This window comes from Rhynchophorus ferrugineus, unplaced genomic scaffold (assembly GCF_030347505.1).
Source record: "Rhynchophorus ferrugineus isolate W39M unplaced genomic scaffold, kcgeb_rfMv2 rfM9, whole genome shotgun sequence".
NCBI lineage: Eukaryota > Metazoa > Arthropoda > Insecta > Coleoptera > Curculionidae > Rhynchophorus > Rhynchophorus ferrugineus.
Genome location: NW_027472588.1, coordinates 42596364 through 42657311, shown reverse-complemented (window position 1 = coordinate 42657311; position 60948 = coordinate 42596364). Strand labels below are relative to the sequence as shown.

The 60948-nt window shown below is 34.2% G+C and overlaps 1 protein-coding gene and 1 long non-coding RNA gene across 3 annotated transcripts; both read left to right on the top strand.

Moving 5' to 3' along the window:
• The first annotated feature begins 10834 nt into the window (after nucleotides 1-10834).
• Nucleotides 10835-12474, top strand: LOC143202033 (uncharacterized). 2 transcript variants are annotated; one of them, XR_013007067.1, is made up of 4 exons: nucleotides 10835-10900; nucleotides 10961-11731; nucleotides 11788-12074; nucleotides 12140-12474. It is a non-coding gene; the product is annotated as an uncharacterized LOC143202033 (long non-coding RNA). The 2 variants fall into 2 exon arrangements; XR_013007066.1 differs by having other exon boundaries at nucleotides 12130-12474.
• A 2317-nt stretch (nucleotides 12475-14791) lies between these two features.
• Nucleotides 14792-17082, top strand: LOC143201926 (uncharacterized). Its single transcript, XM_076413128.1, has one exon. The coding sequence runs from the start codon at nucleotides 15478-15480 to the stop codon at nucleotides 16879-16881; it is 1404 nt and encodes a 467-aa protein (XP_076269243.1). The 5' UTR covers nucleotides 14792-15477; the 3' UTR covers nucleotides 16882-17082.
• The last annotated feature ends 43866 nt before the right edge of the window (nucleotides 17083-60948 follow it).

Sequence of the window (60948 nt, the reverse complement as noted above, 5' to 3'; positions counted from 1 at the left end):
AATATTATAAAAAATATAGTGGGATTTTTATTTTGCACTAAAAACTTGTCATAATACAAATCCCAAACTTAATCAGATTCATTTTGTTTGAAATAAATAACGGTCATAAGCCCGAGATCGGATTATAATTATATCCAGAGCGACGATAGGGCCACGGAGGCAATAAAAAACCACCCATCGGTTTATTTACCCCTCTTAAAACATTTCATCTTACGATTTGTGGCTTAACGCATTGAACAAGAAATATTAAAATTGAAAACGTCTCCCCCACTTGTATATGCGGATGCGCTTTATTGCCGCAATAATGTTAAAAAAAAGTCGATCGTATCGGCGGAGAGAGCTCGAACATAAAAAACTGGACGGACTTAATCTGAAACAAGTGCGAGATCAGACTTGGCGATACGGACGGTGAATGAAATTGGTTGGCGCGTTACGATCTGATAGGGATGTCTTATCGGAGAATCTTGATTTATTGGAGAGAGACACTTTTTGGTTGTGTATTTTTTATTTTATGAATTTTCTCTCTGTGTATGATGTCCGGTGTTTCCCAAGGAGATCGTCTCTCCACTCTTTCTCAACATATTAGTGGATGCAATAACGTGAAAGATCTCTAAACGCAGACATAGCGTTCAACATGATGATAGTACCGTATTCGCTGATACAGATATTACGATTTCATGATGTAGTTCACATTGCAGGGGTGCTTGAGAATTAATGGAGAACCATCTTAACAGGAATTAGATTCAGTAGGACCAAGTGGAGGCGTTCAAGTATTTGGTTCAAATATTAAGTATAATTATTTACGGAAAATACGTTATTACAAGATAAATGTGAACTGTGCGAGATGGTACCGAGGAATGTGTCCTCGACATTACAAAAGCGTCTTTTCGTAATCCACTCCAAGAATGGAACTACTTACTCTAGCTCGGCCAGACTGACCTGACAGAACCAATCATGGATAGCTAGTAGTATTATTTATTTTAAAAAGCCGTAATTTGTCAAAAACATTGTTTAACAAGACTGGACTATTTCTAGAGTAAATACTTCCCTAAATTTCCAAAAAATAATTTTACTTTACTAGTTCCTGTCTAAAATATAGCGACATCCTGATATTTCTTAGTAATAATAGAACTACATTGGTTTATTTTATTATAAGTAGCGTTGGGAACTATCGACTGTTTAGTAATTGACTACTTTTTACTATCGACTGTTTTCAGTGGCTATTTTCGGTCCGACTGATTTTGTTACTATTTACTATCAACTGTTTCAGTCGTATACATTTTGTTACTATTTTTGGTTCGACTAGTTTCATTCGACTGATTTTTAACGTTCTGGCTCTGTCGTCCTAGCCGAGATAATAACAAAAATGTACCCAGTTTATGCTTACATAGATTTATATGTAATATATACAGTTTTATGATTTTGTACTTTGCTTGTAAATAACAATATATTGTATATTAATATAGTAGCATTTTAAATTAGTAGTAAATAAAAATAGTAAAAAATTAAAATTCTGAATAATAAAAAATAGTAAAATACTTTTGACTGTTTTTACGGCAATAATAGGTAATATTTTGATTACTTTCTCGATTTTTGTTAAGAAATATTTCCGTTCAATAATAAATAAAGCATTTACTTTATTTAAAAAAGCTCTAGTAATTATCGGGCGATCATTTTTAATTATGTCATGGATTAGTTTTTTTATGATTAGGAAAATATTTAATTTTTATTTAGTATTTATGGTTATTGTACATCTTTAGTTTTTAGGTTTTGTTTAACTTATATTGTATTGTCTATATTTATTATAGTATCACTACATAGTATAAAACAAAGTCGCCTTTTCTGTCCCTATATCCCTATGTGCGCTTAAATCTTTAAAACTACGCAACGGATTTTGATGCGGTTTTTTTCAATAGATAGAGTGATTCAAGAGGAAGGTTTATATGTATAATACATGCATAATATACTAAGGCAACATTGCTAATTTTAGAGGTTTCTAACGTGATGTCGTAAATTAACCTATTTTTTTAGGCTTATTTAGCAATTAGCAAAAACGCTGCCTAACCCTACGAGTTAGATCAAATTAATGTACTACAGTATTGTACACCATAAAAAGGTCTCAAAAAAGTCCGCGATGGTATATGTTTATCTTTTAGGGATAACCCACATTAACCATTTTTATTGTTTACTTTTTACGTGAGAAAATGGCTTATTTACGAAGCTATTTTAAGCAATACGGCATTAATCCTTATCGAATTAAGTACCTTAAATACAGTGTGCAATCAATATAGATCAATATGGTTCCTTACAGCATGTATATTAAACAAATATTTTCGGAGATATTACAAATTTAAAATTTGCGTTTAAAAATGTGTAATCTATTAAAAATTGTATGAATTTAGATATTCCAAAGATAGCAGGAAATCTTCATAGTAAGTATAGGGGAAGAGGAATTGTTTTACTCCAAATTTAATGCGTGCAGGCCAAGGGCAGTAATGAATGAACCAAAAATACTGGATCGATTTTAATCATGTTTTCATTGAGTGACATAGGCATATATATTTTATGTCCGTGCAAAGTCGGAGCGAGCCGCTATGTTTTTATATACAACGTTCATATTTTTTCTGTAGTGTATTTAATTTAGTATCAGCATTGCACCCGTGCGAAGCCGGGGCGGGTCGCTAGTATTATTTAAAAATAGGAATTAATATATTAAAATAAAAAATTTGTGGGGTATTATTCCATCCCATAAAAAATTCCATTCCTTTTTACAGATCCACAGAACATTCAAATATAAAAGTAATTCTACTCCGTTTAAAATTAAATTATAAATTGCATGTTAATAGTATTCAGTAATTTTTTTTTATTTTTCTTTTTTTAAATTAGTACTTGAAGGACATGTACATTTCTGTCCCGCTTATACTACCGTTGGAAAATATAAGCACATATAATGTTAACTGCTGCAAGCAATTATCTCGGTCTTTTCCTCTCTCACAATTTATATAGGAAATGATTCTTACATCTTCTTCTGACGTCACGAAATGCAAAAAAAAACAGTCGTACCGTGCATTTGACTGAAAATAGTAATTATAATTTTCACTCGCTAGTTTCTTGACTATCGACTGTTTTGACTGTTTTCTGTCGATAGTTCCCAACGCTAATTATAAGGGATATTACGTGGCAATGTATACTCTTTATTCGTTGTAACATTTAAGCAATAAATGGACATCTGATTTACTAAAGGAAAAAAAGTGATTTACTACCTCGTCCCCGACCGTGACAAGCTGATGGATTGAGAGTCCATAGGTCACATGTGCTTATAATTGTCTGGAAGACTCTCGAGATTTCCTTTGTCAGTAGATTAAACTTTCGATTGTCTTGTTTGTCTTTTGCCATTTCGATTAAGAAACACCCAAGTGGCCAGAAGGTAGGTCGATGGATTTCGTACGTCAAATATAATCACTTGTTATAGACTTGATTAGAAATACTTTCATTATCTTCAGTATAACCATAGTTACAAGTATTGTTTTTTATTAAAAAATGAAAATTATGTTGATTAAATTAAAATGTGATGTCCATATATGTAAATTGTCAATATATATATTATAGCATTTTGAGTAAAGCAATTTTTGTCATTGTAAAAATCATGGATAAAAAGGAATTTCGCGTGTTGATAAAATATTACTTTTTGAAGGAAAAAAATATAGTTGAAGCAAAAATTTGGCTTGATGTCAAGATTCCGGACACTGCCCTAGGAAAGTCAACCATCAAGGATTGGTATGCTAAGTTTAGACGTGGTGAAATGAGCATCGAAGACGGTGAGCTCAGTGGACGCCCAAAAGAGGTTGTTACCGACTAAAACATTAAAAAAATCCACAAAATAATATTGAATGACCGTAAATTGAAATTGAATGAAATAGCGGACACTCTAAAGATATCAACTGAACGTGTACATCATATCATTCACAAATATTTGGGTATGAGAAAGTTCTGTGCAAAGTAGGTGCCGCGCAAGCTCACTTTTGACCAAAACCAACGACGAGTTGATGATTCGGAGTAGTGTTTGAAGATGATCAAGCGTAATAAATCCAAGTTTGTGCTTCGATATGTGACAATGGATGAAATATGGCTCCATCATTTCACTCCGAAGGACTACACACGATGAACCCGCTCCAAAACGTGGGAAAACACAACAGTCGGCTGGCCAGGTTATAGCGTCTATATTTTGGGATGCGTATAGAATAATTTTCATCGACTCCCTTGAAAAAGGAAGGACCATCAACAGCAACTATTACATAGCGTTGTTGGGCCGTTAGAAGGACGAAATCGCCGAAAAAAAAGTGCTGCTTCACCAAGACAATGCATCGTGTCACAAGTCAGTGAAAACTATGGCAAAAATCCATGAATTGGGCTTTGAATTGCTTCCTTATCCACCGTAGTCTCCAAATCTGGCCCCCAGCGACTATTTCCTGTTCTCAGATCTCAAGAGAATGCTTGCTGGGAAGACGTTTTCGTCAAATTAATAGGTGATCGACGAAACTGAGGTCTATTTTGAAGTAAGGGACAAATCGTACTACAAAAATGGTATCGAAAAGTTGGAGGGTCGCTATAATCATTGTATTACCCTTGAAGGGAATTATGTTGAATAAAAAAAACTGACCTGTTAAACATTACACTAACTAACCAAAGTTGTAGATGTAATTATTCGTATACTTGAAGAATATAATATATATTCTCGAACTATACAAATTAACCTATGTAAGTATAATGTTAAATACTGTTACAATAATCGCGGGTTCGAATCCTGCTGGGTTGCTGGGTAATGGATACACTTTATGTTTATGATTGTAACGGTAAATATCTTTATAGGCAATTGTGGAATATCTGACAAGGAATAACCATCCTATACATGCCAGTTATCAGGCTGGTTAAGACCGGCTGTCTTCTGAAAGTTGGTCACTGGCCATTCGGTAGGCTTAATGCTAAGGACCGAGGTTCGGAGATCACGTAAACACTAGGTGCTGTCCAGTAAACTCTCGTTGGTAAACAGGAGACAGAAAAAATATGTAAAGAAAATGTAATTAATTAAAATATATTTTTTTCATCATTATGTAATCTCAAGTGAATCACAAAAGAGATAAAAATACAGTCGCAAAACTAATTAACACAAAAATATTATTTAAAAGAAATAATACGGCCTGGATATATTGGCATCATTATTATCGTATTGGCCATGACAAACACTCAAACTTCTCCTCGCTCGGTTGATTTTAAATCTCTTTGTTAACCATGACCAGCGACAAAGCAATCACCCCAGGCTCGGTGCATCTTCTGAATACTTTCCTATACGAATCGTATAACCTGCACATATGTTCACATACACAATCGGAAAGCAGTTTTGATGCCGCGAGGGGTATGCGTCACGGGGAACGAGGCCGATCGGACGCTCGGCGATTGCTTCCACGGTCTACTTTTCAAATGGGGATTGCTAATTCCACTGAAGCTCGAGTATTTATTCATCTCATCCACCGGATCAAGACTATTTTTAATAAGGGGTGGCATTAAAATCACTATGAGTCAGTGGCGGACCTACGTGGGGGATATTGTTAAGAAATAACTGGTTTTTTTGTTATATCGTCTAATAATACTGTTTGACAATATTTGTTTTGTTTTATAACATTCAATAAAAGCGATTGTTTGCAACAAGTACTACTTTAAAGTTATGATAAATTAAAGTACTATAAATTAATAAACAGTATGAACATTTTAAATCATATTTATTTATTTATATTATTAATTTTATAAAAGAAATAGTAATATATATATTTACAAACAGACAATGAATCAGAATAGCTCAGCTTTTAGTGGTCAATATAAAAAATTATCTATATATTCTGACCAACTAATTGATTAACTTTCCATCTTGTGAATGGTAGAATCCTTTTTCATTACAAACGATCAGTAACCTGCGAACATTATATCTTCCTTGATAATGCTCTTCTATTTGTTTTACATCCTGGTGAAATACAAGTTAAACTAAAGAAACTTCTCCCTCATTCGGACTATCAGGTACTAAAACCATATCTCACTGATAGACATTTTATTGTAAATCAAGATGATGAACACACCGAATTACATCCCATATATTCAGGAGTTCCGCAAGGTAGTGTCCTGGGTCCAGTACTGTATCTTCTGTATACGGGCGATCTGCCCACCACAAAAATAACTACTGTGGCAACATACGCCGATGACACAGCAATCTTAGCATCCCATGAAGATCCAGTCACAGCATCAATAAATCTACAAACCCACCTGGAGCAAATACAATTATGGTTGAAGATATGGCGCATTAAAGCCAATGTAACAAAATCTCCCCATGTAACGTTTACCCTGCGTAGAAGAACATATCCACCAATGGATATCAATCATCGTCAACTCCCCCAAGCAGAGCAAGTTAAATATCTTGATATGCACTTAGATCGACGCCTAACCTGGAAGAAGCACATACTCTCTAACCGAAAACAACTTGGACTTAAATTGCATCAAATGTATTGGCTCATCGGAAGCAAATCCAAGTTATCATTAGATAACAAGGTATTGCTGTATGAGTCTATACTCAGGCCTGTGGGGTAGCGCAATCAAATCTAATATATCTATCATTCAACGATTCCAAAATAAAGTGTTGCGTGCCACTGTTGATGTTCCGTACTATATTTCAAATAAAGTGATACAACGCGATATTCCTCTAGAACCTATAGCGAGTGTAATTCAACGTGTTTGTGTGAAGTACTTCGAAAGAGTGTCAGTGCATCCCAACATACTCGCTAAGCAGCTAAATATGTGACGTGATAGTGAAGTGCGTAGACTAAAACGTTTAACACCACCTGATCTGATTACTGGACATATATAGACTTTAGAATAAGCTTTAAAATAAGACTAATTAATTAAGATAGTATTTTATACACTTCATTAAGCGATCTCCTACATGCCATGTATATATAATATAGACATAAGAAATACTTATTGCCTATGGGGCAGATCGTGGAACCACAAAGAGTAAAAACAAATCCTTGTGAAAGCTTTCATCATGTTCGTCACTCATCATTTGAAGATTAGGGCGAAAAATCGAGGTGGGAATGAACTAACACGGTTGAACACTAAAAACTCAGCATATTCAGGTTTAATATTGCCTAAAAATCCATAAATTGCTTTCTTTAGAAATAACGAAGCTGCTAACTCTTTCACGATAAGATCTTAATCGAATTCATACTTTGTTATAAGTTTACTTATTTGAGGGCCAACAAAAACGTCTTCTATTAATTTAGCATCACTTAATTCAGAGAAAACAGTTCATATTTTTTCATAATATAAACTTTCCTTGGATTTCCATAAACATTTCAAATTATCAATTAACCAAATTGGTTCAGTTTTTCTCGAATTTTAGCAAGACTAACGAATTAAGAAGTATTAAAATACTAAGAAATATTATACTTTTTACAAAATTGTTCTAGCAGAACTTATAGTCTTAGTTAATAGTTTATCAACGATTAATAATTGACAAGATAACAAAAAAGCAAGTAAATGAAAATGGCAAAGTCTCTGACATACACATATGTTTTCTTTCAGTTCAATTTAAATATTTGGTACTTGAAATCTTCTATAAATTGTAGAAATATCCGCAATACTAAACTATTATAGGCTATGAAGAATGTTTTATTTTAAGATCAAACATTTTTTAAAAAATATAACCATTACCTTGATGCAGTTACACGTACGACTATGATTTAAAAATTGAGGCTTGTACGAGTGGGCCCCTCTCGTACCATATGCTGGTTTCGGCCGCGAACATTTGAACAGATGGTCTCATACGCCAAAAAGTCATTAGACGATATTGTGCCGGATTGACAAGTGCTTTGGCTAAACACCACCGAATTATGAGCTTTAAATTAGATCATGTTTGTTGCCTGGATATCCTTATGTTCCCTTTTCTATTTCTCTATAATCCAAAATATTTTACAAAATAAAATGCAACAACAATATAACAAGTATTGTTTGAAACAGTTACAGTACCTTTTGTCATCAACTTTTGTTGCCTAACAAACAGTGGTACTATATATATATATATTTTTCAATATTTATTTATTTTTGGTTAACATATACATATATATATTATTTATATATAAGTCCAGACTGGTTTCAAGACCTGTTGGTAAAGCGAAAACTTATTATATACTGATAGTGTTGAATTTTTAAGAAATTAGATATTTTAATATACCTACCTTGACAATATACATACAAGAATATGTTTTATATAAATTAGATCAACGTACACTATAACAAATTATCTACAAAATGTAGAACATTTTTTCCATTAATCTAAATTAATTTTTCAGTAGAAGTTGCCTAGGTTTCTCTATAGCATATTCGCAAATTGATAGTAATTTTCGTATTTTTTTAGAAATTATTATTCATTTATTCATATCGAAAATCCTAGATACGGATGGAAAGTAAATTTTATGAACTAGGAGAAGGGCTCGTTTTCGCAGAGTTGCATAGATGTTGCTAGAGCCTAACAACTTGAAAAATCCATTCCATGTACCTGGCATAGCAGGTAAAACATGGTTAAGACTATTTCTGAAGCGACAGAAAGATACATTTTTACTTAAAAAACCTACAGGAACGTTATTTAAAAGAACAAATTTTTTTAACTCTTGAAGGAGATCTACGAATAGAACAAAAGCAAAGAACAGAAAAAATAAGAAACCAAAAATTATAATGAAGATTGTAGACACTGAGCCTGTAAAATAATTAATTTCTTACAATTAACAAAGTTACTTGTCTTCTTCCTAGACAGGCATTATATGAATTTTATTTTCTTAGGAGAAACTTATGTATAGATTATAGATAGATTTATATTTATAGCCCATATTTGCAATTCTGTTCACTTTTTGACAATATAGTTTATCAGAAAATTATAAAACTGTGAATGTGTTATCACTACATAGTATAAAACAAAGTCGCCTTTTCTGTCCCTATATCCCTATGTGCGCTTAAATCTTTAAAACTACGCAACGGATTTTGATGCGGTTTTTTTCAATAGATAGAGTGATTCAAGAGGAAGGTTTATATGTATAATACATGCATAATATACTAAGGCAACATTGCTAATTTTAGAGGTTTCTAACGTGATGTCGTAAATTAACCTATTTTTTTAGGCTTATTTAGCAATTAGCAAAAACGCTGCCTAACCCTACGAGTTAGATCAAATTAATGTACTACAGTATTGTACACCATTAAAAGGTCTACAAAAAAGTCCGCGATGGTATATGTTTATCTTTTAGGGATAACCCACATTAACCATTTTTATTGTTTACTTTTTACGTGAGAAAATGGCTTATTTACGAAGCTATTTTAAGCAATACGGCATTAATCCTTATCGAATTAAGTACCTTAAATACAGTGTGCAATTAATATAGATCAATATGGTTCCTTACAGCATGTAAATTAAACAAATATTTTCGGAGATTTTACAAATTTAAAATTTGCGTTTAAAAATGTGTAATGTAAGAAAATTTGTATGAATTTAGATATTCCAAAGATAGCAGGAAATCTTCATAGTAAGTATAGGGGAAGAGGAATTGTTTTACTCCAAATTTAATGCGTGCAGGCCAAGGGCAGTAATGAATGAACCAAAAATACTGGATCGATTTTAATCATGTTTTCATTGAGTGCAAAGTCGGAGCGGGTCGCTATGTTTTTATATACAACGTTCATATTTTTTCTGTAGTGTATTGAATTTAGTATCAGCATTGCACCCGTGCGAAGCCGGGGCGGGTCGCTAGTCCTTAGATAAACCGTAAAACCTAAAAATATCCGGGATGACTAGTAGAAAAGAATGCGACACTCAAATCCAAATTAAGCCGGTTCGATATAAATGATCGGCCTCATATTTTCCGAAGAGACTTTTAAAAATGTTCACGCGCCACCGCAGATAATTCGTCTAGCGTTTTTAACGGTCCATTCCGGGAAAAAAACGCCGTTTCATTATTGGGGATGATTAATGGAGTACCCTCACTATATGCTACCGAACTCATACCATAAGTTAATCGACCAAGAGAATTTCCACGGCGATAACAACGTTTCGCCTTTGTCCCGGGCCTTTTGTTTCAAGGAGGCTCGTTATTTTTTCCGGTCCTTGTTGACAATGGACGGAATCAACAGTAATTTTTTTGAGAGATTAAACAGGTTAACGGGCTATCCCGTATCTCCGCGTGAGGGATTGTTTCGAATTTGTGGAACAAAAAAACTGGATTATTTTCTAAATATCCTCTTTCATTTCCTTCGTTCCTGTGGGCTTTCTAAGTCGTATAGTCTATTCAAAGTTTTTTTAGTAATGCGTCGTGGATATTTGTGACGTCGAAACATTACAATGTTGCCGCATCAACTCTGAGTTTTAATCCAGTTTGGCTTTGACATACAAAAAAATTCTAATTTAAATAAAATAATTGAACAAAAATGTTATCAAACATAATTTATTTTAACATTATACTATATCTAAAAACTACAGTTAATTATACAGCCACAGCCACAATTATAGGTTAGGGATATAACCACTTATCACTATTGCTTTCAAGAATTTTGCATACGTCTGACAGCTGGTCGTCGTCGAATTGTCAGATGTACGCTAAATTATTCAAAATATTAGTTATAATTATTGCATTATATTAGCCCTTTATTTTGATAAATTTTAAAGTGCTGGGTGATATATTATATTACTTTGTTTAAAAATGCCGAAAACAATAGATATTCAGGGTTATAAATTGATTGCGGCTTTAATAGGTTATTTCGAAAAGGAACGAGATAATGGAGCCCCCCTTTGCCGGTAAATTCTGTTAGAGAGGTAATTATTGTTGATATTAAATAATATAAGTCCCTACAATTTTATTGAAAATGTTTTTAGCGGGATGCTGCCGCGCTAAATATTAGTGTGGGTACTGTGAATAACATCGCTGACAAAATGAAGAATTCATTAGATACTGTACGTTAGATTCCCACCCATGTAACGTTTACCCTGCGTAGAAGAACATGTCCACCAGTGAATATCAATAATCGTCAATTCCCCCAAGCAGAGCAAGTTAAATATATTGGTATGCACTTAGATCGACGCCTAACCTGGAAGAAGTACATACTCTCTAACCGAAAACAACTTGGACTTAAATTGCGTCAAATGTATTGGCTCTTCGGAAGCAAATCCAAGTTATCATTAGATAACAAGGCATTGTTGTATGAGTCTATACTCAGGCCTGTGGGGTAGCGCAATCAAATCTAATATATCTATCATTCAACGATTCCAAAATAAAGTGTTGCGTGCCACTGTTGATGTTCCGTACTATATTTCAAATAAAGTGATACAACGCGATATTCCTCTAGAACCTATAGCGAGTGTAATTCAACGTGTTTGTGTGATGTACTTCGAAAGAGTATCAGTGCATCCCAACATACTCGCTAAGCAGCTAAATATGTGATGTGATAGTGAAGTGCGTAGACTAAAACGTTTAACACCACCTAATCTGATTACTGGACATATATAGACTTTAGAATAAGCTTTAGAATATTCATTAGATACTGTACGTTCGATTCACCCAAGAAAACCCATTATATATAAAGTGGGTGACGAATCTTGGCCATATTGGCTCTATTCGAGACCAAATATATGAAATGTATAAGAACAGTAAGTACACAAACTTATTTTATCGATATAAACATAATTTAATAAAATTATTTTAGAGAAAATTGTCTCTCTGGAAAGTATACATAAAATAATTAGGGTCATGAAGCTTTTAGAAGGATGTAAGACATCCTTTCATACACTCTTACAGGACATAGGGTTTAAATACTGTAAAGATAACCCTCGGAAAGGTTTAATGGAGCTTCCAGACATTACCTTAAAAGGAATTCAATTAATGGCATAAAATAATATAAGAAACTTGTTTATTTTAAAATGGTTCATTGTGGCACTCTTGGCAAGACAGTAACAAAAAAAGTGTAAAGACATTAAAAATTGATGGAAAAAGGTAAAAGTTACAATAGCATTCAATTGGGTTTTCTTGGTCACTATATTTTTAATAGTTAATTGCAGATATATTGCTGGTAGGGAAGGATATTTCATCAAAAAATGTTATGATATGTCGATATGTGGAAGGAAGCATTGTCAACCATAACACCTTCGGCTTGGATGAACTCGACAAGATACACAAAGGAAGTAATTGATAAATGGTGGAATTGCAACAATATAATGTTTCGACATCACAAATATCCACGACGCATTACTAAAAAAACTTTGAATAGGTTATTCCTTAGTTTTAGATTTTGTAGATAATTTGTTATATTATACGCTGATTTAATTTTTATAGAACATATTCTTGTATATATCTTCTCAAGGTAAGTATATTAAAGTATCTGATGTCTTATAAATTCAACACTCTCACTATATAATAAGTTTTCGCTTTACCAACAAGTCTTTAAACCAAAAAAGTCTTTAACTTTAAATGTACACATATGGTGTTCAAATATGATGGTAATAGAAATATTATACAAAGTTTCAAAGACAAGGTACTGCGAGGTATTTCTATGTATATATATATATATATATATATATATATATATATATGATTAATATGTATAAATATTTAATCGGTTTCTAAACCCGTATTTCTACCCTTCCATCGATTCCGATTCTATTGATGTGCATCTCCATTAATGAAAACCTTAATACCAGCTAACGTATGGTGTAGACCATTGTTAATCTCGTCACCAACAAAACATGCAACACCTGTTCACTGGTCTTGCCATATGGCATGGACCAGCATCAATTTCGCCGTTGTTGCAGGGCCGTCAGGAACATATTGAGAAGTATTTAGCACAGGGGTGGTAAGTTATTCATATCGTACTATATATTTTCGAGTGATCTGAAAATAATATGCAGATAATATTTATTATGTGGTTTTATAGTGTTTTGCTTTATCTGAAAGTTAAATATTCATTTTTACGTATTTCATAGCATTTTGTAAGTGTTTGGGGTAAAAATTCAAATATAAAAAAGAAAAAAGAATTAGCTCCAATTTTTATGACATATTAGGTTCTTGGGAGTATTCTGATTATCTTTTCACCTTAAATATGATTTTACTATGAAGAAGTAGTAGTCAGAAGGCACCCTGTCTGGTGTATCAGTATAATAGTGTATGCGTTATAATTCTTGCAAAGTACCTTAATCTTTGGGATGCAAGAAGATGACGTAGCCCCTCTTACTCGTTACTGCTGAAGTTTTCGGAAACAATCTGTCGTTCATTATGTTCACAGACACCTGCACTAACAGTTTCATTTGTACTAAGAATTGTAGATATTCACTTACAGTTGCACTGCACCACAGAAAACTTTTCTTCTTTTGTCTGTCAAGCAAAAAAAAACATTAACATTTTAAGTAATTTCATTTACCTCCACTGTTAAGGTGTCCAAAAGTTCTTTGTGAGTTTGAGTTTTGGTGGAATAGTCTTGGAATTTATTTGTTGGACAATAGAGATATAATAGAGTAGCATCACCATACATTTCTAAAAGTGATTCATCAAATCAAACAACAAAAATAATGGATATCGAAAATGCAATTTTGAGCTTTCTATGATTAGCGTCTCTATACTTTGAATAACTCAATAATATTATTTTATACAGAAGAATATTTGTTATTGTTCACTTTATTTCTTCGCCTTTTCACCTATAGATTTGGTTGGTTAATAAATATAAGCTACTGATAAATAGTGGAGGGTTCTAATTTGAATTTTTATTAAATCCATATGATAACAACATGTAAAATGGGGTTGCTCCTTTTCTTGGAGCCCGTTATATTCAACATTATTGAAAATATATCTACCAGGTGGTTGATAGTAGAAAATAATTTTTGAGAAATCATTCAATAAGAAATATCCAAGAGTTCCTCCTTCTTGTTTGACAACTTGAGATTCTTAAGGGCTCGTTGAACCCTATTCCTTCCTCTTCTCCGTCGTCTTCAATTTGTGGTAGATCACCAACTGGTAATGTGCCAGAATGGTCGAAGGCCACATGGAAAAATCGGGTTTTTTCACTGTTACTTGTTTAATTATTTAAAATCATTGTCATTCAAATATCAGTCTCTGCTACTTAAGATTATTTTGTGTCAAAGTACTACAAGGGTTTTGAACATGTCAAGAAAATTGTAATTTTTTAGAATCTCCATTTGATCAGCTTGTAATCTTTTTAAAAATATTTTTGAAGCCTCATCAATATATGTTAAAAAAAATGGTAAACATGTTTTTAACTTTCGTATCCTTCTTGAAAAGACTTAAAAAGTTAGATCTCTAGGCTGGAAATTCGCCTTAAAAAATCGAAATACAATTTTTTTTAAATTAATCTCTTAGAATGTCAACAAATGTGGAAAAATCTGCCCGTGGGAAATAAGTATATACGATTTCCGTTATATAATATAACCATCCTGACATGTAGAAGGTCACTTCAGTAAGTTGTCTGCTGTACAATTCATAATCTTAATCTTATTCTAGATATTATTCTAACTTATTTTAAAGTCTATTATATTTTATTCTAAACACTATTCCAACTTATTCTAGAGATTATTAAATCTCACTCTATGTGTCTATTAATCAGTTCGTATGGTAGTTTGCGTTTGAACCTACGCACTTCACTGTCATCGCGTCAACTCTTTACGTACGTTTAAGTACGACGCACTAACACTCCGAATTACACTCGTTATGGGTTCTAAGGGGATATCGCGCTGAATCAATTTGTTGGATACGTAATATGGGGCATCGACGATGACTCGCAACACTTTATTCTGGAACCTTTGGGGGATATCTATGTTAGATTTGTTAGAAATACCCCACAGTTCAATACCATAGGTCCAAATGGGTCTAAATATTGATTTATACAGGAAAACCTTGTTTTTTAATGATAATTTAGATTTATGCCCCATCAGTCAATACATTTGGTTTAGTTTAAGCCCAAGCTGTTTGCGTTTTGTCACTATATGTTTTTTCCATGTTAAATGTCCATCAAAAATAATATTTTTCACAAAATATTGTCGAAGTTCATATGACAGATATATAATTATAACGAATCAACAATAATATTCCTGAAACATATAAATTGTAGTTTATAACAGTGATTTATGACGACAATATTTTAGCTGGTGCATTATTACAGCCGAACAATCAAAATTTAGTATCGCCAACATAAATAATTCGCGATTATAATGAATTACATATTATATAACAGAAGGTTTTTAATGAAACCCGGCGAACATATTAATAACGCGTTAAAACGAAAAAAAACGAACGAAAAACATTGACGAGCGATATAAGTCAGGCAATCTGTCGATACCGATGGCGAATAAGCCACCAAATAGGGCCTGGGTGTCATCCTTTCAGCCTTTTAATGCAGTATACATTGAAAACCGTATTGGAGGACCGTATTTCCAGGCCCCGCCCCCACCTAAAACTCCATTGGTCTGTTCGCCACCCTAAAACTTACGTTCACCCCTATAGGAAGGTTTGCGTGGCTCTAAATACGCTCTTTAAATGCGACGGTGTCTGCGTCTCGCTCTGGCTCGGGCCGCGGGCGCGGTGCTCCGTCTCTGTCTGGCATAAAGGTGGGTTAAACCGGTTTCCAGCTGGTTTTCGGGGTAGGAAGAAAATCCGGCAATATTTCCTGCTCCGCTGTATGCTTTTTCGCATTATTCGTTTGGATCTCGAACATAAAGCAACAGAAGTTTGTCGTGGTGTTTTTGGTGGTTGTTGTTGGTGTATCCGAGTGATTGTTATCATGGACCGAAACAAAAGTGAGTTGAAGTGCGACGATACGGCGGCGATATTGCCGGTCAAGGCGGCCGTGAAACGCTCTTTCGACGTGGCGTTCCTGATGCTGCCCGACGAGAAACTCCAGAAACAGAACAAAGTAGCGAAAAACGTGATTTACGAGAAGGACATCGAGCCGTGCTATAATAACAACGACGAGGACGAGGAGATCGACATCGAGGACTCGCCCTGCGAACAGAAGGTAAACCAGCAGAAATATTTCACGCAGAAACAGCAGATTTTTGACGACCCCAACCTGATCAAGAACAGGAACTTCGACGGGCTGAGGAAACAGTCTCCCGTGGAGCAGAAAAGTGCTTTCACCAAAGTGAACTTATCCAAAGAGGCCCGATTATCTCCGAACTTGTCCATCAGTCCGGACTTGAGTTATCAAAACTCCCTCAGTCCCTCACCGCCGATTATCAACAGGAATTATCCGAATTTTCTTCCGCAAAATCAGATATTTAAAACACAATCTCTGTCAGCCGCATATCAAAGCAATTTCGCGCCGGAAAACTTCCCGCAACAGGCTGTGATCGATAGCCATTTCCTCACCAAGAATCCCGAGTTGATTCCCGCTAATTTCCAGAAACTGAGACCGATGTACCGTCCTGAATTACCATACAATTATCAGCAATTCCCCAATCAAGATCTCCTGAAGATATCAACTCCCGACATCAGACACCCAGCGGCGGCGATTTTGAGCTCGCTTCTGCCACCATCCCTGGCAGCTTTATCACTGCCAGCCCAGAATGTCTGCGCCAAATGCAACATCACCTTTCGAATGACATCGGACTTGGTATATCACATGCGATCTCATCACAAAAACGATTCGAACGATCTCAACAAGCGACGCCGCGAAGAGAAACTGAAATGTCCAGTTTGTGCCGAATCCTTCAGGGAGCGGCATCATTTAACCAGGCACATGACCGCCCATCAAGATAAGGAAGACGACGACAAGGAGACCAAGAAAGAAACCCATTAAAAATCTTCGACTAGTGGAAATTGATGTTATATGGATTTATGTCACTATTGAATATGTCCAATGTTTCATTTATATGTATGAGAGACCGTGCGGTGATGGGACAGCGATGTGTGTTTAGTTAGGCACTTTTTGTTGTTTTGATTTGTAAATATTGTATAAAGGAATTGATGATAAAAGGTTGACCATTTGTTGTTTATTAATTACGTGCAATATTATGAGTTTTAATAAAATTATTTTAAAAATATGTCTTGTTTCATTTTAAATTATAACATTTTATGTGTAGAAAACTAAGATTATGTGATAATGGTTTTATTACGGTAGAATTTATAATTTTTTTAATAATAATTTGAATTTTAGCAATAAAAAAATATGTAGTATTTTATTGACACAGCTGCAGCTGATATGCCTTGAAATTTTTAATAAATATTTGCTAAATTATGTTCTCCATCTCTCGGGACTAACTTGAAATTTATGGGGGTATTCTAGTCTACAGGCTGAACGAGTTGACAAAAACAGATATTCGATGATCCCAACCTGATCAAGAACAGGAACTTCGACGGGCTGAGCAAACAATCTCCTGTGAAACAGAAAAGTGCTTTCACCAAAGTGAACTTTATTTTATCCGAACTTGTCCATCGGTCCGGACTTGATGGAGTTGTCAAAACTCTATTAACCAACTAACTATACATATTCATATATATGTTACATAGCATCACGTTAGACAAAAAGCAAAACACATTAGAACCAAAATAAAACAACTATACTGGTTAGTCGAAAGATACTCTCAACTTGATCTAAAATCAAAGAGGTTGATCTATAATACAATTATAAAGCCAATTTGAACCTATGGGGTGCAAATATGGGGTTGCACTAAAAATTCAAATCAACTGGTCATACAACGCTGTCAAAACAAGGTTCTTCGATTGATTACCAATGCCTATCGCTATGTAACCAATGAAGAACTGCATGATGACCTGGAAATCAAATGGATTTGCGAAGTTGTGCAGGATTTCGCCTTGAAACACGAAAGAAGATTACTAAATCATTCTAACGTGGAAGCAATACAACTGCTGGACAGCGCACAGGATGTCAGGAGATTGAAACGAACAAAACCATACGAACTTGTGTGAACATTTAGTGTGTATTATTAGTGTAAACTATAGTTATAAGTTAATAATTAATAAATAATTATAATTTTATAATTGAGGAATACATACTGATGTATTTTCTCGCACTCGTCTTGCTTGTTAATTAATCCAAGCACATAGGAAAAGTAGTAATAAATTAATTGTAATAATAATAATAATTAAGATTGTACTAAGCGTATCTAATAAAGATGTTATAAAAAATATATATATATGGTACATTAAATGCTGTACAGGATTATAATATTTTATCATTGCAATCTTGATATATACTATATCATTTTTATTTTAGGCATTTTAACAACTTTGCTATATTAGAGTTTTCATAAAGGATAATACAAATAGCGTCAATTAATAAAAAATTTGGTATTAAAAGTAGTTTTAATATATATATATATATATATATATATATATATATTATTATAATTATTACACTTAAACTATTAAATGTAAAACTATATATAATAATACTGATAGAAGACTGAAGGAAAAAATTAAAACTGTTGTAAATAAAAGAAATTATTAAATTATGTAGACGACAATTTTTACGACCCTTCTTATATTTTCGTCTTTGCCATTAAATCTCCAATGATTTTCGACGTAATAAGTCTGATATGCTTGTGGAAACATTTACTAAAAGAAATATTGCTGATATTAAAAAAAAGATATATTATATATAAATAAATAGAAACCAGTGAGCCTAAAAGAACTTATTTCAATAAATGGGTGATTAAACACAGAAAAACATGTTTTTTATATTAGATTGATATTACCAAATTATTTGTAATGTCCAACTTGAGATGTTCGACCGACGGTTCGCTTGGCATTCCCAAATTTAGAAAGCAATCCAGAAAGGTTCTGGGACAGCAAACCTGCTATCTTCTGTGATCTACCCTTCTAGCGGACTTTCTATCTCCATCAAAGGCTTATTTTACAAGATATTAATTCGGTCCGTACTCCTCTACGGATCTAATGTCTACTTGAAGTTTGTTTCACCCAACCAGGTGAATCGGATTCAAGTTTTCCAAAATAAGCTGCTCAGGAGAATCTTAAACGCTCTATAGTTTGTCAGAGATGATCAAATTCATAAGGAAACTGACACTTCATAAATCAAGCACTTCATGTCTCAATCACTCCACTGCGCATGCGCCAAATAAGGAGATGACCAAGAGATGACCGAAGATGATCCTATATTATTTAATATAAATAAAGTTTTGTTCCTTAGCATTTTTTATAAAATAAAATTTTACCTATAATTCATACTTTACAAAAATCTACTAAACTGATCACTAATTTTAAAACGGGTGAATTGAAAAGTCCCCGGCCTGACATATAGACGGCGCTACTAAAATTAAATCCATATGTTTTCTAGTTAGCCCCAACCCTCAAAAGATGCGTGTATAAATTTGACAGCTGTCGGATCATATTAGTTTGTGAATTATAGCATTTTGAGTAAAGCAACTTTTGTTATTGTAAAAAACGTGGATAAAAAGGAATTTCGCGTGTTGATAAAATATTACTTTTTGAAGGAAAAAAATATAGTTGAAGCAAAAATTTGGCTTGATGCCAAGATTCCGGACACTGTCCCAGGAAAATCAATCAGCAAGGATTGGAATACCAATTTTAGGCGTGGTGAAATGAGCACCGAAGGCGATGAACTCAGTGGCCGCCCAAAAGAGGTTGTTACCGACGAAAACATTCAAAAAATCCACAAAATGATTTTGAATGACCGTAAATTGAAATTGAATGAAATAGCAGACACTCTAACGATATCAACTGAACGTGTACACATATCATTCTCGAATATTTGGGCATGAGCAAAGTGGGTGTCGCGCGAGCTCACTTTTTACCAAAAACAACTAACCAATCAACGAATTGATGATTCGGGGCAGTGTTTGAAGATGATCAGGCGAGTTTTTGGGTCGATATGTGACAATGGATGAAACATGGCTCCTTCATTTCATTCCAAAGTCCAATCGACAGTCATCCGAGCGGACTGTACACGATGAACCCGGTCTAAAGTGTGGGAAAACGCAACAGTTGGCTAGTAAGATTATCTCTGTATTTTGGGATGCACATGGAATAATTTTCATTGATTACCTTGAAAAAGGAAGGACCATTAACAGTGACCATTATATAACATAACGTTATTAGACCGTTTGAAGGACGAAATCGCCGAAAAACGGCCGCAATGCTCGCTGGGAAGAAATTTTCGTCGAATGAAGAGGTGATCATCGAAACTGTGGCCTATTTTGAAGCGAAGGACAAATGGTACTACAAAAATGGTATCGAAAAGTTGGAGGGTCGCTATAATCATTGTATCACCCTTGAAGGAATTATGTTGAATAAAAAAAATTAATTTTGCCAAAAACAATGTGTTTTACTATAGTAGTCCGGGGACTTTTCAATTGATCTGTTAAACAACAACGCGTGGGCAATACGCACTAAAACGATTCGGATACAGGAAATTCGGAAATATTATCTATGCAGTATGGAAACGGTGAAGATTACTGTATGTTCTATATATGTAGAATAGCCCCTTAAAGTATATGTTTCTCTACCAACGACAAAATCTGATTATTTTCAATCGAGATCCTGTTATTAGTGGCATCTGGATGGGACAATTTGTTAGCAAATTCCGACCCCGCTCGTGTCCTTCTGTTAAAAGTCAATGAGCTATAAACGATAAGTTAACAACAAGCTCGGAACGAAGGGACGTCACGTGTCTAAGCGTGACCAATGGCGCTGTATTCAGCGTTCGCGCTGGCCCAATTATAATTGATTTTGCACGTCTTGTAAGAGCGGTCCCTATGAACGAACCGTGACACAAGATTACATGGGAGAATAGGGGGGGAGACGGATCGCATAGCTCTGGCGACCGGTTAATAATGTTGTCGACAACTCTGACATGGGAACCATTTTTTTAACTTAAAAATGTACTTGCAGATTTATTTTTAACCCAGTTCAAAGAAGGAGGAGGTTCTGCATTCGACTGTAGGGATGTCGAAAAATTATCGATATATCGGTATATCGATATATTCTGAAAAAAAATATCGATATTTTTGGCCGATATTTCTCCGTCAATTATAGAGCGATTTTTTTTAGATAAGTTTTTTTTTATTCGAATATGTGCATTTCCGACGTGGTCCCACTGAGGCTAAGTCAGGATTTAATGGTGGAATCCGGGGAAATTAAGAAAACCCTCAAGTTTTAAAGGCACGTATAACATTTTCACCTATTTTTTGATCTAAAATAATCAGATATCTGTGTATAATGTTATTGCTGAGCTGGTGGGATGGAAGACACAAATGCTCAACGGTTAGGAATTAGAGGATATTTCTTTAAATATTACGGGGACTTACAGACAACTAATTGTATGGTTCGAATTTATTTAGTTAAACTGACGATGAAAGCAAGGGTCTATATAAATATAGTATGCCGAATATTACTTGTTGTGTGAATTGGAACGAAATCCATAATTCATAAGACCATTTTACAATTTTGGCCTAAGTTAGAAACAAAAAGGAAAGTGTAAAATTTTGATAGCTTATATCTCGGAAACTATTAGAGATAATTCAATTTTTCAAACGACTACCTAATTAGCCTGATGAATATTACTTGGAATGTGAATTGGAACGAAATCCATAATTCATATGAACATTTTACAATTTTGGCGTATATGGAAAAACAAAGCCTAAAATATAAAATTTCGATAGCTTATATCTCGGAAACTATTAGAGATAATTCAATTTGGCAAACGACTACGTAATCAGCATGACGAATATTACTTGGTATGTGAATTGGAACGAAATCCGTAATTCATAAAACCAATTTATAATATGGAAAAACAGGGCATAAAATGTAAAATCGATAGCCTATATCTCGGAAACTATAAAAGATAATTATGGAGACCTATAATATAATGACTGCGTAATTTATTGAGTAAATATCTAACACTAAATAGAGAAAAAGAAATACTTAAAAAAAATTGAACCAACTTCAAAAAATAAATAAGGAGCTCACTAAAAAGTAAAAAATAATCAGGTTAGACTTAGATTTTACAACAACAGAATAATAATAATATAATTTTGTGACATATACAAAAAATTAAATTACCAACAAAACAAATTAAATTAATATAACTGGCCTTGACGCGAAAGGATATTTGCAACCATTTTCCTGACAAAGAGACTTTTTCTTCTTCGGATTTCTAGCATGATTTTTTGCATAATTTAGCCGTATATGATTCACTTTTCATCTTCCATAATTATTATTTCAAAAAATCCATGTACTGGATAGGTTAAATAGGTTTTTGTTCATTTTTAATGAATTGTTACGATAATATCTACATATTTTGTTAAAAATTTAAATTTGATAATTTTTTACTTTTTAGTAAGTTTCTTATGTATTTTTTGTAGTCGGTTCAATTTTTTTTGGTTAATAATATTTTGTTTAGTAAGACGTTTTGGTTCTATTCAGTCTGAATTCTATTTCAGTACCCCATCGATCTCGTTAACATATATCATTAATTACTATTTGAAAAACATGTAAAGTCTCGAAAATATATTCCCAAACCCATTATAACTAATACCGCAATATATTTGGTTATTTATACAGAAATAGGATAAGATCGAAAGCACGGAAGGGTGTTTGAAAAGCATACTATTCATTTTTACGTTACTATCCTACGGTTTTTTCCTCTCTCGTTTCGAAACCCAACACAGAACCCAACATATTCTCCCATCCAGGGCCCCGTCTCTCACATGCTGTTTCCGGTTTAATGTAGTGTCCATAATGAGCGAGCGAGACGGAGAGAGCGCGAGAGAGCGAGAGAGAGAGACGCCGGGCACATCGCAGGAACGGGCGCTAGCCAGACCGGAAACGCCGCGATTCAATTATTTAACCCTCTCTTAAACAATAGGTGGCTGTGAAATGAAGTGATCATTTTATAATGTTTGAATCCCGGTAACGTGATTTGGAATTAATGGCGCGCGAATGCGGTGATAAGCGCGAGCAGTTGCACTTGACTGCCGGCAGAGAGAGCGGGCGCGGGGCTCGGTTTCGGGCACCCGATCGTAGCGGGGCACCCGAAACATTCGAATGCAGTTTTATTTCCGGGGAGCGATAAGCGGCGGCCGTGTCGAATCGGTTTTTGTTTTGTTCTCGGTCTCGTTCCTTATCCCGTTTCCTTCTCTTCTTTTTTCTGGTCGTTACGTCTCGATTGTAGCGAATTTTATGGTATCTGGCGAAGCGATGATTATAGAATTTTTGTTATAGCGCACGAAAAATTACTTATTTTAGTTATATAGTGTGGGGCAAAAGTCCCGCTACCATTTTGGTTGCCCATAACTTTGCTCAAAGAAAAGATAAGTAAGTTTGGTTTTCATCAAAAGTTTATTGGGTCTTTACGTTTGTTGTCGTTATGATTTAAAAATTATATCAGCCGAATGGTGACTGCGATTCGCCATGCAACTTTCGGCTCTTTTTAAGGCATCTTTCATGACATCCTGCAACATATGAGGCTGAATTTCTTCAATTTCGTGGCGAATATAGTTTTTAAGATGTTGAATCGTTTGGGGCTTATTCACATAAACTTTTGATTTTAAAAAAACCCATAAGAAAATGTCTGATGCTGTTAAATCCGGAGATCTGGCTGGCCATTCTAAATTGCCACTTTGCGAAATTAGTTTTCGTGGAAAAACGTCATTCAATAATTGAATTGTTGAACGAGCTGTGTGTGCTGTGGCACCATCCTGCTGACATTCCAACAACAAAAAAACACTTCTTGGAACCTTTGCTGATGATACAGTTATTATGGCAAAAGATATATCTCTGCCTAGGGCAATAGAAAAAGTGCAAGTGGCAGTCAACAAAATCTACAAATGGACAAAAGATTGGAAAATTCAACTTAATAGCTCCAAATCTGTCCACATTAATTTTGCATTAAGGAGATATAATAAAAACTTAATTATATCACTCAATGGATGCCCGATTCCTCAAGCAGAATCAGCTAAATACCTTACAATCCATCTTGACGGTAGATTAAATTGGAAGCATCACGTTAGACAAAAAGCAAAACACATTAGAACCAAAATAAAGCAACTATACTGGTTAGTCGGAAGATACTCTCAACTTGATCTAAAATCAAAGAGGTTGATCTATAATACAATTATAAAGCCATTTTGGACCTATGGGGTGCAAATATGGGGTTGCACTAAAAATTCAAATCAGTTAGTCATACAGCGCTGTCAAAACAAGATTCTTCGATTGATTACCAATGCCTATCGCTATGTAACCATTGAAGAACTGCACGATGACCTGGAAATCAAATGGATTTGCGAAGTTGTGCAGGATTTCGCCTTGAAACACGAAAGAAGATTACTAAATCATTCTAACGTGGAAGCAATACTACTGCTGGACAGCGCACAGGATGTCAGGAGATTATCTTTCCATTTCAGGAAGTCCTTCCATTTCAGGCACAAGAAAATTTCGAATCATGTCTTGATACCGTTCAGTAGTAACAGTAACTGCAACACCTTGGTCATTAAAAAAAAAATAGTACCAATGATGTTTCCTGCATGAACACGCCACCATATACACCATACAGTTGTTTATAGTGGGTGCAATCACGTTTCATGAATTAATTAAGGATTCTATGTTCTCTAAAAACCGAGTGTTCTGTTTATTCACGTGGCCACGGAGAAGAAAGTGAACTTCATCGCTCATTATTAATTTAGACGAGAAATCTTCAATTTCACGGGAACATTTTCAAATCTTTGTTCAAAATTCGCCTTAAAATACATATAGAAATATGTAACTGGGGTCCACGTGTCTGAATTGATGTTTCTATAGTCTCGGCACCACTATCGCGCACCAGAGCAATATTTTCAGCGTTACGGGACGTCCTTTGTCTTCCACAATGAGACCTCTCTGCTGTCGTACCGTACTGTCGAAAATTCGTATGATTTTGTGAGGCACCACAACACAATCGTCTAGATTAGGATAATTTTGACGCAATTTAGGCGAAGTGGCATAATGGAACGATTATTTTCAATAAATATTGTCAGTATATCTGCTCGTTCTTGTGGCGCATATTTATCCATAATAAAATTTGGACGTCTATAAAATACAATAGTTAAAACTGAATTAAACATCACATAACCAAGATAGCGCGCGACCAAAATGGTAGCGGTACTTTTGCCCCTCCCGTTAGTATAATAGAATATCTATAAAGAATATTTCTGTATTAATTACATCCGAAAATTCGACTATTCAATTAGTCACGCCGAAAGAAGTAACTGGAGTTATTAAGGTTGACATTAATCCAAAAGAAACACCAGTCTATGACTTAATAACAGAACAATTTGCTGCAACAACTCCCAAGGAAGGGAATTACTAAATTTACCAACAATTCGGGTATGTTAACAAACATTCGACAATTGACTAGGTGCATAGTAATTGAAAATCTCGTTGAAAGTAAAAGGGTATGTTAATAAGGTAACGACTTTGTTCATAACCTACAAAAAATGTTACCAAAACAACACACTAAATTATTAAATTATTACACTAAAGCCAGAATGTATAGAGTCAAAAAAGAAGAACTTACTTTAAAATAAAAGCAGCTAAAGCACGTGTACCACAAGGAAGTGTATTAGAGTCAATTCTTTACCTACACTAGTGAGGTGCACTTGATAGAAAATCAGGAAGTACATAAACATAATTGCAAATAAATCGCAGGAAAAAAAGAGTGAATCCTGTGGTAAAAAGTCTAGCTCTCTACCTCTTATAGATTTTGTACCACTCGTCGTTTTTGTGCAAATTTTAGTGTAATTGAAAATGTCTGTCAGATTCTTAATCGGCGAGCATTAGAGAAACATTATTAAAATGAACCAAATCTATTAAATCTATTAATTATTAGCAAATTGACTAGAAAATATCTCTTCTATCTTATATTTTGTTACTCATACATGCCAATTTTTTCCACTATAGAAAAATGATTTTTATATGAATATTGTTTAACGTAACATTAAGTTTAATATATATTATCTGAATATTATCAAACATATTTATAAATATGAATTCAAAATCCTTGTACGTTTGATAAAATTGTGTAAATTTTATATTTTATTTCGAAGACTAATAATAAAATTAAAACAGAACAAAACAGCAACCGTATATCAACCGCAATAAGATAAATGAGACGTTGAGACACATTTTATGTAAATTAGCAAAAATCTCATACATACAGATTGGTGCTGGCTGCGAAATTAAGCTGTTGGCACATTGGCGTGTTGCGGAATTAAACCACAATAAATTCGAAATATATGTACTCCGTCAATGTTGTTTGAATTGTTTCAAGTGACTGTCTTTTACAGATAAAGTAGTTGACGAGAAAGGTTTACGATTATAGACAAGTCGTTGTTTCATTTGCTTTATATTAATTCGCGTCATACTTTGTATGTATATATAGTCTATCCAAAGTTATTTTATAAATACGTCACATAAATTTGTGACGTCAAAACGTCGCGATGTTGCCGTAACAACTCTGAGTTTAGTTCAGTTTGGCTTTGACATACAAAAAATTCTAATTAAAAAAAAATAATTAAACAAAAATACTGTTATCAAATATAATTTATTTTAACATTATAGTATATCTAATGCATATATTATCGAAGGACTTGGAACTACAATTAAGTACACAGTTATATTAGTTTGTAGGTTAGGGTTGTGTTTTATTATATTTACATTGAACTCTTGTCCATACTACCTATGAGTTAGAGTTCTAGGCACGTTTTTTATGTAGTTGTATCCCCTGAAGCTCTAATCCACCTAATTAGTAATTGTATATCCAAGTAATTATTATACTTTCATTAGAGAGCATATTTACCTTTTACGGTTAGTTCTTGCGTCCTTCGGTACAGTGTTTCCTTGTAAAGATATTTTAATATCACTCTATTCCTCCTTCATTTGTTCTGCTAATACCTGTATACATAATCCCATATTCAGAAAGTTTTACTCAAGTAAATAACTAAGTTATTCGTTTCCAATCTATTTAACATCTGTTCTCAATTGCATCATTTGTCAATTTTTTCTTCAATGGGTCTGATCAAGCTCATACAAACCGAATAAATATTATGACTAATAAAATCTCATCAATTATTATTCCAACATTTACTTTTTTCCATCAACTTTTGTTGTCTTAATACTATTTTTTATTATCATCTTACCACGAGTGGTCTTTGGGTATGTTGGTCCAATTCCCAAGTTTTTAAAATTATATTCTTTTAAAAACAATGTCTGGAAGTTCTATTAGACCTTTTGTAGGTTATCTTGATACCATTTAAATCCTATATTACTCAAAAGCGTATGGAGGAATATTCCAGATCACTCAGAGGGCTGCATATCTCTAAGATTTCTATGGATACTTTCCAGACTAACAGTTTCCTCTGAAATAATTAAAATTACTCACTGTTTTTATATATGTCATATATTTGATCTCTGATAAAATCTACATCAAGCTGATCTTGATTCGTCACCTGTTTCGTATGAGGAGGGTTTCTTTTCATTGAATACAAGATTATATTTTTATTTTTTGAAGATATTTCAGCGACCATGCCCGTACTAATATTTACTGCACCTGCAACACGTTAATAAATATGTTCAATAAAAACGCAACAACAGTAAAAATGCTTACTCTAAAAAAATTGTTAAAACAAGAAAAGCGTTAAAACAATGTTCGTCGGTTTATAAACTGTACTTATCGTAATTAATATTTTGAAGAATTTCGCAGACGCTTGACAAGCAGACGACTCTTGCAGGTCGATCCGGTTACATGTTTTGTTTCATTTTAAGTAGATCATAGAGAGAAAAAACTTAATACCAATACACCAGTTTCGGTTTATTAACAACCATTCAACAATTGACCAGGTCCACAGAATAACAGATGTTATTGAAAAAACCTACGAAAGTAAAAAAGAATGCTCAGCCATGTTCTTAGATGTAGCACAAGCCTAGATGTAGCGTAAATCTGTGCATGCGCAGTTCACCTACAATCAGACCGTACAAGCACCAATAACATTAAATAGTACTATCATTCCATATAGCAACAACGCTAAATATCTCGGAATGAATCTTGATGCTAAACTTTGCTGGAAGGAACATATAGAGAAGAAAAGAAAAGAGCTAGTATTGAAATTTAGGAAAATTTGTTGGCTAATTATCAGTACATAATAAATTGCTATTATATAAGATAGTATTGAAACCTATATGGATATACGGAGTTCAATTATGGGAATGTTCTACAAAGAGTAACATAAACAAAATACAAATTTTTCAGAACAAAGTCCTGAGAAGTATTGTGGGCGCACCCAATACTATGGGACTGATTACCTACATCGAGGCCTTCAGATACCCACAGTAAGTCAAGAAATCAATAGAATTGCAAAGGGGCATGAGGAAAGACTCCATCTCATGAGAATATTGAAGCATTGCAACTTTTGGATACCACCAGAGCAGGGCACAGACTCAAAAGAATCAAACATATCGTGCATATAATAAAAAATACAGAAATGACATGTATAAACATTATTTCACCAGAGACTGAGATAGGGCCGATGGGTCCTCCTAGATATATACCTAGAGTAGTAAGTATCATAGAGATAAATTTTAGGTTAGTCGGAAACGACTAGTAACAATGTAGTAATTAGATAATGAAAACATATATAACTAGAATAGAATGGGACGGAATATATTGTATTTTCTAAAACAAATTTACAAATTGTTTTCCTGAAGCAACATTAAACATCTTTATGACATGAGTTCACGGTTATTTTAAATAGACTACATGATCTTGTTCATACTTTGTTCGGAGTCCATCTATAAGTAGATTTGGCCAAAGCAGTCATTGTTAACTGAATATCGTATGGTAAAAGAATTACTTCATTTCTAATATGATTTAGCAGGGAAATATGAAGAATTCGCCTTCAGCATCGTATTTGTAAGAATATAACAGTGTTCAAGTTATACAAAAGGACTGGTGCCGGCTTGGTTGGCGCATTGATAAAGGCAACAGGACGGTCCACCTACTGTTGCGATAGTCGCGGGTTCGAATCCCGCTGGGGCATGGTGTTAAATTTATGTTTGTGATTATTTAATATTTGTGACTGTTCTAGGAAAGAGTGTAAAATCCGACAAGAAAAATGATCCCAGTCACGCCAGTAACCAGGCTGGGTAAGTCGGTCGTTCGCCAGTCTGTAGGCCTAATGCCGAGGACGGTGGTTCGGAGTCCACGTTAAAACCTGTAGGCCCACTTCAGATAAACCTTTAGTTGGTAAAAAGAGTCTTTAAAATATAGGAAAAGGAGGTAGCTTTAAATGTTTTAAAATAATCAAAAATCAGCAGTTTTTTGCCCATCACCTATTTATTAAATTGTACATTATATTTTTCTGTTTTTTTTTTGGTTAATAAATGATGGAATATTTTTTGCGAGTACGCCAATGCGAATAAATCCGCCTTGTACCGAAAGTCGAACGGATCGTAGGTCAGCGAGGTTTGCTTACAATTCGCTTTCGAGCATATATCCATATTAATGTTACCATATTTCATTATCTCATTCATATGGAAATCTCCAACAATTAGTCAAAATTTCGCGGGGAGAGCCCGTGTCGCTGGCGCTCTTATTTCGCATTCGGAGCGATCCGGCCTCGGCGGTAATTGTTTTGCTCTAAATGCAAATATCAATCTCTCCCGAACGTCATTAATTCCGAAAAGAATCTTCTCGGGCCGCGGCCGATTGTCGAGCCGAGCAGACAACCCGGATCGATAGCCCGGTCTGCGGTTTATCAAAACAAACTGATTAATGTCGGATAGATAAGATGTTTTTGCTGATTCGGAACGTATCATCACTCCATTATGTGACGCGGAAGGTCTGATGGTGAAGGATCGTTCCCCTATTTCCTGGATGTTTCCCTTTTTCTGTTTCGGCGATAATTCAATAACGATTTCAATGCCATGAAATAAGTCATTTTCGATAATTTACTAAAGGTCATAAAAGAACACTGTCTAAGGAAGTTAAAAATTGAAAATTTCCTTTACTACTTCAAGGTAAAACTTACTAATTTAAAAAACTAAATTAATTTATTGATATATCATTGCTGGCCCTTGATGTTAAACTCAAGTGAAAGCCACTTGATGGAAAAAAACGTAAAGAACTGAATCTGGACTATAAAAAATTGTACTCGTCATTGGTTTGATGAATATTCATATAGCCATGTCAGTATGTAATAATCTCTTACTGTACCAACAAGTCTTGAGACCAGTGTTAACTTATGGTGTTCAACTCTGAGTTTGTACCAGCCAAAGCAATAGAAATGTTATTCAAATATTTCAAAATAAGGTATTACGAGGCATCGTTGATGATCCATACCACATTAGTACTGACAATCTGTATAAGGATCTGAAAGTAGAAACTGTTGACAATGTTATCATCGATTTTGTCCAAAGGCATGATAAGATACTCCATCGTGCTGATCAATGTTGAGGTTCTCCAGCTCTTAGATGGTCATGGCTTAGTCAGAAGACTAGAGAGAGTAAAACCATTTGATCTCATTTAGTGATGTTATTAGTAAAACTCAGTAAATATTAAAAGCTGTGACATAGATGTTAAGCTCAAGGTATCTTTCGTCGGATAAGCAATTTTTAATTTTAAAACCGAAGCAAATTGGAATAAAAACAATTAGCTTATTAATGTTAATTTACTAGATTGATATAATAAATTTAAAAAATATATTGCTGGTCGTTTTGGGCTATTATATTTGTTTTTGCAGTAATTTAAAATTATATACAGGGAAGACTCTTTGGGCCTTTCTTACTCATATCTAATAAAATAAAACAAATAAAAGTTACTAGCAATTTTCAATGTTTTTACTATTTAATATACTTCAGAACACAACTACATGTGAGCATCCATCACCTTTCTTTGGGAAATACTTTAATCTCAGATTGGAATTGATGATATAGGCAAGCTCTGATAGTTGCTTGATAGTGAGATTTTTCGGATGGTTTACTGTTATACCATCTGGGCCTGGAGCTTTTTTAGAAGACAGACGTTTTATGGAGAGCTGAAGGTCTTTGGGAGAAACTATGCTTTTCAGAAGATGCACTGATTAGACTGTCGAGTATCTGTGTCGAGATTTTTATAGGTCCAGCTCCATCCTTGGGTCCTTGATTGAGTGAGTTCCTGATTTGAGTGTTTTCTCTTTTAGTGTTGGGAGTTCCATAATTCTATAAAAACCTTTTGTCTCCTGGGTAATACCATACTATTTACAAAGACCAATTCAGATTGCTGTTATCGCTACTTATTCTGATACGGTGTTATTCAAGAGTTACAGCACTTCAGAGAGCTGGAATCCGAAGGTCTCCGTGTAAAGAATTGTTCCTATAGTATCTAGGTGCACCCACAATACTTCCCAGAGCTTTATTATGAAGCAGCTGGGTTCACTTATTTATATAATTATGTGCGAGTTACTTTGTTCTGGTTGGTTTTTCTAATATCTTCAATTTGTGGATATGTATAGAGTGGGTAAAGAACATCAGCCAAAACTCTACGATGTGGCAAACCTGGTTTATTTTCCATCATTGTTGAGTAAGCTTCTTTTTGTTAATTTAAATATCTTGGCTGATGTAGGATGAGGTGTAAGAGTTTAGGAGTTCACTGTATTGCTTCCGTATCATCCTATGGGTTTATCTTATGTCATGAGTCCTTTATGTTAGAGTTTATCGAAGGTTTGCTCTACGTCCAAGAATATAATTGTGCAAACTTATTTTCTCTCCATAGTTCAATAATGCCTGTGATTCCATGTACCTAGTTAATTGTTCAATGTTTGTTCATAAAACCAATCTAACGTGCTGTTATATTATAATTTATGATTGGTTTTAACATTTTTGACAGTTCTTTCTAAATACTTTGTATATTACTAGTAGTAGTAATTTTTTTTCCGAATCATAAGAAATTTTTTCAAACATCCAGGATTTGTTTTGAAAGGTATGATGCATTAATCCAGTTGGTGGGTGTTACTTCTGTTATTAATCCATGGTCCGATACTTTATATGGATTGGTATTACTTTTTATAACTTTTGAGAAGTTTTTAATGTAACAAGTTTTTTACACTCGCTGATTGGTAGATTACGTTCATACTCAGTTTCATTTGCCGACCCAATAAGATCTAGACGACATTTCTAGTCCGTAAAGCTGTCCAAACACAGCGCCAACTTCTTTTTGTTAATTTAAACATCTTGGCTGATGTGGGATGACGTGTAAGAGTTCACTGTATTGCTTCCGTATCATCCTATGGGTTTACCATATGTCATGAGTCCTTTACTTTAGACTTTATCGAAGGTCTTCTTTACGCCCAAGAATATAATTGTGCAAACTTATTTTCTCTCCATAGTTCAATAATGCCTGTGATTCCATGTACCTAGTTAATTGTTCCATGTTTGTTCATAAAACCAAACTGAGGTGCTGGTAGATCATGATCTATGATTGGTTTTAACCTTTTTGACAGATTTTTCTAGATACTTTGTATATTACTAGTAGTAGTAATTTTTTTTCCGAATCATAAGAACTTTTTTCAAACATCCAGGATTTGTTTTGATAGGTATGATGCATTAATCAAGTTGGTGGGTGTTACTTCTGTTATTAAGCCATGGTCCGTTACTTTATACGGATTGGTATTACTTTTTATAACTTTTGAGAAGTTTTTGATGTAACAAGTTTTTTACACTCGCTGATTGGTAGATTACGTTCATACTCAGTTTCATTTGCCGACCCAATAAGATCTAGACGACATTTCTAGTCCGTAAAGCTGTCCAAACACAGCGCCAACTTCTTTTTGTTAATTTAAACATCTTGGCTGATGTGGGATGACGTGTAAGAATTTAAGGGTTCACTGTATTGCTTCCGTATCATCCTATGGGTTTACCATATGTCATGAGTCCTTTACTTTAGACTTTATCGAAGGTCTTCTTTACGCTCAAGAATATAATTGTGCAAACTTATTTTCTCTCCATAGTTCAATAAATCCTGTGATTCCATTTACCTAGTTAATTGTTCCATGTTTGTTCATAAAACCAAACAGAGGTGCTGTTAGATCATGATCTATGATTGGTTTTAACCTTTTTGACAGATTTTTCTAGATACTTTGTATATTACTAGTAGTAGTAATTTTTTTCCGAATCATAAGAACTTTTTTCAAACATCCAGGATTTGTTTTGATAGGTATGATGCATTAATCAAGTTGGTGAGTTTTACTTCTGTTATTAAGCCATAGTTCGGTACTTTATATGGATTGATATCACTTTTTATAACATTGGAGATTTATTTTCATGAAACAATTTTTTCACACTCGTTTATAGGTAGATTATGTTCAAACTTAGTTTTCTTTGGGGACCCAATATAATCTAGACAACATTTCTAGTCCGTAAAGCTGTCCAAGCACAGCGCCAACTTCTTTTTGTTAATTTAAACATCTTGGCTGATGTGGGATGACGTGTAAGAGTTTAGGAGTTCACTGTATTGCTTCCGTATCATCCTATGGGTTTACCATATGTCATGAGTCCTTTATGTTAGACTTTATCGAAGGTCTTCTTTACGTCCAAGAATATAATTGTGCAAACTTATTTTCTCTCCATAGTTCAATTATGCCTGTGATTCCATGTACCTAGTTAATTGTTCCATGTTTGTTCATAAAACCAAACTGAGGTGCTGTTAGATCATGATCTATGATTGGTTTTAACCTTTTTGACAGATTTTTCTAGATACTTTGTATATTACTAGTAGTAGTAATTTTTTTTTTCCGAATCATAAGAACTTTTTTCAAACATCCAGGATTTGTTAATATTGTGTTACTTCTGTTATTAAGCCATTGTCCGGTACTTTATATGGATTGGTATTACTTTTTATAACTTTTGAGAAGTTTTTCATGTAACAAGTTTTTTACACTCGCTGATTGGTAGATTACGTTCATACTCAGTTTCATTTGCCGACCCAATAAGATTTAGACGACATTTCTAGTCTGTAAAGATGTCCAAACACAGCGCCAACTTCTTTTTGTTAATTTAAACATCTTCGCTGATGTGGGATGACGTGTAAGAATTTAAGGGTTCACTGTATTGCTTCCGTATCATCCTATGGGTTTACCATATGTCATGAGTCCTTTACTTTAGACTTTATCGAAGGTCTTCTTTACGCTCAAGAATATAATTGTGCAAACTTATTTTCTCTCCATAGTTCAATAAATCCTGTGATTCCATTTACCTAGTTAATTGTTCCATGTTTGTTCATAAAACCAAACAGAGGTGCTGTTAGATCATGATCTATGATTGGTTTTAACCTTTTTTACAGATTTTTCTAGATACTTTGTATATTACTAGTAGTAGTAATTTTTTTCCGAATCATAAGAACTTTTTTCAAACATCCAGGATTTGTTAATATTGTGTTACTTCTGTTATTAAGTCATTGTCCGGTACTTTATATGGATTGGTATTACTTTTTATAACTTTTGAGAAGTTTTTCATGTAACAAGTTTTTTACACTCGCTGATTGGTAGATTACGTTCATACTCAGTTTCATTTGCCGACCCAATAAGATTTAGACGACATTTCTAGTCTGTAAAGATGTCCAAACACAGCGCCAACTTCTTTTTGTTAATTTAAACATCTTCGTTGATGTGGGATGACGTGTAAGAATTTAAGAGTTCACTGTATTGCTTCCGTATCATCCTATGGGTTTACCATATGTCATGAGTCCTTTACGTTAGACTTTATCGAAGGTCTTCTTTACGCTCAAGAATATAATTGTGCAAACTTATTTTCTCTCCATAGTTCAATAAATCCTGTGATTCCATTTACCTAGTTAATTGTTCCATGTTTGTTCATAAAACCAAACAGAGGTGCTGTTAGATCATGATCTATGATTGGTTTTAACCTTTTTGACAGATTTTTCTAGATACTCTGAATATTACTAGTAGTAGTAATTTTTTTCCGAATCATAAGAACTTTTTTCAAACATCCAGGATTTGTTTTGATAGGTATGATGCATTAATCAAGTTGGTGAGTTTTACTTCTGTTATTAAGCCATAGTTCGGTACTTTATATGGATTGATATCACTTTTTATAACATTGGAGATTTATTTTCATGAAACAATTTTTTCACACTCGTTTATAGGTAGATTATGTTCAAACTTAGTTTTCTTTGGGGACCCAATATAATCTAGACAACATTTCTAGTCCGTAAAGCTGTCCAAACACAGCGCCAACTTCTTTTTGTTAATTTAAACATCTTGGCTGATGTGGGATGACGTGTAAGAGTTTAGGAGTTCACTGTATTGCTTCCGTATCATCCTATGGGTTTACCATATGTCATGAGTCCTTTATGTTAGACTTTATCGAAGGTCTGCTTTACGTCCAAGAATATAATTGTGCAAACTTATTTTCTCTCCATAGTTCAATAATGCCTGTGATTCCATGTACCTAGTTAATTGTTCCATGTTTGTTCATAAAACCAAACTGAGGTGCTGTTAGATCATGATCTATGATTGGTTTTAACCTTTTTGACAGATTTTTCTAGATACTTTGTATATTACTAGTAGTAGTAATTTTTTTCCGAATCATAAGAACTTTTTTCAAACATCCAGGATTTGTTAATATTGTGTTACTTCTGTTATTAAGCCATGGTCCGGTACTTTATATGGATTGGTATTACTTTTTATAACTTTTGAGATGTTTTTGATGTAACAAGTTTTTTACACTCGCTGATTGGTAGATTACGTTCATACTCAGTTTCATTTGCCGACCCAATAAGATCTAGACGACATTTCTAGTCCGTAAAGCTGTCCAAGCACAGCGCCAACTTCTTTTTGTTAATTTAAACATCTTGGCTGATGTGGGATGACGTGTAAGAGTTTAGGAGTTCACTGTATTGCTTCCGTATCATCCTATGGGTTTACCATATGTCATGAGTCCTTTATGTTAGACTTTATCGAAGGTCTTCTTTACGTCCAAGAATATAATTGTGCAAACTTATTTTCTCTCCATAGTTCAATTATGCCTGTGACTCCATGTACCTAGTTAATTGTTCCATGTTTGTTAATAAAACCAAACTGAGGTGCTGGTAGATCATGATCTATGATTGGTTTTAACCTTTTTGACAGATTTTTCTAGATACTTTGTATATTACTAGTAGTAGTAATTTTTTTTCCGAATCATAAGAAATTTTTTCAAACATCCAGGATTTGTTTTGATAGGTATGATGCATTAATCAAGTTGGTGGGTGTTACTTCTGTTATTAAGCCATGGTCCGTTACTTTATACGGATTGGTATTACTTTTTATAACTTTTGAGAAGTTTTTGATGTAACAAGTTTTTTACACTCGCTGATTGGTAGATTACGTTCATACTCAGTTTCATTTGCCGACCCAATAAGATCTAGACGACATTTCTAGTCCGTAAAGCTGTCCAAACACAGCGCCAACTTCTTTTTGTTAATTTAAACATCTTCGCTGATGTGGGATGACGTGTAAGAATTTAAGGGTTCACTGTATTGCTTCCGTATCATCCTATGGGTTTACCATATGTCATGAGTCCTTTACTTTAGACTTTATCGAAGGTCTTCTTTACGCTCAAGAATATAATTGTGCAAACTTATTTTCTCTCCATAGTTCAATAAATCCTGTGATTCCATTTACCTAGTTAATTGTTCCATGTTTGTTCATAAAACCAAACAGAGGTGCTGTTAGATCATGATCTATGATTGGTTTTAACCTTTTTGACAGATTTTTCTAGATACTTTGGATATTACTAGTAGTAGTAATTTTTTTCCGAATCATAAGAACTTTTTTCAAACATCCAGGATTTGTTTTGATAGGTATGATGCATTAATCAAGTTGGTGAGTTTTACTTCTGTTATTAAGCCATAGTTCGGTACTTTATATGGATTGATATCACTTTTTATAACATTGGAGATTTATTTTCATGAAACAATTTTTTCACACTCGTTTATAGGTAGATTATGTTCAAACTTAGTTTTCTTTGGGAACCCAATATAATCTAGACAACATTTCTAGTCCGTAAAGCGGTCCAAACACAGCGCCAACTTCTTTTTGTTAATTTAAACATCTTGGCTGATGTGGGATGACGTGTAAGAGTTTAGGAGTTCACTCTATTGCTTCCGTATCATCCTATGGGTTTACCATATGTTATGAGTCCTTTATGTTAGACTTTATCGAAGGTCTTCTTTACATCCAAGAATATAATTGTGCAAACTTATTTTCTCTCCATAGTTCAATTATGCCTGTGACTCCATGTACCTAGTTAATTGTTCCATGTTTGTTAATAAAACCAAACTGAGGTGCTGGTAGATCATGATCTATGATTGGTTTTAACCTTTTTAACAGATTTTTATAAATACTTTGTGTATTACTAGTAGTAGTAATTTTTTTTCGAATCATAAGAACTTTTTTCAAACATCCAGGATTTGTTTTGATAGGTATGATGCATTAATCAAGTTGGTGGGTGTTACTTCTGTTATTAAGCCATTGTCCGGTACTTTATATGGATTGATATCACTTTTTATAACATTGGAGATTTATTTTGATGAAACAAGTTTTTTACACTCGCTGATTGGTAGATTATGTTCAAACTCAGTTTTCTTTGGGGACCCAATATAATCTAGACAACATTTATAGTCCGTAAAGCTGTCCAAACACAGCGCCAACAATTTGAATGGAAACCATATCAAATAATGGTAAAAAAACGACAAATCCCAACCTATTCCGCATAGCAAAAACCAACCCAACTCGCATCCAGTATTCCGGAGTGGAATACGCGGTTTTTTGTCCATACCCATCTGACCCGAACAATATTTCACGACGCGCAAAATATTATGTAAATGCGCCGGACGATTGATATACGAACGGGGGGCCCTCCAAAGGAAGACCGACGCATTAATTTAAAGAGTACAATGGTGACAGGAAAGCACATGTTAAGTTTAGTTTGTTAATTACGGTGCCGGGCACAATGGTCGGTTCCGGCAACGACCGCAGCCGGAAATGTGGCGCTCGTTGTCCCGTTTGAGCACCAAACTGCCGCTCGAACATCCCCCCCACCCCCCGACGCCACCCGAGTTTTCACTCGTCCTTTGTTTTTTTCTCTGTCGTATTTTTGTTCGTTTTTCCGTTCCCGGAATGAAGAAGGTGGAAGTGAAATCGCGAGGTACGTTGGTAATATCTGTTTTTAACATTAAAACTACTTTTATAGTCGAAAATTTATTTCAATAAGATGTAGATTACTATTTTTGAAACACTACTTTATGACAATTCTACGTAGTTCCCATATATATTTTTTTCTTATATATTTTTATGTATTTTTTTTAATTATTACTCTTAGTAGTTCCACAATCTGCCCAGAGAGTAATAAATATTTGTTATGTTTATATTTGTAGAGACCGCCACGACCCTTTAGGCCACCAAGCATTCACCTACAGCAAGTTCAAAGGTTGGTAACGCTGGCGGATTGGTACCATGCGGTTCCTGGCTAAACAAATATAAGTTAATATAACTGTTTGTATTCGGTTGAGTTCTTAAAATTAAATTACGAACAAAACAAATGTAATTTGTTGTTCGACACCGGATTCGAACTAATCAGTTAGTAGTAGTTAAAATAATATTGTAAATAGATAAATAGGTTTAGGTAGGTATTAAGTAGTGTTGGGAACAATCGACTGAAATCGACTATCGACTGTTTAGTAATTGTCTGCTTTTAACTATCGACTATTTCAGTAGCTATTTTTGGTTGGACTGTTTTTACTAGTGACTATTTTCGGTCGCTATTTTCGGTTCTGCTAGTTCATTCGACTGATTTTTAACAATGTAGCTGTGTCGTCCTAGCCGCGACCTTATAAGTAATGCGACGAATTTATGCTTATATAGATCTTTTTGTAATATATGTGGTTTTATGCTTTTTTTGTAATTTGCTTGTGAATAACTATATATTGTAAATTAATATAGCAGCATTTTGGAACGCTAGTTTTCGTGGACAAAGAAATTAAATTGTAAATGATAAATAGTAAGATGCTTTTGACTGACATACTAGTTAATACTTTGAGCTGGAATAACAGGTAATACCTTTTTGATAAACTTTCACGATTTTTGTCCAAGCTTTTGTTTGTCAAAACTTTTTTCCTAAAATCTTGAAAACTAAAATTAGGTTCCAAAAGTTTCAGAAATTGCATCGATTCCAAAAGATTTGAAGAAATTTTTACAGTAGCAGTTGTTAAATTTCTTTTAAAAATATTAACGGCGAAGATGTGAATAAAGTATATTAAATCTTTGTAATAAATACATTTTCTGACAGGAAAACTCTACTTTAATATTCAGTAACTGTTTATTTTGATGGCTATTAAGAGGAACACTACCATTTTTATTTTCTCATATTATCTTAACAGACTCTCTTCAACATTTTTTAGCCCCTTGAAATAATGACCACCGAGTTATCTCGTGAAAGATATCCGAACGATGTCTTTAATTATACCGTTAATAAGATGACTGCAATATTCCATCAAATCCAGGATTTTAACAAGTGAATGGGGAAAAAATTACAAAATTGTCTATTAGATGTCATCAATAAAAGACTGGCAATTTTAGAAATGAACACGATATGCGGGAAATCCACATTTTTAGATCCTAGATAGAAAAAAGCAGGATTTGGTATCGTAAATAATGCAAAATAAAATAAAAAGTTATCACAAAAGAGGTATCTTCCATTCTAACTTCAAAAAATACAAATATAGTTCCACAACTCGAAATTCAAGACACAATTACTGATCAAGAATGTATTGACATCTGGAGATATTTTGATAAAAAGTAATTACACCAAGTACTGCCGCAACTTTACAGATTAAGCGGTATTTGAAAATGCCATTTATTGGGCTTTTAGAAAACCCATTGGATTTTTGGCAATCCCATAAAATGACAATACCTGGAATTATATCAGTTACACATAAAATATTCTTCTATGCCGCCAACATCTGTCCTCTCGGAACGATTTTTTTCAAAATCTGAGCAAATAATTAACGATCACAACATATGTAACATGATAATGTTTCTGAACAGCAATTTAAAATTATTTCCGTTCAAAAATAAATGAAACTTTTATTCAAAAAGGGTTTGGTAGTTATTGTACGATTATTTTTAGGTTCGTCATGGATTCATTTTTTCAATGATTTACATTTATTAGGTTTACATTTTATTTAGTAGTTATGGTTACTGAACATCTTTAGTTTTTAGGTTTTGTTTAAGTTGTTTTGTACTATTTATATTTATTATACTATGTTATTTAAAAATCGCAATTAATATATTAAAACACGATCAAATATTTGTGGTGTTATTATTCCATTCCTTTTTACAAATCCACAGAACGGTATAAAAGTAATCAAACTTCCTTTAATATTATATGATTTATTTATATGTTAATAGAAATTAGTAATATATTTTGTTCCTTCCCATCTCTGTCTCGCTTGTACTACCCGTGGACCCCAATATATAAACACATGTAAAATTCCGTCCTTTCTTATCTCACAATTTATACAGACAAAAATTCCAACATCTTCGTCTGACATGACGAATGGAAAAAACAGTAGAACCGTGCATTTGACTGAAAATATTAATTACTATTTTCAGTCGCTCTTTTTTTGACTATCGACTGTTTCGACTGTTTTCAGTCGATAGTTCTCAACGCTAGTATTAAGCTAATAAGGTTTAGTTATTACAACGACTGTTATATACATAACTGTTACGTCTGTTGAATTTTAATGAATTCTTTATTTATTTTTAGAAGTCCAATTAATTTTCTTGTTAAAAATATTTTATATTTATTACGTATAGAGGATGTATTACTCTAAGTAAAGATCTAGTTTAAGAATTAGATTAATTAAGAATTAGATCGTTAAGCTCATCCAGTCACCCTTTCCCATGCGATCCGTAAAGCCGTGTTTCCCGTTAATAAATCAATAATTATTCTTATCTAATCTTTTTGTTTCAGTGAATTTTAAATATGACTTGTTCAATTTATTTATCGAACTTTTAAATTATTTTAATTAGTATATACGAGTTATGAGAAGTGTGAAAGAAAATAGTACTTTTATTTTACTCAAAAACTATTTTAAAAATCATTCACTAGTTAAATTATTTATGAGTACCGCTTGTAACTACCTCCCTTAGGTTGCCTTTGATGATCTGAATTCATTCTGAATAGCACTTGTTATTGAACAAATTTCCATCGTCAAGCTTAGGTGGCTCCAAATTCCAATTATCTACAACTGCGAAACTGAGCTGCTACAGTGCACTTTTGGTGACTCTACACCCTGAACTTCAGGCTTCCGTCCGAGTTACAGTAGACTATGTTAGTTAACAATAACTTAAGTCAGCCTTTGTGAGCCTTCATCCTGAACTGTAATGTCTGTAGCGGGAATCCACAGATTAGGGATGATTTTCAAATTTGCAATACTTTTACAACCATAATGTTTAGAGTTAAAAAAAGGAAGAAAAATACAAGAAGCTAAAGCAGGTGTATTATAGCTGTCGGAGACAATAGTGAAGAAGCCACACGAAAATTATAACAGGTAAGTGACAATATAAATAATGGGACACAAGCTTGGAAAACAAAAATTAATGAAAGCAAATATGTGCATATGCAGTTCACCTACAATCAGACCCTACAAGCACAAATAACATGGAGTAATTCCATATAGCAAAAACGCTTAATACCTCGGAAGGAATCTTGATGCAAAACTTCGCTGGAAGGAACATATAAAGAAGAAAAGAAAAGAGCTGGAACTGAACTATAGGAAAATGTATTGGCCAATTGGAAGAAAGTCACAATTATCACTACATGATAAATTGTTATTATAAAAGCAATACTGAAACCTATATGGATTTACAGAGTTCTATTATTTCAATATTCTGCAAATGAAAACATAAACAAAATACAAAATTTTCAGATCAAAGTCCTGAAAAGTATTATGGACGCACCCAAATACTACAGGAGTGACTACCTACATCGAAAACTTCAGATACCCACAGTCAGTCAAGAAATTAAGAGAATTGCAAGGGGGCATGAGGAAAAACTCGTTAGAATATTGAGTATTTCAAATTTTGGATACCACCAGAGCAGGACACAGACAAAAGAATCAAACCATCTGATCTTGTGGAGTGTTGTGTAGTGAGGTGCATGTAATTAAAAATACAGCAGTGACATGTATAAACATTGTTTCATTAGGGATTGAGATAGCGCCGATGGATCCTCCTAGTTATATACCTAGATTTAAGTTATCATAAAGACAAATTGTAGGTATATTGGAAACGACTAATAACAATGTAATAATTAAATAATAAAAAAATTGTTCACTTATTTTATTTAGATTAGAATTTTGTTGGATGTCAAAGCCAAACTGAACTGAAACTCAGAGTTGATGCGGCAACATTGTGACGTTACACATTTCTATGACGTATGTACAACATAAATTTGAATAGACTATAAACACTATTAAATTAGATACTATATTAAGATAAAAAGTTCCTATTAGGTTAGAAAATTTAGATATTTATCTAGTTTTAAGCTATCGTAAAGATAAATTGTAGGTTAGTAATAATGTAATAAATAATTTTATAAAAGAAAAGTTATATATAATTATTTTAAAAAGTATGGCCATCATTATCATCCTTTGTATTTTATTAACTGTTAAATTTGAAGCTTTGTAAGAAAGAGGCAGGAAAAGAAGCAAATTTACGTAGTTTTTTCTACCGAAAATTGTATAAACATATTTTTTTTATCCCAGATTGGATGTAAATGGAAAAAGGCCGACACCATTTAATCCCGTTGCAATCACGTAATCTAGTGCGCGTCTAGCCATCTCCGATCGGATTTAAGGTTATGCCATGCCAACGGCGATGACGTATTCATCCAGCAATATGGCCAGCTATGTGCCGTGGCAGCGGTTAGCGCAGAAATGCGGTCTGGATCCATTTGTAAGATTAAATTTGTGATTCATTGTTGTGGAATGGAGAGTTGTCACATATGTCGGCTCGGTCTCCGGCTAAGTGGATGGTAACTTTATGTAGGAAATATTTAAAAACGAAAAAAGCGCCGAAAGCCAAGTTCTGGCGGTAGTGGTTCTGATTTACGTTTGTCGTTTTTGGCAGAAACCGAATGGGTGAGCCGTACAAAGCGTACTAATCAGATCCAATACCGATCTATAGGGTGTGTCATGCTTTGGGTCATATTTGTTTATCCAGGTACGAGTTATTTTGACAACAGCAACACTGTCGCTCTTTAAAATTACTTCTTATTAAGTAAGTTTTTTAATTAATTTCCTAGAACGTCAACAATCTGCCCGTGGGCAATAAGTCACTACATAGTATAAAACAAAGTCGCCTTTTCTGTTCCTATATCCCTATGCGCGCTTAAATCTTTAAAACTACGCAACGGATTTTGATGCGGTTTTTTTCAATAGATAGAGTGATTCAAGAGGAAGGTTTATATATATAATACATGCATAATATACTAAGGCAACATTGCTAATTTTAGAGGTTTCTAACGTGATGTCGTAAATTAACCTATTTTTTTAGGCTTATTTAGCAATTAGCAAAAACGCTGCCTAACCCTACGATTTAGATCAAATTAATGTACTACAGTATTGTACACCATAAAAAGGTCTACAAAAAAGTCCGCGATGGTATATGCTTATCTTTTAGGGATAACCCACATTAACCATTTTTATTGTTTACTTTTTACGTGAGAAACTGGCTTATTTACGAAGCTATTTTAAGCAATACGGCATTAATCGAATTAAGTACCTTAAATACAGTGTGCAATTAATATAGATCAATATGGTTCCTTACAGCATGTAAATTAAACAAATATTTTCGGAGATATTACAAATTTAAAATTTGCGTTTAAAAATGTGTAATGTAATAAAAATTGTATGAATTTAGATATTCCAAAGATAGCAGGAAATCTTCATAGTAAGTATAGGGGAAGAGGAATTGTTTTACTCCAAATTTAATGCGTGCAGGCCAAGGGCAGTAATGAATGAACCAAAAATACTGGATCGATTTTAATCATGTTTTCATTGAGTGACATAGGCATATATATTTTATGCCCGTGCAAAGTCGGAGCGGGCCGCTATGTTTTTATATACAACGTTCATATTTTTTCTGTAGTGTATTTAATTTAGTATCAGCATTGCACCCGTGCGAAGCCGGGGCGGGTCGCTAGTATTATTATATGATTTTAGTTATATAATATAACCATCCTGACATCTAGAAGATCACTTCACTAAGTGATCTACTGTACAACTTATAATCTAAATCTTATTCTAGATACTATTCTAAATTATTTGAAAGTTTATCCTATCTTATTCCTAAAAACTATTCTAACTTATTCTAGAGATTATTAAATCTTACTCTCTATGTGTCTATTAATCAGCTCGTATGGTAGTTTGCGTTTGAGCCTACACACTTCACTATCATCGAGCACATTTAACTGTTTGGCCAGTGCATTGAGATGCACTAATAGTCTTTCAGAGTACTCCACACTAACACTCCGAATCACACTCGTTATAGATTCTACGGCGATATCGCGCTGAATCAGTTTGTTGGACACGTAATATGGGGCATCGACGATGAATTATGGAACCTCTGGAGGTCATCTATACTAGATTTGCTACTAGTACCCCACAGTTCAATAGTATAGGTCCAAATGGGCCTAGGTATTGACTTATACAGCAAAATCTTGTTATCTAACGATAATTTAGATTTGGTTTAGTTTAAGCCCAAGCTGTTTGTGTTTTGTAGCTTCATATTCATTATAATTGAAGGAATAATATTTTAATCGAATGAATTAATTAAAAAAAATATTAATACGCCAATGAATTCTGAAGAAGAACACATACAGATAAATATTTTTCACCGGAACGAAATTAGGCGTAAGAATTTAATCATTTTAAAACCGAAAAAGCGGAACCCAATCCCTATTCCTTATTCAAAACATCCTGATTGATACTTATCATCGGGCGTAGGGGCCACAGCCGTAGCCGAGAGAGGAAAAAAAAGGTCGGGGACGAGTCTTCGTCTGTGACAAATCAATTTGAAGATATACATATGTATGCAGCCAGTAATGTATGCACCCCGACATTTGTCGATCGACGGCCCTAATATCGCAAGTGTGCCACCGCAAAACTTGAGGGGTGTTTATCAATTGGTACGTATAATAAACTATGGTTATTTTTGTCGGTCTTCTTAGCTGATTAAGCTTAAACGGCCGGGAGAATTATCGTTTTGCGTTGCGATAAGAGAATCTAATTTAAAAATTCTCTTTCGTTAAAATAATGTTAATATTTTCCCACATTTACTTATTGGCTAAAAATAAGATGGTTTTTTATTAATATACTTCAAAAAGAAGGAGGTCCTATGTTCAGCTGTATATACAACAGGTCAATTTAAAAGTCCCCGGCCTGACACATAGATGGTGCTACTAAAATTAAATCCATATTTTTTTTAATTAACCCTAACCCTCAAAATATGCGCGTATAAATTTGACAGCAGTCGGATTATTATTTTGTGAATTATAGCATTTTGAGTGAAGCAACTTTTGTTCTTGCGAAAAAAACAGAATTTCGCGTATTGAAAAAATATTGCTTTTTGAAGGTAAAAATACAGTTGAAGCAAAAACTTGGCTTGATGCCGAGTTGCCGGACACTAACACTGTTGGTGTGCTAAGTTTACACGTGGTGAAATGAGCACCGAAGACGGTGAATGCAGGGGACGCCCAAAAGAGGTTGTTACTGAAGAAAACATTAAAAAATCCCACAAAATGATTTTGAATGACCGTAAATTGAAACTGAATCAAATAGCTGACACTCTAAAGATATCAACTGAACGTGTATATCATATCATTCACGACTATTTGGGTATGAGAAAGCTTTGTGCAAAGTGGCTGCCATGCGAGCTCACTTTTGACCAAAAACAATGACGAGTCAATATTTCGGAGCAGTGTATGAAGATTATCAAGCGTAATAAACCCGGGTTTTTGCATCGATATGTGACAATAGATGAAATATAGCTCCATCATTTCACTCCGAAGTCCAATCGACAGTTATCCGAGTGGACTGCACACGATGAACCCACTCCAAGGCGTGGAAAAACGTAGCAGTCGGCTGGCAAGATTATGGCGTCAGTATTTTGGGATGCGAATGAAATAATTTTCATTAACTACCTTGAGAGAAGAAGGACCATCAACAGCGACTATTACATAGCGTTATTGGACCGATTGAAAGACGAAATCGCCGAAAAACAGCCGCAAGACAATGCACCGTGCCACAAGTCATTGAAAACGATGGCAAAAATCCATGAATTGGGCTTCGAATTGCTTCATCATCCACCGTATTCTCCAGAACGCCTCCTCAGCAACTATTTCCTATTCTTCGATCTCAAAAGTATGCTCGCTGGGAAGAAATTTTCGTCGAATGATGAGATGATCGCTGAAACTGAGGCCTATTTTGAAGCAAAGGACAAATCGTACCACTAAAATGGTATCGAAAAGTTGGAGGATAGCTATAATCAGTGTATCACCCTTAAAGGGAATTATGTTGAATAAAAAAACTAGTTTTGCCAAAAAAATGTGTTTTACTATGGTAGGCCGGGGACTTTTCAATTGTCCTGTTATATTTTTCTAATCTATGTTCGCCGATTCCTCCATCAATTATGGACCGACTTTCAAATTAATTTTTTTATTCGAAAGGGTGCACGGTCCGAGGGGGGAAATGGAGGAAAAACAACACATTTAAAAGGCATGTACAAAGTTTTCACATTTATCTCAAAATAATCAGATATTTGGGTATAATGTTATTGCCGAGCAGTTGTGATAGAAAACCGTAAGTAGTCCAGTATAAAAGACATTCAATTTGATTTTTGAGCACTAACCATATCATATGAAAAGGGGTAGAAATACCGCAAGCATCATCTTCTATGGTGTAACGGGCAGAGCGTTCAGCTCACATGCGGAGGTGGCGGGTTCGACTCCCGACGGGGGCGCAACAGCACTTTGTTGTTCTAGTTTGATTAGAACATTTGCCAAATCACCTACATCGTGGCCTGGAGCGTTCCTTATTTTCAATCTTTGTTTCTTTATTTTTATTTTTGATCATACGGGCTGCAACTTTACTTGGCCTACCCATTGTAGTACTTAATAAAATAACTGCGTAATTTATCCAGTAAATATCTAACACTAAAATGAGAAAAATAAAATATTTATAACAAAAAAATTGAACCACATTCAAAAAAGTAAATAAGGATCTCACTAAAAAGTAAAGACTAATCAAACTTAGATCTTTAAATGAAATAAAAATAAATAAAACCCTTATTTAACATATCTACTACACCTATTTTATATTCTACTATATACACACAATTTAGCTTAATGCCTACCTAAACCTATTTATCTATTTACATTATTATTTTAAGTATCACCAACCGATCATTTTGAAATCGGTGCCGAACCCAACCAATACAAAAATAATAATATACATTTGTAATATATACACAAAAATTAAGCACAAAACAAATCTAATTTGTTGCTCGTTCAGGTAAGTATTAAAATCAAAATGTGTTACTGAACTGATACTTAACTGGCATAATTAATGTACTAAAATCAATAATGATAATTAAGTTTCTTTTACCAACTATATATTATTTTGAACCACCACATTCTAACTTCAGTTTAAATTAAAATTTATTAAAAACAACATAATACCACCAAGAGAACTCTAAATATGTCCGAAGAGTTTGCACAAACAATACACAATATGCGGAATGTTTGGACAAATCTGTTAAAAGCTTTTGCTTAAAAGTTTTCAATGGTTTAAATCAAAACTTTTTTGGCGACAAAACAATATTTAGATGAAAATTTGTCAGCTGTCTTATATTACAAAGTTTCTTGAATTAAAATTTATGAAAGTATACTCATTTAGCTCTAACCTACAGATTATTGTGGCTGTTACTGTACTGTAGTATAAATATTTGGATAATATATTCATTAGATGTACTATAAAGTTAGTCCTATCTATAGGACAGATCTTTCCAGGCCCAGATCAGGAAAATACTTTCCAGTCGAGAACAAATTGACGCTGGCGTACCTCAATATTCCCCGCTGGCCACAACCTTATTTAACCTCTTTATTTCAGATCTGTTTAGAAAAGAACACATTGAAGTCACGTTTTACGCTGACCACACTGCTTTCTTCACGGCCTCCAGGTACGCGGTTACCATTCAAGAACTTTTACAGAAGCAGTTCGATCATGCGATTAACTGATCTGTCCTTCTAGCAGACTTCCCTTCTCCGTACTCCTCTACGGATCTAATGTCTACTTGAAGTTTGTTACGCCCAAACAGGTGAAACGGCTTCAAGTTTTCCAAAATAATTTCTTCAGCAGAATCTTAAATGCTCCATGGTTTGTCAGAAATAATCAAATTCACAGGGAGACTAACACTGCACAAATCAAGGACTTCATATCTCAATATTTCCACAAAGAACAACTCAGCTCATGCTCTTCTGAAAGCGCGCTTGTTCGGGAGCTGGTAGACATGCTGGTAGCTTAGCGCCGCGTTACTGATAACTTTCTACTTTTCGAGGCTGAAACGACCTTATTCGTCGCTGCAATCATAACTTTTGCCCCCATATGAAAGTAACCAGTCGTGTTTTAACTAAAGTTCGCGAATCTATAGTAAGTTTCACTGTCTCTTACATTTCCGGGTCCTTGTGCCCAATAACGGCTGGTCGACCAGCGGGTGCTATATCCCAAAATTTAATGCAGTAGCAGTAGCGACCCACAGGGCTCAACTGTGAGGGGGTTTCATTTTAGTGTATTGGTAAGCGCAGAGTCAGTCCCACCATAAAATAATAGAGATGCAACTCAATAGGGGACTCTGGCGTAAAGTTTTACTTTGCCCAACATCCAGAGGGCGTCATAATGGGCCATTCAAGTTATTTGATTGCTTAATTTAAATCTCCATCAAAGGCAGTTGTAAGAAAAATATTTTACTGTGAAGATACTGGCTGAATGAATACAAACTTTACCATTACCTTCTGGAGTTGGTTCAAATCCAGATCCCGCCGTTGCTCTTAGCATAGCGAATAAAACAGGTAATATGTTAAAGGAAGCGACATCTACATGTTGGACGTCGCGAAATATTTCCCCAAAATTTCCTACAAAGTTCTATCTCTCTTCTATCTCTATTTCTCTATTAGTATATTCACTCCAGGACAAGTCTCGCGACCAAGTATGCTTCATGCATTCCACCGCCTGGTTATAGGCCAGAACAAAAAAAACTATAACGTTAAAATAAATTAAATTTAAACTTCTAAATTAAGATTCTACTGAGCACATATATCTCCCAATTTTATTTATGAAATAAATATATATACAAATATTATTTATATGTACGTTTAATACCAGTAAACTGCAATAACATTATCTATTTATAGAATAAATAATATTTTTCTATAAGCGTAAAACAATAAAATAACGAAAAATATATCTATTAAAAATGATAAATCTACCAGAGGATCTTTTTCGGGTTTTTGTTTCCATGGAAATAAATGGCGATCCGACTGCGCGATCCCCAATAAAACTATTTTCATATAATAGGTTATATTTTTGTATTTAAAGTGTTGCCGGATATATATATTTTGTTCGGTCCGAGTGCGATAAATAACCGGCACATATATTTTTTTATTTTTGTTTTATGCGAGTTTGTGCAAAGTACGGACCCGTAAATCATTTCAATTGTTTTATCGTCAATGGCGACGATATATCAAAAATTCAATCTTTTAACTCGTCAACCGTTCTCATCACCTCCGAATTTACGACACTATTACGACGAATTTATCGAAAATGTTGCTGAACGTGGCCGATTTCCTTTTTTTTTTGGTTTGTTGTTAACTAGATAAAAGTGTAATATTTATTATTGGTATAGTTGCAAAACATTACAATCACACATACATATATATAGGCTGTTCAAAGTTATTTTATACATGCGTCATTTAAATTTGTGACATCAAAACGTCGCAATGTAGCGACGAGAGTATTATATAAAGAGTATTATATAAAGTGTTAACTTAATACAAATCACTACATAGTATAAAACAAAGTCGCCTTTTCTGTCCCTATATCCCTATATGCGCTTAAATCTTTAAAACTACGCAACGGATTTTGATGCGGTTTTTTTCAATAGATAGAGTGATTCAAGAGGAAGGTTTATATGTATAATACATGCATAATGTACTAAGGCAACATTGCTAATTTTAGAGGTTTCTAACGTGATGTCGTAAATTAACCTATTTTTTTAGGCTTATTTAACAATTAGCAAAAACGCTGCCTAACCCTACGAGTTAGATCAAATTAATGTACTACAGTATTGTACACCATAAAAAGGTCTACAAAAAAGTCCGCGATGGTATATGCTTATCTTTTAGGGATAACCCACATTAACCATTTTTATTGTTTACTTTTTACGTGAGAAACTGGCTTATTTACGAAGCTATTTTAAGCAATACGGCATTAATCGAATTAAGTACCTTAAATACAGTGTGCAATTAATATAGATCAATATGGTTCCTTACAGCATGTAAATTAAACAAATATTTTCGGAGATATTATAAATTTAAAATTTGCGTTTAAAAATGTGTAATGTAATAAAAATTGTATGAATTTAGATATTCCAAAGATAGCAGGAAATCTTCATAGTAAGTATAGGGGAAGAGGAATTGTTTTACTCCAAATTTAACGCGTGCAGGCCAAGGGCAGTAATGAATGAACCAAAAACACTGGATCGATTTTAATCATGTTTTCATTGAGTGACATAGGCATATATATTTTATGCCCGTGCAAAGTCGGAGCGGGCCGCTATGTTTTTATATACAACGTTCATATTTTTTCTGTAGTGTATTTAATTTAGTATCAGCATTGCACCCGTGCGAAGCCGGGGCGGGTCGCTAGTAATAATATAAAAATAGAATTGTTTTGCGTGGTCTCAGCAGGAAGGCGCTGAGAACGTCATTTTGCTGAATTTCATTGGTTACTTTAAATTACCATTACATTCACCTGTAATGAAAATATTTTATTGGGATAGCATTTCATTGGTCGATTTTAGACGCATCACGTGACCAACATCTGACGTCACATTCTACTGACCAATTAAATTTCTAGTACATCTAAAAACTGTAGTTAATTATACAGCCTCAATAATTTATAGGTTATAGTTATCACCTTTTATCACTATTGCTTTCAAGAATTTTGCGTACGTCTGACAACCGGACGACTTTGGTAGGTACATTAGTTTATGTGTTCGAATTAATCAGAAAGCATTGTGTCTCTTTTTAACTAGAATAAAATGAGAAGGAAAATATTGTCTGATTCTGAAACGAATTTACAAATTACGTCAGGCAATACATTAAACAATACCTGACCTATGTACAAAAATGTAAATGTAAACATATTTTTATAATACATAACTTTTTAATATGTATATATTTTGAATATATATGCACGCATTGAATTTACCCACAACAAATGAAATTCTGTTAAACCAATAAGATTTTTATGTTTTTCTTATGTTCATGTAAATGTAAATTTCACTGTTATAAGGGCACGTTTCCTAGATTTTTAGGATCAATATGTAATAGACCAATATACTAGATGGAACATCCCAATATTTACAGCTCCATATTTTCTTAAAAGCTATTTTCTTGGTGCACATATTGGTTCTTGACCGGTAGTTTGAATTTGGGGCTATACCACACTGAGGAAATTTCTTTCGTAATCGTACAAGGTTGTGTTTATGGCGACGAATGTTGAAATGATTTGTCAGCCTATTTTCATTGGAAAAATTTCGATATTAAATAAAATGAACAAGCACGGATGCCAAACAAGCTGGATTATCTTCACGAACGTTTGGAAGAAAGAGTTTTCAGCGATTTTTTAAACTTTTACAACAGATGGTGTTACTGTGTATTATACCAACTTCAAGTCGAAACTGTAGTGACAGACTTCATCTTTCGATAATGGTAAATTCAGTGTGTTGAAATTGTACATCTTTAGTGACTTGTTAAAAAATTAAGACAGATGGGCTTTTTTAATATTCCCACCATATAGCCCCGATATTACCCTGCCCGACCATTTATACCGATATCTACAAAATACTTGGTACTGTCCAGTTAGCTTCAAAAGGGGTTAGCGAAACTCAGTTACTTTCGGTTTTTCTTCCAGAAGATGGCTCTCCAGAATTATAGTTTTATCAGAAAAATTTCAGGAAGTTATAGATCAAAATAGTAACACCATTTAATTAATTCTATAACCCATTATAATTTAATAATTAAAAAAAACTATGAAAGATTGATCTATGAGAAACTATAAGATCATAAAAATGTGTTATAGTGTAGCGCTCCAAGATCGGTCAATATTCAAAACAGTTTTCTTTTAACAGGCCTATTTTTGCCGTCAAATCTCCGAGGACCACTCTTGCCCCGGGCTGCAAAATGTCGTGATTTATGTTCAGAAAGTGTGTATTACAAAATCTTTTCTTTATGGAGTAGGGCAACCTGTCCAGAAAGTATTTTTTGTTTCCTCCTACGAAAGGTGGTTTTTGGAAATAACGTTGTTTTGGGAAAGAACAATTTGCGATATGGTATATTACTTTTATTGTTATTATTCTGAAATGTGACTATTATTTTTTGCTACGATTATTATTAAGTATTTACAGCTTGACATTTGTGTGTATGCGTAATGACAGATAGAGGTTTCCTCGTTCATTAGAAACATTTCGAATAATAGTGTAACAGTATACAACTTTTAACAGTAATATCCCCAAGTCGGCAGAGATAAAGTTTTTCAAAATGCACTTTGAGAGCATAATTAGACATTTAAGTCAAGTGGGTGTATCAAGGAGCAATAAGAGCAAGATACAAGCGGTAGAAATCAAATACCACAGAAGAATGCAGGATGCAACAGAGATGGTCTAGATGGAAGATAAAAATATCCGAAATAAGAAAATATATAAGAAAGTACCTCAATATTGAACAAAACAGAAAAAGATAATATGACAAGAAATGAGAAGAGAAAGATCAGAAGGCGACCAAAAAGAACCTCGGATGAGTGTATCAAGAATATACTGCAGAAGAGAGAGGAAACATTTCAGTTGAAAAAAAACAAACAAAAAATGGACGGAAATCATAACAGGTCAATTGAAAAGACTCTGGCCTACCATAATAAAACGCATTTTTTTGGCAAAATCAATTTTTTTATTCAACATAATTCGTATGTACAACTGAAACGGATTTCGGATCATTAGTTTTGTGAATTTTAACATTTTGAGTGAAGCAACTTTTGTTATTGTGAAAAAAAATGGATAAAAAGAAAATTCGCGTGTTGCTAAAATATTGCTTTTGAAGGGAAAAAATACAGTTGAAGCAAAAATTTGGTTTGATGCCGAGTTTCCCGAGTTTTCCGAGCACAAAATGATTTTGAATGACCGTAAATTGAAACTGAATGAAATAGCAGACACTCTAAAGTTATCAATTGAACGTGTACTTCATATCATTCACGAATATTTGGGTATGAGAAAGCTCTGTGCAAAGTGGGTGCCGCGCGAGCTCACTTATTCGGAGTAGTGTTTGAAGATCATAAAGCGTAATATACCCGAGTTTTTGCCTCGATATGAAACAATGCATGAACCATGGCTCCATCATTTCACTCCGAAGTCCAATCGAGAGTCATCCGAGTGGACCATACACGATGAACCTGCTCCAAAGCGTGGGACAACGCAACAGTCGGCTGGCAAGGTTATGGCGTCTGTATTTTGGGATGCGCATGGAATAATTTTCATTGACTACCTTGAAAATGGAAGGGCTATAGGGTATAGGTACTAGGGTATTTTTTTACTCTTATCTGCGCAAAAAGGTTACGAATACTATGCGAGTTGAGCACACTCTTGGGGCTCACTTTTCATAGATAGATTGATTTCAAAAGGTGAATATGAATTTGTTTATTATATCAACTCAATCTCCTATTAGGTGAGTTTCTAATAATCATAAAAGATTGGAAGTAATAATCCACTTTCACTATGTATTAAAAAAAAAACAGAAAGTTAAATAGTGAAAAATATATTGATATATAATAGTATATTGTTAAAATCCACCGTTGTTTATTGCAAACAGAAATACTAGCTCGGCGAGAATTAGAAAACGACAAATCTCTTGCCATCGTGTATAATATAATCAGCTTTGGGCCACGTTAATTCTTAGAGGAGGATTTAACCGGGAATGGTTCGTTTCCGACATTGTACCTGAACCGGCTTGATTGTCAAGTGTTTCCCAGATCTCCAGACCGTTCCAATCGGCTTGTTTTTATTAACGAGATTGCATTGTTGCCAGATATACAACAAAAATTATTTACGAGTACCTATAACCTATTTTATGTATGATACACATTAAAATTAGTTTACACGTAAAATATAATTGTTGTAGCAAGGATTTATAAAAAAATATTGATGGGATCTACTGATGGGTACAAAAATTATTTATTTTTGCCCTTCATTCCGAAAGAAAATTTTCTCTGGTTAGAAACTATTACAAGTGTTGACAGAAAAATAGCTTATTAACTTCTCCTGGCTTCTATTCATGTGACATCCAATTTCTTTAATTTTGGACTACTTCTGTAGCTTTGATATTTGAAAAAATTAAGCGTCATTGTCCAAAATCTCAAAACCTAATTGTATCACTTGACGGATGCCCGATGCCTCTAGCAGAATCAATCAAGTACCTCGGAGTATATTTCGACGGTAAGTTAAGCTGGGAACATCACGTTAGACAAAACGCAGATGAGATTAGACTTACAGTCAAGCAACTGTACTGGTTAGTCGGAAGATACTCTCAACATGACCTAAAATCGAAGAGATTCGTTTATCAATCAATCATCAAGCTAATTTGGACCTATGAGGTGCAAATATCGGGTTGCACTAAGTCATCAAACCTCACTAGTAATCCAACGCACCCAAAAAAAGTTCTATGATTAATTACCAATGATTATAGTACGTAGCTATCAACGAAGAACACGATGACCTCGAAATCAAATGGATAGGCGAAGTGCTCCACGATTTCGCCTTAAAACATGAGATAAAGTTGCTAAATCACAGCAATGTGGGAGCAATATAGCTGCTGCAGAACACGCAGAATCAAACCAACGAATTTGTTTAGTGTATAAGTGTATTTTTAACTTTAGCTTAAGTAGTTTTAGTACTTTTGTTTTATTTTAATTTGGGAAATCCCTACTTATGATCAACTGAACCGTGGTAATAAATTAATCGTAAGGGTTAAGCTTTGAAAATAACACGTGGGGCAAAAGTACCGCTAGTATTTTGGTTGCGCGCCATCTTGGTTATGTGACGTTTAGTTCGGTTTTGCTTTAACCGTTGGGTTGTGTAGACGTTGGAATTTTATTGTGGATAAATATACGCTACAAGAACGAGGAGAAATTGTGACAAAATTGATTGAAAATAATCGTTCCATTATTGTCACGTCGCGTAAATTGCGTCAAATTTAACCTAATCGTCTAGTGCATGCGAATTTTCGACAGTACGGTATGACAGAAGCCTAATTTCGCAAACTGGCGATTTAAGATGGCCAGCCAGATCTCCGGATTTAACAGCACCAGACTATTTCTTTTGGGGTTTTTTAAAATCAAAAGTTCATGTGAGAAAATCCGAAACGATTCAACATCTTAAAGGCAATATTCGTAACGAAATTGAAGAAATTCAGCCAAACATATTGCAGGATGCTATGAAAAATAACTTAAAAAGAGCCGAAAGTTGCATAGCGATTCACGGTCACCATTTAGCCGATATAATTTTTAACATAACGAAGGAAAAAAAACTAAATAAACTTTTTATGAAAACTAAACTTACTTATCTTTTGTTTGAGCAAAGTTATAGGCGATCAAAATGGTAGCGGGACTTTTGCCTCACTCTGTACAAAAAATCATGTCGAACTAGAATACTTCCCTTGATCAAAATCTGAATTATTGCAGCAACCCATCCCACTCTCCAGATTTCCCACCCTCTGACTTGAGAAATAACAAACAAACTAAAATAGAAAAAAATAACCATCCGGTATAAAGGCAATTCGCTAGCTTACCATTTCGAGCCCTCCCTTCTTCGAACGAAATAAAGAAGGGCGAGCCGGCAAAAAGGGAAAAGTTTAGTTATTCTGGTTCATTATCTGTTGCCCGAAGGCCGTTCCTAATACTACACCGCCACTATTTCGCCACTCTTCTCTCGAATCGCTAAACGATTTATAATGGCGAAACACATTTCCACTAGTGCGCCTCAGAATGTCTCTTAGTCGCGTTGTCGTTTGTTCTTGCTTTTTATGAATTCTCGTAACTTTTTCTTAAAGTTTGATTAATCCTATACCGTATTAGATGAAAAAAATGATGGAAAATTTTAATTTACACAGTTTTTAAAAACTACAGTTTCTTTATTATATCTGTCTTTCTTGGCTGATATCGAACGCGTTAGAAAACTATACATTAATATATTAATAAATCATCGTTTTCTGGTTATGTTCTGCATTTCGTTGGAAATCCAATGAAACCTTGTTATAGTTTTTGATTTGATTGCTTATATAGTCGTTGATTGTTCACAGAAAATTGTAAAAATAAAGGGTCATTTGCTGTTATACTTTAAAAATGGAGATTCTAGAGGATCATTTTAGTCATATTTTCCTTTCTTACTTCCGAAAAATGAAAATATAGTACAGATTGTTTAAAATGTGTATGGTGTTGGTGTCGATGAGTATCCAAGTAGATTTTATTTTTTATTTATTTTATTATTATACCCCCTTCAACTTTTCGATGCCATTTTTGTAGTATGAATTGTCCTTTGTTTCAAAATGGGCCTCAGTTTTGGCGATCACTTCTTCATTCGACAAAAATTTCTTTCCAGTGAGCATTCTTTTGGGATCTGAGAACAGGAAATAGTCGCTGGGGGTCGGATCCAGAGAATCCGGTGGATGAGGAAGCAATTCGAAGCCCAATTCATGGATTTTTGCCATCGTTTTCGCTGACTTGTGACACGGTACATTGTCTTGGTGTAGCCGTACTTTCTTTTCCTTCAAATACGGTCGTTTTTCGGCGATTTCGTCCTTCAAACGGTCCAATAATACTATGAAATAGTCGCTGTTGATGGTCCTTCCTTTTCCAGGGTAGTCAATGAAAATTACTCCATACGCATCCCAAAATACAGACGCCATAACCTTGCCAGTCGATTGTTGCGGCTTTCCACGCTTTGGAGCGGGTTCATCGTGTGCAATCCACTCGGATGACTGGCGATTGGACTTCGGAGGGAAATAATGGAGCCATGTTTCATCCATTGTCACATATCGACGTAAAAGCTCGGGTTTATTACGCTTGGTCATCTTCGAACACTGCTCAGATTCACCAACTCGTCCTTGTTTTTGATCAAAAGTGAGCTCGCGCGGCAATCACTTTGCACACAGCTTACTCATACCCAAATATTCGTGAATGATATGATGTACACGTTCAATTGATATATTTAGAGTGCCTGCTATTTCATTCAATTTCAATTTACGGTCATTCAAAATCATTTTGTGGATTTTTTTAAATATTTTCCTCGGTAACAACCTCCTTTGGGCGTCCACTCCGATCACCGTCTTCGGTGCTCATTTCAGCCCATCTAACCGTAGAATACCAATCCTTGATGGTTGATTCTCCTGGGGTAATGTCCGGAGACTCGGCATGAAGCCAAGTTTTTGCTTCAACTGTATTTTTTTCTTTAAAAAGCAATAAAAATATAAAAATATTCTTTTTCCACAATAACACACAATCACAAACTGAGGATCCGACAGCTGTCAAATTTATACACGCATCTTTTGAGGCTTATGGCTTACTGAAAAATATATATAGATTTAATTCTAGTGCCGCCATCTATGTGTCAGGCCGAGGACTTTTGAATTGACCTGTAATAGTTGCAAAGTAACGACACCCGTCAAAGTGACAAAAAAGATAAAAAAATATTGAGTCATTCACAAACAAATTCAGGAAGTGGATAAATATTTTTGCGACTGTCATAAATATAATTTTAATTAAGAGGAAATATTTCTATTTTAATGTTACATTGTTATTTTTCCGAAAATATATATTAATATTAATAACTGTAATGATATTTACGACAGAATATATTAATTTTAATAGGAGACAATAAAAATATGACTAATATCTTCAAACATATATCGAACCGTAACAGATTTGGGGACATTTCAAGAACCCCATGACTCTTCGGCCGCTGATCGAATTATAAAAACTACAAATAGATGTAAGTAACTTTTAAAAATGATTAGCTCGCATAACCGGTTGCCGTTCGTCGGGATCCTTTTAATAAATCTACTAAATGACGTTTTATGATTATATATGAGCCGGCCATATTCCCCGATTTATATGGCACAGAAATATGGACCCTAAACAGGGTTTCGATTGGTCCCCACCATCACTCTTAGAGATATTGCCATCGTTTCTATTAGATTGATTAAATTCGGTCCGTTGTGCTTATGCGTGCTTGCAAGTGTGTGAAGTAAAACCGTCAATCATACGGAGTACTGTATGTGAGGTATTTAGACTTGTTTTTGAAGCACGGTAAAGTTCCCGAATAAGATCATATGCTATTAAAAATCATATATGGTTGAGAGAATAACAGATTATAATGTTATCTAAAAAGCCTACGAAAGTAAAAAAGTATGCTCAGCTATATTCTTAGATGTATCACAAGTCTTCGATAAGGTTTAGCAAGAAGGCCTTGTTCATAAACTACAGAAAATATTACCACAGCAACACACCGAACTATTAAAATAGTACATTACAACCAGAATGTTTAGAGTCAAACAAAAAGAAGGTTACTCTACAATCAAAAAAGCTAAATCAGGTGTACCACAAGGAAGTGTACTCAGGCCAATGCTTTATCTACTCTACACTTGTGATATACCACAAATTGAGAATATTACGATGGCTACATTTGCTGATGATACTGCGATTATAGCTGTCGGGAACAATAGCGAAGAAGCCTCACGAAAATTACAACAGGCAAATTACAATATAAATAATTGGACACAAGCTTGGAAAACAAAAATTAACGAAAGTAAATCTGTGCATGTGCAGTTCATCTACAATCAGACTGGAAGAAACATATAAAGAAGAAAATAAAAGAACTGGAACTGAAATATGGGAAAATATATTGGCTAATTGGAAGAAAATGACAATTATCGGTACATAATAAATTGTTGTTATATAAGCAAATACTGAAACCTATATGGACATACGGAGTTCAATTATGGGGATGTTCTGCAAAGAGCTGACCTACCGACCTCAAAAAACACGACTGTTGCAACATATGCTGATGATACAGCTTAATTTTATCATTACATGAGGAACCAATAAACAAAACACAAATTATTCAGAACAAAGTCCTAAGAGGTATTGTGGGAGCACCCAATATTATAGGACTGATTACCTACACCTAGACCTTCAGATACCCACAGGAAGTCAAGAAATTAAGAGAGCATAAGGAAATACTCCATTCTCATGAGAATATTGAAGTATTACAGTTTTGTGTGTTTAAAGTGTTACTAACATCTCTTTTATTAGAGACTAAGTAAAGGCCGATGGGTTTTCCTAGACAAGTACCTAATTTTTAAGTCACTGTAGAGGCAAATTGTAAATAGTCAGTGACTAGTAATAATATAAGAACAAATAAAATAAAAACACTTACCGATAAGGTCGTATATTTTAAGATATATATTATTTATATTTATGAACCACCTCTGCTGCTTTCTACCTGCGTATCCTTTAATTTTTGTTCTATCGACTATTGCCAAAGATTACAAACTTGATATTCATTCAAATATAAGTGTTATGGGTAATATTAAGAATATAGTGAATTTATCGGCTGGCGTATATCATATTAGAAATGCGATGTTTACATGAGGTCGGTAGCGATAATAATAAGGTGTTTTACATGTTTATTGGGCTGAAATGGAAGCCATTTAACGTGTCCCCAGGCGGCAGTTTACGCGGCAGTTTCGATGTCGACCGACACGCGCCTAACCCTATTAGGCGGATGCAGGAACCATTGGCGTTGCGGCAGGAAACCCATACTGTTATTATACCGAAAGAGGATTAGTTCTGCCACAGCTTTAATTGGAATCCGTAAACAGCTTATGCAAATCGACGGACCGATTTAGAAAAAATAATAAATCTACATCGGCGAACGCTGCAAGATTTAGATTAGCGATGGATGGTCTGCTAAAAAAGTATCATCGACACGTTTCTTTTATATTTGGAAACAGCAGGATTCCGTTATAATAAATATTTTATACATACTATCTTCTCCACGTATCGTCCTATAAGACTCTTAACCGTGACCTCTAAAATTCTTGAAAAACTATACTCAAAACAATCATAAAAGAGAGAAATATTATTCCAGACCATCAATTTGGCTTCGGTAATAAACACGGATCAACAGAACAAGTAAACAGTTTAGTTAACCAAATTAACAAAAACTTAAATGATAAAAAATATTGCTCCGTTGCATTTCTCGATATTCCTCAAGCCTTCGATAAGGTGTGGCACACTGGACTGCATATTAAATTAAAGCAGAGCAGATTTCTTGGTCCACTGTTCTATATATTGTATACTACTGACTATATAGCGATTTTATCATCACACGAGGATCCAATATCAGCCACAAGAAACCTC

Bases quoted from the DNA above. Each gene is read 5' to 3' on its own strand.
- LOC143201926 (XM_076413128.1), top strand. From the start codon at position 15,478: ATGCAGTATACATTGAAAACCGTATTGGAGGACCGTATTTCCAGGCCC.